This window comes from Eleutherodactylus coqui, chromosome 3 (assembly GCF_035609145.1).
Source record: "Eleutherodactylus coqui strain aEleCoq1 chromosome 3, aEleCoq1.hap1, whole genome shotgun sequence".
NCBI lineage: Eukaryota > Metazoa > Chordata > Amphibia > Anura > Eleutherodactylidae > Eleutherodactylus > Eleutherodactylus coqui.
This window is the reverse complement of record NC_089839.1, coordinates 101,181,376-101,253,464: the sequence shown is the minus strand read 5'-3', so window position 1 is coordinate 101,253,464 and position 72,089 is coordinate 101,181,376. Positions and strand designations below refer to the sequence as shown.

The 72,089-nt window shown below is 45.5% G+C and overlaps 1 long non-coding RNA gene across 1 annotated transcript; it reads left to right on the top strand.

Annotated features, from left to right (window-relative positions):
* The first annotated feature begins 36,563 nt into the window (after positions 1-36,563).
* Positions 36,564-63,277, top strand: LOC136619791 (uncharacterized). Its single transcript, XR_010791032.1, has 4 exons — positions 36,564-36,610; positions 61,815-61,904; positions 61,979-62,044; positions 62,787-63,277. It is a non-coding gene; the product is annotated as an uncharacterized lncRNA (long non-coding RNA).
* Positions 63,278-72,089: the final 8,812 nt, after the last annotated feature.

The window sequence follows — 72,089 nt, the reverse complement described above, 5'->3', positions numbered from 1 at the left end:
AAACATGAAATGACTTGGAAGTTCTGACAAACACATATATCCCACATACAAAACACGAGGCACAGGGATTACAGAATTAGGGCGCCCACCCACTGGCGATTTTTTTTTCTTTGCGTTTTGCGTTTTTTCTCAAGAGCAATTAGAATTGAATGTACTCCCACCCACTGGCGTTTTGTTTTGCGTTGCGTTGCGTTTTTTAACATAGGAACTGTCAGTTGCATATGTGTCCTTATTTTTCTCCTAATGCACCCATGAAAGTCAATGGAAATTAATGGAAAAGCCGCGAAAACGCCGCGAAAATGCGCGGAAAATGCGGGGAAAACGCGGCGTTCTTCACGCACGAAAATCGCAAACGCCAGTGGGTGGGCGCCCTAAGGCCGCGCTCACACCTGCGTGACGGTCAGTTCACGGTTTCCGTTTTTAGAGGGGAGAAAGTGTAATAACACGAGAAAAAATGATTTATTACCCAAGTGATTTCAATGGGGTTTGAAAAATAACAGAAAGGCTTCTGTTTGCCTTCAGAGCTTGTTGACCACTAGACGCCTCTAAGACACACAGAAGGTTTTTCTTTGGATGTAAGAAGCTGAATGGTCATATTAAGAAATTGCTGACACCTGGACCGTTCTGACCAGACTGTTAGGAGGTGTTGGGACCAGTGGATGTGTGAGGGCACACAAGGTGGCCGGGCTCAGGACCCCCCCCCCCCGTCAGACCACCAGTAGACGGCATCATATGAGCGTTCGATGAGTATGAGCAGTTCAAAGTGTTTCGTTGTCCGCCATCCAGAAACAGGTGACACCATCGTTAGACCCCTGCATCTGTTGTATCCATTTCCAGGTGATTGGCTGAAGGACCTTTGGTCTCATGGCGCCCATGATGTGTACTGCCTTTGACACCCACCATCACCATTTGCAGTGGTGTTATGCACGATTAAATTGGATGCTACAAAGTGGATTCCAGTTGTCTTCAGCGATTAATCCAGGTTTAGTTTGGGCATTGATGGCGGCTGTGTTCGTGTTTGGAAACCTGGGGGTGAGCACCGCAATCCTGCCTTTGCTGTGGAGCGGTACACCGCCCCCACTGCGGGTGTCATGATCTGGGGGCCACTGCATAACAGTCGGCTACCGCTAGTAGTGGTACGAGGGACAATGACAGCTCAGCGATATGTTCAGGACATCCTGCAGGCACATGTGTTGTCTCTCATGGCGGCCTCCAACAGGATAATAGTTGGCCGCACACAACTAGGGTTTCTAGGAATGTCTCCACAACACTGTCACACTTCCATGGCTGCCCAGTTGCCTGATTTATCGCCAATAGAACATGTACTGGACCATCTGGGATGCCAAATTCGACAGCCTACGAGTTTGCATGTTCTAGAGGCTCAATTACAGCAAATGTAGACCTCCTTCCTTGGTCTCTCACAACTCACAGCCTCTCCCACTCACAGAGATGGCAATACTCTTGATCTAGTCTTCCTCCATCTCTGCTCTGCTTGCCACTTCCCTAACTCCCCTCTCCCGCTCTCGGACCATAACCTCCTCTCTTTCTCTGTCAAGCTGCCTAGAATCTCGCCAGACCCACCAACCTACCATACGTACAGGACCTTCAGACCATTCACACCCAAAACTCTGGCATCTCCCCCTCCTAATTCAAATAGGCTATCATATCCCAACTGCTAAAGAAATCGACTCTTGACTCGACCGATGCTGCCAACTACCGAATCATCTCAAATCTCCCCTTCATCTCCAAATTATTAGAACGCCTAATTTACTCCCGCCTTAAAAGCTATCTATCAGAAAAATCTCTGCTTGACCCCCTGCAGTCTGGCTGCCATCCTCTACACTCGACAGAAACCGCTCTGACTAAAGTGTCAAACAACCTCCTAACGGCTAAAATCGAGGGGCAACTATTCCCTACTGATCCTCCTCCCTTGCTGTTGGGGTCCCCCAGGGCTCAGTCCTCGGCCCCCTCTTTTTTTCCATTAACACAGCCACTACCATCAGGACAGACCATCAGGAGATTTGGCTGTCAGTACCATCTCTACACTAACGACACCCAGTTATACACCTCCTCTCATGACATTACAGCACCGTTTCTTCAGTATGCAACCGAATGTGCGCTGTCTCTAACCCTATGTCCACTCTCTACCTTAAACTGAAACTCTCAAATACTGACCTCCTGTTTCCGCCCCCTACTAACCGACCTCATCCTGACATCTCCATCCCAGTGTGTGGCACCACCATAACTTCCAGACAGCACGCCCACTGCCTTGGGGTTATCTTCGACTCCAATCCCTCCTTTACCCCTACATCCAATTTCTGAACAGGTCACCTGCACCTCAAGAATATCGCTGCGCTCCAGATAGCAGCTCTCTCCAAGACATAGACAGCTCCTTTGCTGAAACCTAGCCATGCTTCTGTTTCTGAGTAAGCCTCTTATATAAACCAGGCCATGTTTCCTCCTCCCTTGCGTGTATATTCTGCCTCACTAGCCATTGATCAAGCTCCACTTCTGCCTGCTTCTCTGCTATTCAACTGAGACCTTCTGATACCGACACTAGCTTCCCTTCTGAGAAAGCGATCCGCCTCCTCCATTTGTACTGTGACACTGAGACCTTCTGATACTGACCCCTGGCTTCCCTCTTGACAACACGACCCACCTCCTCCATTTGTTCTGCCCTATAAGATCTCCTGTTGCTGACTCCTGGCTCGTCCCCAACTACTCTCTCCACATCTGCGGCTACTACACCTAAGGCTCCAACCCAGTACCTGAACCAGCTATAGAGATAATGTATGAAAAGTCTCAATGAGAGGAATTATATACAACTGTAGATGTTTAATGAGGATTTCTACCGGGGGTTTCAGGAGAAGGTGAACGAGCAGATTTCGCCAACCTGCCTGCTGCATCATGGCATTTCTCAGCAATCCAATCAGATAAGTCAAAGCATTCAGTGCACAATCACCCCACTCAATATTCAATATCGCCTCCAATGTTGCACAGGCAACCGCACGACGCAAAGTATTCGCAGTAGCCAAAAATTGCTACCAGAAAAGTGTGTGTGAAGCAAGCCATGTTTGTCTTTCCTCCTTCATTACTAGATTTAGTGCTTTTAGAAAATAATAATAATCTACAATCTAGGCATGGATATAACATTGTGTTATAATTCATCTTTGCTACACTGACAGGGTCAGCTCATCCGAATATACTGCGATAGACTCAACTCCTCTTTTCTAATACATTCAGTAATCTTTTACCTGATAACAGTCTGTTTGTACTGCACATGAAGTACAAGACTTGTGGATCGCCCATGCATAATGCTATATAATGTCATTTCAGTCCATTTCAGCAAGTCTTTCATTAAACATTAGGGCTGGGCGGAAATGTTAGTCTTGCACTATATTGTGGCCCAAGAAAACCATCAGTCTGCAGCTAGATTTACATCTGAGGCACACTTTTTCCCACCAACATCAATCTCTATGCTTGGGACGATTTGTCAATACCTCCTCCTATAAATTTCCAAGCTTAGACCAAAATCTCAATCTTCAGTTGCACTTTTCAAGGCTTGTGAGCTGTAAAGCCCTTCATGTCATTAATTTATAGACAAAGAGAAAATCAGTGACAAACATAAAAGCCAAGATAGACATACATAATATTTATCTACAGTACTGGGTCTATTAGAGCAGTGGTCCTCAACCTTTTTTGCACCAGGGACCAGTTTAAAGCAAGACCATTTTTCCATAACCCCGCATGGCAGGGTGGGCAGGGGCGGGGCTTTGGTTATATGGGGGTGGGGTCATGCAGTGCTACTTAGCAGCGCTATACACCAAACAGCGCTGTAGACCGGAGGTGCTGGCAGGACCTCGGTGTACAGCACTGTAGCCCAGGTCCCCGCCAAGAGCTATGCCTGGAGCCACGACACTGTGGCCAGATTGCCTCCCCACCGTGCCCCACATAATGTGCTGTGTCGGGAGCCGTGTCACAGAGGTCTCCCCGCCTCCCCGCATAATGTTCTCTGCTAGGATCCGCGTCTACTGATGCCAGCCCACACAGTGTGCTCTGAGCCACCGCAGGGCAGAGCACATGGTCAGTGTTTAGTGCTGATCTGTGGCGCCGCCTCGGACCAGCAAAAAAAACCCAACAGCCCGGTCCTAGTCCACGGACCAGTGGTTGGGGACCCCTGTATTAGAGTACATAAAAGGGTGAATAAATAATGATTCTCTATAAGGGGTTGTACCAAGATTAACTTATATGACCTATACACAGAAATAAATCTGATCGGAGGAGGTCTCACTGCTAAGACCATCACTAATCCCGGTCGGGGTCCCATGTCCCCCAGCTGCACCCCGCAGTCAGGAAGAGACTAAAGTGAGTGGTGTTTGTGCATGCGCAGTGGTACTTCATTCATATGCAATGTGACTGCCAGACACGGCAGAGTACAAGCACTTGTACTTTGCTACTTCAGACCCAATGAGATGAACAGAGCGGTGGCCACCCATGCTCGGCATCCGCTTTATTCAATCTGATGTGACTGCTAGTGGCTGCAGCATTTGGGGGGATGGCTGGGGGTCTTAGCCGTGAGACTTCCACCAATCAGACTTTTATCACCTACAAAACATAAAGGTCATTGCAAATCATGTGAAAGAGCAGGAAGTATTTGAGTAAGCAGCTTCTTAGGGCGTGAGAGTGAGTGAAAACGCAGAATTATGAAACCTATGATTTTCAATAGTTTCATTCCCATGTGGAGTGGAAAAAAACGCAGCATGTCCGATCTGTCTGCATTTTGCAAATTTTTTATTTCCCATGTTTTCTTACGGAGTCTCCTTTTTGCACAAACTTTCAACTCTCGTACGATGCAATGCGTTTTTAACATTAGGAACTCCTATTCATTTTCACGCGAGAAGATCGTCTTCGGCGGCGATGCGAGTCCCTTAGAAGGTGAAGGTCTGAGTGTGAGAATAGCACATTTCATGACTCTTGTCTATGAACTAGCCCAGCTTCCCATTTCCCATGTAGAGCTGGTCAGACATGTATGCTTTTCCTCCATGGAAATCTATGGGCTATAAGGAAACAAGTGATAGGATTTCATAAATCCCGCTGATTTCTCTGGAGAGCTGACCGCACATATGCATTCACATCTTCACAGCAAAAAAGGAAAATACCTATTCTGGAGATTAGTGGTAAGCCCTATAAAATGGGGAGTTCGCAGCCACAGCCCTGCTGACTCCATTGTTGTCTATTGTCCCTCATTTTCCCTATAAAGGCTCTTCTTAGCTTCATTTCCCAGAGTTGTGAATGTGTCAAGTGGGCGGTCTGCACTGCCTGCTGTCAGTGGGTTATGTCGGAGTTGATTGACGTTGAACAGCAGGGACCGCCCACTTGACAAATTCACGCTGAAACTAAGAAGTCCGTATGGGGGAACAGGAGAGAGAAGAGCGAATAGTGAGACGTCATCAGAGTCAGCAGGGCCACAATTGCAAAGGTATGCAGTCAGCCCTACTGACGAGGAAGGTTGTCTTTAACCCCTCCCCACCCAAGGGTGTAAATAAACTTTTCTGAAAGTATTTAAGGGGTCTGGTCCGGGGTCTAAGTTAAGTTAGGTGTCTGCGATGTGTTATAAATATAGGAGAGGTTGGAATATATTTAAGGGGTCTTTTCTGGAGTCTGATATTAATATAAATATATATGTAGGGAGTCTGAATATATTTAGGGGATCTGGAGTCTGAAATGAAATCAGTGGTCTGATCTGGGGTTTGATATTAATAGAGAGGGTCCAAATATATTTAGCCCCGTTCCTTTATATAAGACACCCCCCCCCCCCTTGGGAAGGACACTCCCAGTTTGCCGTGATCATCTTCTCAAGTATCACCCTGTGAAGGGCTCTCTGCGGCTAACATCTCTGTTAAAGAACAAGGCAATGCTCATGTTGCATATTGTTGGCCAACTTGAAGGGTGCCTTTACACTTGCGATCGCGATATCGCTGTGTTTTTCTCTAACGTGAATGTCAATAGAACATTCTAATGTTAAAAATGCATCGCACAAAAATCGCAAAGCACAAACTTGCGATTTTTCTGTGATGCGTTTTTAACATTAAAATCCTATTTACATTTGCGTTTAAAAAAAACGCAGCAATATTGCGATCGCCAGTGTGCAGGCACCCTAAGCCAAAGACGTGATGCATTTGCATTTATGATTGCTATATGACATTTACAAAAACTTTTGATCCCCGTGTAACTGCAGCCACTGCTGAAGCCTCGTTATGTAAAGAGCTGGCATATTCCACAGTGCGAATATTCACATAATGTGCGCCCCGACCATCAGAGTCATACGCCTGCCAGGGTCAATATCCTTCAATCACAAGCTGATGAATAAAAAAGCGCCGGCAAGCTCTGATTGGCTGAGACAGTCAATGGAGGGCTGTGATTGGGCATCAAGCAAGCACCGACAACCAATCACAGCACTCTATTGCCGGAGGCAGGGTTCTCAAACCTGGCCTCCGGCAATAGACTTGGGAGTGCCGAGGAAGCCCGGATCAGCGACAGAGACCAGCGGCCGTGACCCAGACTGCAGCGGCTAGGTGAGTATTGCTTTTTTTTTTCTTTTCAGCATTCTTGGCTGCGTTTTCAGACGAGCTGAAAACGCAGCCAAAACGCTGGCATAAAGTATGCCAGCGCTGCTGAAACGGGGCAGAATCTGCAGTAACGCAGCGTTTTTCAACGCTGCGTTTCTGCAAACGCCCTGTGTGAGGGGGGCCTAAGTGATGTGGACAATACTACAGTTGAGCTGGTTATTCCAGATCAGGACCATGGACAGTGCCACTGCTTATGTGATAGCGGTGTTGATCCTCCTTTACCCGGCCTTCCATTTAGCAGGAGGCGGTCTGACTAGTGGGTAGTATACAGCGCTGGATACATTCCAGCGTGATGGGGTGGGCATTAGATTCATCGCGTTGCTTCCATATTCAGCTGATTTGCAGTTTCTTGTCCTCTGAAGCCGTGCCTCGATTCAGACTGACTAGGTACTTGAGAGATAGATGTGAAGACATACCAATCTAATAATCAGTCCCTCTGTCACTTACACAGCGAATCAGGAAGACTGAATGGTTTCTGGTTTGAATGAGCCAACGACGGATCTGCTGTATAAACAGACGAGCGAGCGCTGACATTGTTCGCTTGTTGGAACGATAATCTTTAAGTGTAAACGGACCCCAAGTGGTTTTACAGAAAGATCAAAAAGTCAGATATATTCTACCTGAAAATGGTACCAATAACCAATAACCGTTGTCCCACAAAATACAAGGCCTCATGCAGCTCTGTCAATGGAAACATAAAAATGCTATTTGTAGAGGTTTTTGTCAAAAAAGTTGTTCTCTACTGTAAAAGGTACTAAAACACAATAAAACCTGTAGAGATTTGTGTTATAATCGTAGCGACCCGTAGAATAAAGTGATCCGACTATTTGTACCACAAGGTGAATGATGGAAAAACATTGGGGAACTTGCTTTTTCTTCCCCATTAAAAATTACTAAAAAAGTTATTCCAAACATTATATTTATCCGGTATTAAGCCGGGTTTAGACACGATTATCGCTCAAAAAATCTTCTCAGTGATTTTTGAGCGATAATCGTGTGCTTTTTTTACAGCGTAAGGTGATTGTTTAAACATTGAGCGATCACTTTGCGCTCCGAGCGGAAGATGCAGAAGACAAGCGGGGCCACTTGTCTTCTGAATCCAGCTGTTCCCCGCATGGAGCGCCCAGCTGTTTTATAGCCGAGCGCTCCGAGCAAAGGATGCAGAACACAGCTGGACAGTTGTGTTTTTCATACCCCACCGGTCTTCAGGGAGCAGGATACAGCTGAAACAATAGTATCAGCTGTATCCCGCTGTGAATTCCTGATAAGGCTCATCATTGTCTTTCAGCACGCTGAAAGATCAGCGATGGCTTAACGAAAACTGCACAATGTCAGTGGAGTTAGACACAACGATTATCGCTCAAAAGACAGGTTTGAGCAATTTTTGAGTAAAAATCATCGTGTCTAAAAGGGCCTTTAGTTCCTATAAAAACTAGTTCCACAATATACAAGCCGTCATACGGCCACATTGATGAAGAGTAAAAACAATTATGACCGCTGGAACAGAAAAGGGGAAACGATTTACTGGTTCTTATGTCTAAAATTAGTGAAGTCATTAAAAATGTAGGTAATTCGGCCGAGTTATGCGCCAAATATATTTACATGAGACATAAATTCAAAATCTACAATAAAGAAGTTACATTTTCAGTAGGACTTTTCCAGTTTTAGACTCATTCACACTAGAATATGTTCATCGCGGCCAAAAATGGAATCCAATGCTTCACGCAGTTGTGATTTTCAGCTGTTTTATAGCGGCTATATAGATGCATACCGAGCTTGAACGTGGTGAGGAGCTGAATTTAGGCCTCTTTCACACAGGCTACAAAACACATGTGTGTGAAGCCCTTGGATTCCAATTGGTTTTTTCACATGAGGGATGTTGCAAATTTGGTAACAAAGCCATTTTGTAGCGATGCTTTTGTAGCGTGAAAGATACCTTACAGATGTCTTATGGACACATTAGCGTCATGGAGTCTCATTTTTTCCTTATGTCAGAGTAATGAGTCAGAAGCATACAGAGGGGTGATTCTTATGCCCCCTCCACACCGGCTCCCCCCAGGGGACCTTAATATCCTGCACTTTACCCTGGCCTTTCGATCCGGACTACCTCCCTGACGGATTGAAATTAATCAACATACCCTGCTGCAGTGGCTGGCTCGAACCAAAAGTCCTTCTTGCCCCTGAACCGGCGTATACAGCCCTGAGCCTGCACTTGGCGATTGACATGTCCTGCCCGAGCACTCCCGCTGGAGCATTGCTGCACACCGCTCCCTACCTCTATCACTGTCCGGTGAGTGATCCTCTTCTCACCCGGTCTCAGGTGCCGTCTGGGCGGGGCTGGTGGAGTTCACCGCACTGACTACCCGGCTGTGCTGAATCCCCTGGTGGGCAGGCCTTGCTGTCAATGGAACCCAGCAGTGCGCTTCCGCGGAGACGCCAGCCGAGCGGTGTGAATCTGATCCGGATCCTGGTCCCGGCGAGAGGCGGCAAAGAGTAAGTCCCTGGCGGAGGACGTGGAAGGACACTTTGGAGCCTACAGGGGCATTTGCATTGAAACTGTGAATGCTGTAATGTAGGCCCCGCAGCAGTAGGCCCTCTATACATACCTGGCAAACCCCCCTCCGGCCACCAGGTGCCATTTTGTGACTGTGATAATTGCTGCTGTCTCTCTAAATGGTGGCAATATACCCAGCAGTATTCTAACCAGCTGGATGCTATAACTTGAGGATCCCCTCTGTACTGAAAGTCTCTGCTGGGCCCCGCAAAATTGTTCTTCCACAGTGGATTTTGCCCTCTGCGGACCCTAATCTGTGGACACAGTGGATTGTTGAGTCACCCCTTACTCCCATGCAGTTGGACAGGACCGACGCAGAATCTGCTCTGATGATGATTTGAGACCTCATCCTGTACCCTAGGCTGGTAACCATAACTTGTGAAAAAGACGGACTCTTGGTACTTAACCTACCTTAAATCCCAAAGAAAGTTTTATGCGGTAACACAGAAACGCTAGTGCACATTCTGTTATCAGTCTCTACCTTGCGAGCGCTTATCATGAGCACTCGAGCTAGAGGTTGTACCGCTGCGGAGAAAATAAAGGAATTCTCTAGTGTGGAGATGTCCGATCATACGCCGCACTCATCGTGGACTGTCCAGGCAAGAGATAATGAAGCTGACTCCGGGCAGAGTTCGGAACCAACTATGCGTCGACTATTAGAAGCAATAAATACCTGTAAATCCTCCCTCACCGGGAAAATAGATGAAGTTAAATCGGATGTTACTTTATTAAGACAAGATATGCAGAACATACGGGGTAGGATACTTGAGATGGAAGACCGCGTCTCTAACATAGAAAACTCCCTGCATCCACTCCCGGCGGCGGTGCTGAAAGCCATAAGGCAAGCAGAATTTTGTCAATCCAAGACAGATGACCCGGAGAACCGTCTTCGTCGCAATAACTTACACATAATTGGTCTCCCGGAGAGAGCAGAGGGCTCCCAACCAGAATCGTTTGTAGAAAACTGGCTTAAATCTACACTGGGTGAATGCATCTTCTCTGCCTCCTTCACGGTGAAGAGAGCCCTGCAGGTCCCGTCCGGCGCCGGGTGCCCCACCGCATCCATTTTTGGCAAGAATTCTGAACTGCAGAGATCGAGATGCCGCTTTGCACCAGGCCAAACTGGAAGGCCCTCTTAACCCCTTAACGTCCGCCCCATCGGGAAACTACGTCCTCAGAAAGTGGGCCTTAATCCTAGAGGACGTAGTTTTATGCATCCTCTTTGGATTGATGCCCACTGGCCTGAGGACGTGACAGCTCCATGCTGTTGGTGCCCGCAGGTAGCCGACAGCATGGAGCTGTCATCCCAGGATGCGGGCAGTCCCCCCCGGTATTGCGATCGGCGCTATAAAATGAATAACGCCGATCGCAAAAAAGTAAATAAAACAGTGTAAAAAAGTAGTAATTCAGCTGCTATGATGGATCGGATCCATCACGGCAGCTGAAAATACTCACACGGCTTGTCGGCGGTGTTCCCCGGAGATCTGGTCCTCCCGGACCCGCCGGCGGCCTTCTGCGCATGCGCGCCAGACGATGACGTCACGCGCACGCGCAGAAGCCCGGGTGTCCCCGGCAAATTTAAAATCTCCTGGCTCCCGGCTCCTGAAGGTAGCCGGGAACCAGGAGGTGTTACCGGGGACCACTGTGAGCGGTCCCCGGGCCCGCGATCACCGCTATCCATTGCGATAGCGGTGATCGCGAAAAAGTTGAAAAAGTAAAACAAAAGTAAAGTTTCACCTCCCCTCATGGATCGGATCCATGAGGGGATGTGAAGATACTCACCCCCAGTCCTCTGCGATGTCCCGATGTCCCGGGACCCGAAATCCCCGTCTGCGCATGCGCGCCCGATGATTGACATCGGGCGCGTGCACAGAGGGGCTCGAGCCCCGGGAAATTCAAAATTGCTCTGCTCCTGGCTGCCATGTGTAGCCAAGAGCAGAGGGATGTCACCAGGGACATGATCACTGTCATCCAATGGATGACAGTGATCATGTAAAGTAAAAAAAAGTGCAAAAAGTAAAAAAAATAAAAAAAAGGGGTAAAAGGTAAAAAAAAAAAAAAGTGCAAAAAGTTAAAAAAAGTTTTAAAAACTTAAAAAAAACCTTGCGTTTCATCTCCCCCCACTGATCATATCCGTGAGGGAGGATGAAATGACGTACCTAAGGCCTGCAGATTTATCCGCGGACCTCACCCCAGCTTCTGCGCACGCGCCCTTCGCCAATGTGGCAGGCGCATGCGCAAAAGCCGTGCTTTTTTAAAATCTCCCTGCTCCTGGCTACAAAACTTAGCCGAGAGCCTGGAGATTTCACGGAGAGCCGCGGTGAGCGGTTCCTGATCACGTGTTCGCCGTTATCCAAAGAATAATGGCGATCACGTAAAAGTTAAAAAAAGGGGAAGGTTCATCTCCCCTCACCGATGCGATCGGTGAGAGGAGATAAAACTTTTTACCGGAGGCCTCCATATTTGCACCCCGACGCAATCTTCTTCCGTGAACTTTCCCGTATTCTGCGCATGCGACCACCGGCAAAACACCGCACAGGAGTCGGGGAGCCCAGGAAACTTAATATCTCCTTGCTCTCGGCGACCAACGGTCGCCGAGAGCCTGGAGCAGTGACGGGTGGCCTCGTTGAGCGGTCCCCGGTCACGTGATAAAAAGGTAGCGATCTACCTTTGGCCGGTCTCACATGACCGGATAGGAATTACGGATTCCGCATGCGTTTGATTAGCGGTAATACGCAGATCAATCGCATTGGATTACACAATTTCGCTCACATTAGCGGGTTGGAATTGTGTAATCCACTCGCAGAAAAGAGAACGCAGCAGGTTCTATTTTACCGCGGATATCAGCAACATAGAGCCCATTGTGCTCCATGGTCGCGGATATACCCGCAGCCCATACGCAACTACGTTGTATACGGGCTGCGGGTACCCGCGTCATCGCTAAGTGACGGTGCGGGAAATACAAACAACAACAACAAAAAAAAAGTACTGCGCATGACCGCCCGTGTAAGTACGCAGTTATGCGCAGTACATTACGCGGCCGTACGCAGGGTCACAGCCGGGCTCACAGCCGGGATCCACCTACGGCTGCGTAAGCCCGGCGTTATTCAGACCGCTACCTGTAATACGCAATTTACAAGAAGCCCCGGGAACACTCGCCTTCCTGCAGTTCCAGGAGCACCTTGTTGAGCACCTTCTGTGTGAGACCGCCGCACCTCGTCAAGCTTACGGAGACTCACGGAACGCCACTTTTTACACCCCATCCCCGCCACTGAGGTCAAAAAATGACCCCCAAAAAGCATGAGAGGAGGGGGGATACCAGATTTTATTGCCCTATGTGCCCATCCCAACCAGCCTCCATAATTACCCGTCTTTGGAAATACCACACAGTTCACATTATTACTTTTATCTAAGATTTGGGGAACGCCGAAAAGGGCATGGAGGTGGGGGGGGGGGGGGGGGATTTTTAGGGAGTCAATTTTTATTCCGTACAAATGAGCAATGGGGCCTGGAATGTATTCAGTTGTGCCCTGCAATCCAACGGGTGTTCCCTCCATTACAGGCCTTGCCATGTTTCCTGTAAGTAGATTAGGGCCACAATGGGTATGTTTTTGAACACGGGACAAACGGGGGTATCCATTTTGGTGTGAAGGTCTTCATTCCTATGTACACTGTACAAAAAAAACCTGTTTTTAAATTGACAAAATTGCCAAAAAAATGAAAATCGTAATTTTTTCCTTCTGCTTTGCTGAAATTTATTCAAATACTGTGGGGTCAAAATACGCAATACACTCCTAGATGAATTAGTTAAGGGGTCTAGTTTTTAAAATGGGGTCATTTGTGGGGGTTCTTTATCGTTTTGGACGCTCAATGGCTCTATAAGTGGGCAATGGGGCCTGGAATTTATTCCGTTGTACCCTAAAATCCAACGGGTGCTCCTTCCATTATAGGCCTAGCCATGCGTCCTTTAAGTAGATTAGGGCCACAAGGGGTATGGTTCTGAACACGGGACAAACAGGGGTATCAATTTTGGGGTGAAAGTCTTCATTCCTATGTGTGCTGTACAAAAAAACAGTTTTTAAATTGATACAACTGCCAAAAAAATGAAAATTGTAATTTTTTTCCTACTGCTTTGCTTAGATTTATTCAAAAATTGTAGGGTAAAAATACACAGTACACCCCTAGATAAATTCGTTAGGGGGTCTAGTTTTCAAAATGGGATAATTTGTGGGGGTTCTCTGTGTTTTGGCCGCTCAAGGGCTCTACAAGTGGGCAATGGGGCCTAAATCACCTTCATGCTAAATTTCTGTTCTGAAAGCCACCGACTACTCCTTTCATTTTGGGCCCTGTTGTGCATCCAGACAAAAGATTAGGGCCACAATGGGTATGTCTCTGAACACGGGAGAAACAGGGGTATCCATTTTGGGGTGAAAGGCTTCATTCATGCGTGTGCTGTAGAAAAAAAGCTGTTTTTAAAATGACAGAATTGACAAAAAAACAAAAATCACAATTTTTTCCTTTTGCTTTGCTTCAATTCATTCAAAAACTGTGGGAACAAAATGGTCAGTACACCCCTAGATAAATTCGTTAAGGGGTGTAGTTTTCAAAATGGGGTCACTTGTGGGGGTTCTCTTTGGTTTTGGCCACTCAAGAGCTCTACAAAGGTGCTATGGGGCCTAAAACGCCTTCAAGCAAAATTTATGTTCTGAAAGACACCGACTACTCCTTTCATTTTGGCTCCTGTTATGCATCCAGACATGAGATTAGGGCCACAATGGGTATGTCTCTGAACACGGGAGAAACGGGGGTATCTATTTTGGTGTGTAAATCCTCATTTTCATGGGCTCTATAGGAAAAAAATATGTCTTTAAAATGACATATTTGCAAAAATATGAAATTTTATTTTTTCTCCCCTAAATTGAACTAATTCCTGAAAAAAACTGGTGGGGTCAAAATACTCATGACCCCCCTCAGTGAATACACTAAGGAGTGTAGTTTTTAAAATGGGGTCATTTGTGGGTGTATCTATTATTCTGACACTTATGAGCCTTTGCAAACTTGCCTTGGTGCAGGAAAACAAAGTGCTCCTCAAAATGCTGAAAAGTAATGTTAAATGTGTACGTCCTCTAAATGGTTAAAAAAAAAACACAAAAGTTTTTCAAGTGTGCATTCAGAATAAAGTAAACAGATGGAAATACATATCTTATCAAAAATTTGTACAGTATGTTTGGACATATTTGAGATATTACGGTTGAAAATGTGAAAAAGACAATTTTTTCAAAATTTTTCCAATATTGGTACTTTTAATAAATATACACAAATTATATCGGTCTATTTTTACAATCTAAATGAAGTACAACATGTGGCGAAAAAACAATGTCAGAATCACTGGGATATGTAAAGCCTTTACGGAGTTATGCCACGTTGAACGACGCATGTCAGATTTCCAAAATTTGGCTCCACCACTAAGGCGCAAACAGGCTTCGTCACTAAGGGGTTAAATATAACAACTCAGTGAGATCTATTTTCCCTGATTTTTCGGCGGATCTGCAGAAACAAAGAGCCACCTTCGTGGAAATAAAAAAGAGATTCAAGGATAGAGGCATTCCATACTCTATGGCATACCCGTCCCGTTTACGGATTGCAGCAAATGATAAAGTGATCTTTCTACATTCCCCTACTGAAGCCATGGAGTGGCTCCGTATGCACCTTGCGTCATCCGACGTTGCATAGTCCCGAGTTCTGATCTATGCAATGTAAATTCTGCAAAGAACATTTGGGCCCATGATCCATTGGCCTATGGTTGATACTGTATATGGCTGGGATGAAGAGATATGTCACCTAGCCTTTACGCTGTCCCGGATTGTGGGCTCGTCCCCGGGTAGCCACCGCTGCGGCAATAGCCTGAAGCCATGCTTAAAGGGAAAAAATTTTTTTATCACATAAACCAATCCCCGATAGGCCATTGGAATGTCCCCCACTCACAACAACTGCTACTTTCAAAATAGATTGTAGCTTACTCTTTTTTTTTAGACACCTGCGACACATTATTGTTAAGCGGGATGTCAATTCTTAGTTGTTTAAGCTGTTACAGTTTCTTTTAAGTTACAAGTAGGTCTGTGCTTATATCCTTCTTTCTAATATGGGTAATATGCTCCCCTACTTGGAAAACCCGACTGTGCTATATGTCATTATGTCTCCCAATGTCGCTGTCATGTCTTAGTTGGAACATGTGAGGCCTGGGCACCGCTAATAAGCGTAAAGCAGTTTTCTCTTATACTAAGCAATTTAATCCCCAGATTGTGGGTTTGCAAGAGACTCACCTCACTATAGATAAAGCAGATACCCTTAAAAAAACGTGGGTACAGTGGACATGTCACTTCTTTCATACTTCTTTCTCCAGATGAGTCTCACTCCTTATTCACAAATCATTAAGATGGAACCCCATAAATGTCAGAAGGGACCCTGAGGGCAGATTCGTATTTGTATACGCAGAAATTGATTCTAAACCCTATGTCATTTTATGGTCCCGGCGGCAGCATTGCACCACATGCTAGGGGCACGCGATGCGAGGTCTCCCATTAAAATCAATGTCAGAAACTCCTGTCCGTCACGGCGGAGGTTTCCGGCATCCCTGAAGTGATACGAGGCTGTTCTCACGTGACAACGCCTCACATCCTCAGGGATTTGACATAGCGGAGAGTGTGATATAGGGGTGGGATTCATGGCCCCATATTGCGCTCGCCCTTTTTGTGAAGTTAGCCTAAGTGAGTAAAATGCTTCTCAGGTTGCTGCCCACCCAACAGGTGGCAATTGTTTTTTTTTTTCACCAGAGGGCAGCAACCTCCTCCTTCTGGGGTCCTACAAACTGCTGCCTCACGGTAGGGGCCCCGCTGCTAGTGCGTGCAAGAATGTTTAACGTAAAGAGAGTATTAAAGGCCCACTCCAGTGAATTCATTTCTCATTCATTATGTAACTAGCCCCCCGCCACCCCACCCCCAGTATATATTGTTTAAAGTGCACATTAATCACACCAGATCTGTACCTTCTCATATGTATGAGTGTATATATGTATTCCTCTTCACATCTATTTCATTAAGCCTGAAGAAGAACCCTGAGTAGGTTTGAAAGCTCGCTAGAACATCATGTCTTTTTGTTAGCCATTAAAAGGTATCATATCTCCAAGATTACATGGTTTTCTTGCTGGGAACAATCACATTTTGCTCTGCTGGCTAACACCGTACCAAACCTTTTTTTGTTCCTCCTATTACAGTGACTGATGATGATCACACGGCTCCTGTCAAAAAAAGCAGGCGGACTATAGGTAGTATTAACGCACGAGAATCCCGCTAGTAAAAACAAAACCTGAAAAAACACGTCCATCCGAAGATGTCCTCGCTGCGTATCTCATGCATCAATAGAGGACATGCTGCGTCTTTTATCATGTGTGCCTGAATGGCGCAGTGTAAATGGGCTTTTAGTACCGTGTATTACACATGTAAAAAACAAGTGTAAATCACTTAAATTTTATTAAATATTAAAATAATAAAAAGGTAATAAAAGTTTTAAAAAAAAACCTTTTGCCAGATGTATAATAAAAAAATCTACATAAAAAGACAAAAATCTATTTGGTATTGCTAAAAAATAAATGAGGCCCCACAGAACTATGTCGACGGAAAAATTAAAAAAAGGTATGGCTGTCAGAAGATTGCGGAAGAAAATAATTTTAAAAAATAAAATATCTTTGGAAAAAAAAGTGGTAAAGCAAAAAATAAAAAAATAAAAATAATTTTTTTATGTTAGTAATCGTACTGACCCATAGAATATAGTTCTCACGTCATTTTTGCTGCACTGTGTACGCCGCAGAAACAAGATGCACCAAAAGATGGCAGAATTTACACTCAATATCTGACCACCTTTGCAAAATGGCGATCGAGCCACAAAACAGAAAAAGGTTGAATATGTGGCATGCGCCAAAATGTGTCACCTTTTTACACCAGAAACCCGGCAAACATCAGTTAATACATTTCCCCTACAACATCCTGATAAAGTAGTGTAGAAGGAGGCCAGACTAACGAGAGAAGTTCTAATTACTGTAACAACTATAAGGGCGCAGTCAGACAAGCAAATTTTTCACGCATGTAAAAGAAAAAAAAAGTACATGGCATGTAGAAAATAATCACGTGACCGGGTGCATTTTCACTCACACGTCCTATGTTTGGTAGGTGCGCATTTTAAAGAATTCTAAAAAACGGACATGTGACCGCTTTCATTAGAAAGCATTGGTTCTAATAGATTCGTTTCGGAAACGCGCCTATACATGCAGGAAAACTTTGCTGGTGTGACTGAGCCCTAAAGCATGTGGAATGTCCTCTTACACAATGTAACTACATGACCATCTACCTTGGCCAAATGGGAATTCATCCACTTGGTAAATGTTCTCTTGAACGGCTTCTTGCTCATCTGAAAAAGAAAGATTAGAATTACGATAGGATATTGGGCATTGTGGCATTATGGGGCCAATGCTACGGCTTAGGCCCAATGCCCACGGACGGAAATTCTGCAGCGGGATTGGCACGCTATCATAGGATTGCGTTAGTTTATGCACTCTAAGGGCGCCTACCCACTGGCGTTGCTGATTTTCGTGCGTGAAAAACGCAGCGTTTTTCGCGCCTTTTTTGCGGCGTTTTTCGTTAATTTCCATTGACAATCATGGGTGCATTAAAGGGGTTGTCTCACGCCGAAACGGGTTTTTTTTTTTATTCAATAGGCCCCCCGTTCGGCGCGAGACAAACCCAAGGGATGGGTTAAAAAAAAAAAAAAGTTTATTACTTACCCGAATCCCCGCGCTCGCGGCGACTTCTTTCTTCCTTTACCAAGATGGCCGCCGGGATCTTCACCCACGATGCACCGCGGGTCTTCTCCCATGGTGCACCGTGGGCTCTGTGCGGTCCATTGCTGATTCCAGCTTTCTAATTGGCTGGAATCGGCACACGTGACGGGGCGGAGCTACGAGGACCAGCTCTCCGGCACGAGCGGCCCCATTCACCAGTGAGAAGACCGGACTGCGCAAGCGCGTCTAAAAACGCCAGAAGACAGCGAATTTAGACGGATCCATGACAACGGGGACGCTAGCAACGGAGCAGGTAAGTGAATAACTTCTGTATGGCTCATAATTAATGCACGATGTATATTACAAAGTGCATTAATATGGCCATACAGAAGTGCTGAACCCCACTTGATTTCACGAGACAACCCCTTTAAGAGAAAAATAAGGAGACATATGCAACTGACAGTTCCTATGTGAAAAATTGCAACGCAACGAAAAAAAAACAACAAATGGACAAGAACACATTCTATGCTAATTGCTCTTCAGAAAAAACGCAAAACGCAATTTAGCATCGCAGGAAAAAAAAAAATTAAAAAAAAAATTTGCCAGTGGGTAGGCGCCCTAATGCTGGCTTATGATAAATCGCAGCATGTCCTAATTCTGTGCGGCCCCACGCTGGATGGGTAAGTATGAGACTCTATATGAATACACATATATTATATATATTCTAAACACACACATTTTATATAAATATACAAGGGCAACATCACACGGGCTTATGCACAACTACGATCACCAGTATGGAGCATAGTGGTGCATTAATGGAGGGTTTTTCCCCCTTCTCGGCCCGTTCAAACTCCATGCCATTGTGCAGAAGGCTGAAAATAATTGGGGGAAGATAGGTGCGACGTAGTATTCACTCCCGAGAAAAGAGCTGAAATCAATTGTCTCGTGATTATCACGGCCGCTTAAAGGAACAAAATCATGCGCATGTGTTCAAACCCCTAGTAATACAGTATGCTAGGCTGAAGAATGACACCAGGGGTGCGGATTTTGACTGTTTTTGGTTGCAAAAATGCTGCATAATTAGCAGCAGAAATTTCTACCGTGGACAGTCTGCAGCACTTCTGCCACCTGTAAGCATACAGTAAGTCAGCTTGAGGTATGCTGCCACATACAGAGTGGCGTCAGTAGTAATAGTATCCCCCAGAGTGGCTTCACTAGTAATGGGGACCCCACCCCCACAGAGGCCTTGGTAGTAATAGTGTCCCCCCATATACTTACCCTTCTCCTGGTCTACAGAGCTCTCTCTTCTCGGCGCTGCTGCAGGCAGAAGTGTGTGCACCCAAAGCAAAGCATCTCCTCCCTTCTCCTCTCCTCCTGTGGAACAAATGAGGATCGGTCAGGGGAGAAGGATCCTGGATGCACACACTGCCGTCCACAGCGCCACTGACTGATTACAAGCCAGGGAGCTTGGACCCTAGGAAAGGCAGGACACAGGGTCCCAAAGTGGGACTGTCCTGCCTAAATTGGGACGTCTGGTCACCTTATATAAGGGCTTAAACAGATGAGTGCGATATGTAGAGAATAGAACCCATTGATTGCAAACGGGCTCATTGCGGCTGTATTTGCCCTATCTTGTGCGTGTTTGTGCACCATAGAGTCCCACGTGAGGTGGGCAAGCGCGCACATCTGCCTACGCGGGTATGCACTAAGTGCAGTGCAGATCTGCAATCATCCACGTTAGGCAAATTAGCCTTTTAAATCAGGGTGCGGTGATTCCACTGCTTGTGTGAACGAATGGAGCCTGCGGACATACACTCCATATTTGCACAGGCGTGAATGTTAAATACACTCGTTCACTGCGCAAAAAATGTGCAGGAGTGAGCGTGTTACGTTACACGCTCGTCTGTCGTTGCCCTAAACCTGACTATATCTTGCACACAACCTCTTATTCTCCCAGACTTTAGATTGCACTCACAAGCTTGTCTAATAAAATAGTCTTTATTGTCTCAGTGTAAATAAAAAGTCCTATAATACCGTATTACTGCGCCAATTTGCAACCCCCAACAATAACTCACACAGCAACCGTAGATTTATAACATCCTCCTAACATTTCTGTATGACCCCTTTCTATCATTTGACACCTCAGCATTAATCCCCATTGTGGATAAATCCGTCTATGACCTCCATAGAAGCATCTCCGCCCGCTACCACCCAGATCTGCACTGGCGAGGGCGCTGCCCGCTGTAACATATGGAGATACACATCATGTATCTGGATGATGGACACTTATTAAATGACCTCTCACAAGACTTTATTATTCCTCTCATTAGCACAATTTATGTTTTTTCCTCCGCCGGGTTCATTTAAATTTCCAATCAACCGTAAGTTTTATAAAACTCCAAAAGTTTCTGATGAACTATGGGCACCACTGCCAACCCAGACATCAAGTGCCATCCCTGCCCATCTACTAATAATGTGGCACTGGAAGAACCAGCTATGATTTTCTCCATTTCCCTGGGCACTAGACCATCACTCATGGTGGCCACTTCACAGTGTATATGGCAGAGCAGGGTACCGGCAGGCAAAGTACTGGCAAGCCTGGTACTGGCGGCTTCACTGACCTTTGAACTCCAATCGGCCAACTGCCATTTCCTTTCAACTGACGACGGCAGCGGTTGGATCGAAGATTACAGGACTGAGAAAAATGGAGTCCAATGGACAAAAAGGAGACGTCGAAAAGCGCAAAAGAGAAGACGAGAGCGTGAGCGGACTCACAGCTATAAAGAGGAGGAGGAGTGGAGAGGATGAGGAGCCAAGACCAGGCACCAGCCAGGACCTTCTACCATCAGACCGCGGATTTGACATCAAGCGCTTCACCGCCCTTCAGATATTGGGCAGAGGAAGCTTCAGCGAGGTAAGTTATATGACTGTTATTTTCTGGGAATGGCGCAGTGACGGCTCCTCCACATATCAGTATTTTGCTCCCTTCTTTTTACGTTTTTTGCTGCGCAAAATTAATAGTTTGCTCAAATTATAGCACAGCTCATTACAGACACAATGATACCACATGTGGGGGGTTTCTTAATTTTTTTTTCATACAAATAGGGGAAAATGAGCAAAAAAAGGCTTTTTAAAATGTACTTATTTAATTTTGCTTTTTGACACTGTTTATGTCCCTGAAGGGGACCTGATCCATAGCAGCTATGATTACTATTACAACCTTATCGATTGTAAAAACAATCATAGGCAACAGTAAAGCAAGACGCCTCTATCTAGCATCCTGCCACCCATCGCAACCCATCGGCCCTCCGCGATTACATCGCAAGGGTCCAATGACATCACAAGGAAAGCGCCCTTCCTCTGTGAATCCTTTAATTTGCCGTGATCTACATAGATCGTGGTATGTAAGGAGTTAACAGCAGGGGTCACTGTCCTTCTGCACCCCGGCTGTCACAGCAGGAGGCCGGCTATCAGAAACAGTCAATGGGAAACCTCGCATCACACGCCATACAATCTGTTTTCCTGTCCCATTGAAAACAATAGACAATGGATTTTGAGGAACATGCAAAGAAAACATGCTGCAATTTTTTTTCCTTGCACCAAGATGCGGTGCGGGACAAAAAGAGAAAAACGCTCATGTATATGACTCCATTCAAAAGAACGGGGTTCTAATTTGCACAATCTTCTTGGCCATGTGAAAGCGCCTAGTGATAAATCCACCATGTGATAAATATATATGATTTTCCCTTCTGGCCGCTGTCAGTGATAATTTCTTATCTGCTTTCTTAAGGTGGTCCTGGCATCTTTTCCTGGAAGGAACACCTTCATGGCCATCAAGGTTGTTGACAGAGGAAAGAGCAAGGCAGACGTCATAAGGAGAGAGCGGCGGATACTCCTGAAGGCCCAAGACTGCCCCTTCATCTACCATCTGTATGCCGCACAGCAGTCTGCAGACCGGGCCTACTTCATCACGGAGTATCTGTCCGGAGGAAGCCTGGCGGCGATGATCAGGATGTGCGGCAGCTTGGACATCAACCATGTCAGGTGAGTAAATGACTAATCAGGAGACGGGGGAAACTGAGGGCGACATGACAGATATAGAAGAGTGGAGGGCGTACAGGTGACACTATGATGGTGACATGACGTCGGGGACTTATTTCATGTCATTGATACTACACTCTTTTCTCAGATTCTACACAGCGGAGATTGCATGCGGCCTCCAGTTCCTGCACCGACGCTACATCATCCATCGGTAAGCACAACTTTCCCACATCTCCCTGTTTCCCTGGTGAAGATAATGTACCCAGCTTTCCCAGAGTCCTGAATTAGGACTGGTTAAGCTGTGGTACATTATTTCTCTACTACATTATTACTGCATCACTCAACAGATTAACCTTTTTACTTTTCTTCATTGTAGTGACATAAAGCCGGCGAACATCATGCTGGACGGAGATGGACACATCCGCCTGATTGACCTGGGGCTGGCCCAAGACGGCGTCGTCCCGTCTAAGAAGATCAGCGGAGTGACAGGCACTTATAGATTCATGGCCCCAGAGGTGCTTCGTGAGAAGGACTACGACGCAGCAGTCGACTGGTGGGGCCGGGGGATTGTCGTATCCTGGATGGCGACAGGACAGTCCCCCTTCTACCACGGCTCCTCCAGGAGAAAGATCATCAAGTCCATCACCAGAAAGAAGCCAAAATTCCCATCTTGGCTAGATGCTGACGTAAAGCATCTTCTGAAGAGACTGCTGCGGAAGAAGCCAAAGAAGAGGCTGGGTGTCCACAAGAATATCAGAGGTCACCGATTCTTCAACACTGTGAATTGGGAGGAGCTGGAGATGAAAAGAGCAGAGCCGCCATTCAAACCCTTCAGCAGAGTTCCCAGGAATCGAGACCTGCCGTGGCCGGAGGGTGGTACACCCCTTCACCCTGTGGACGGATTTTCGTACACTTCACCAAGCTGGACCCGGTAAGATCTTCCTCCTCTAGGGTTGATGTTCTTCAGGCAGACCTCTGTGTTGATTATCATTGTTCCTCTGGTGTCAGACAGCTCAGGAGGTCATATAATAACATTATTATTGCTCCTGTAAATACCATGTCTCTACTTCTTCTTAGGATGACGAGAAGAATCCGATTGTGAAGGAAGCCGCGACCATCTGGTAAGTATCCTCTATACACACTCACACATACATATCTGTACACCTATACACACAGGACACCTACAATCATATCCATACACTGTAGCAAAACTTCACATACCGTAGAAAGCTTAATACATAAACCATTTCCTCTAACATAGCAAAGGACTTTGGGGAAAATATATTAAGACCAGCAATATGGCCTCTATTATGGCTTCCACAATCACAAAACTCCCAATACCTCATAGTAAAGACACAGTTGCAGAAAATAACTTTTTTATATCAGATCCCAATCAGATCCTGATACAAGTCGTCATGTTACAGTAGTTCACTGGTTTATATCCACAACTGGTAACACTGACAATTCCTTCTTATGTCTTGTAGGCTCGGCCCACGACAACTGTCTGCTGAACACACGACTCTGCTGCTGTAGAAGACCCCGGCTTACCAACAACATCCTCTCTCCACCAACTGCATCCTGCGTATTACCATCATGCTACCCCGACCTTGGCATCCTTCGGCTGGCATCGAACATCATCCTCTCCTGAAGACCCTCTACGCCCCCAGGAGCGGCCTGTGCTTGATTGGTAACTGGCGAGTTCAGGAACAATAGCCCGAGTGACTATTATCCCTGAACTCCTGGTTACTAGTAAGACCTCGGCACAGGCCAGGTAAGCAGCACGCACCACATACATGAAGGTTAGACACTAGTGTAGACACTAACACATACATAGACACAAATATACACACAGATAGGTGTAGATGTCGGCTTTGATCTTGGGACTTGCTCTGATCGCCATATTTGGGGTCAGGAAGGAATTTTTCCAACTTGAGGACAATTGGCTCATACCTCAAGGAGGTTTTTGCCTTCCTCTGGATCAACTCACAGCCTTAAATAGGGTTAGGTCTTATTTATAAGGAATCAGCCACATAAATAACATAATATAAACATAAAGAAACACAATCTTTAGCTGACATCACATACACCAGGGAGGTGAGCGGCTGGCGTTTGATCCTGAGATTTATTCTGGTCGCCATATTTGGGGTCAGGAAGGAATTTTTCCCCCTTAAAACAGGATAATTGGCTCTTTCCTCAAGGGGGTTTTCGCCTTCCTCTAGACCAACACAGTCTATAAACAGGTTTAGTTCAATACACTTTAGATTCCCCACAAACAATAAATGGTAAGAGATTTATTTAGATTTCTGACAACAAGAATACATTCTAATAAGTCAGGTCAGATGTCGGCTTTGATCCTGGGACTTGTTCTGATCGCCATATTTGGGGTCAGGAAGGAATTTTTCCCCTTTATACAAGGATAATTGGCTTCTTCCTATCAAAGGGTTTTCGCCTTCCTCTCGATCAATAGCCTCAAAATACCTCATAATAAAATCTACCATTTCCTACAGCTAGAAATAAAATGTTCTTTCTCCCTCCATAAACCTTTGTGTCGGTGTCTTTATTTCTATTGGATGTCTTAGGCCTCATGCCCACAGCCGTGGCGGACTCCGCTAGTGGAATATTGCAACGGAGTCCACCACGGCGCCCCCGAAAACCCTAACACTCAGCTTCCGGTTCCGCCATGCTGTTACCGTCCTTCGAGCCGGTGCGCATACGCAGTACAGTGCATGATGCGCCGGCAGTGCCAGATGATGCAGGTAGGCACGCGTTTTTACGCGATACTTCCGAAGGATAGCATGACGGCTATGTCAATGGAAGCCGGCCACGCATATTCCCATGGCAAATAGAGCATGCCACCGTTTGTTGCACGCTGCGGAATTCTGCAGCGTGAACATTTAGCTGTTAGGTTCAATAGAACCGAATAGCTCCGGGGTAACGCCACGGATTTCCGCCGCGTAAAACGTGGCAGAAATTCGGCAATGGGCATTAGCCCTTATTTAATGTTCTCTCAGACAAAAATGAGCGATAATCGCTACATGTAAACGCAGACATTGTGTACTTTTAATTTGATCGATGGATTTTAGCTAAACTTAAAATTCATCATGCAGCCGCTGAAAGACTGAGCAAAAATACTCAGTTTGAACGTATTTTACTCATCCTTCAATAGACTGCAGGATGTTCTCCCTGTGGTATGTTTACACTAGCCAGGAGGAGAATAATGGAATGTGCAGGCAGCTGTTTGCACAGCTTGGAGTGTATTTAAACACACACTGGTCTCTGCAAACAACTTCTAGAGGTTCTTTTACATGCAAATGAAGCTGATAAAGTGTTAATGTCCATTAACACTTTATACAAATAGATTGCTAAATCTTTCAATGTTTCAGTCCTTTGAAAGATTACCTTTGCACATAAAAGGGCCTGTAGTTATGCCCCTTCAACCTTCAGGGCTCAGACAGACAGACATTTTTTACATGCGTATATTCGCGCATAAAAAAAAAACATGTGACCACATCCATTGACACCCATATGTTCTTTTGTACGTGTCAATTTTATGCACATGTAAATATCGGACATGTGACCGCTACCATTGAAAAGCATTGGTTCTATATAGATGCGGATCGCAAACGCCAAAAACATTCTCAGCAAAAAACACCCGTCTGCCTGAGCCCTCAGATCACATCTGTCTTTTTGAGTTCTAAGGAGAATTGATGGATCATCAAGAGTGCATGTACCACAGGGACACCACTTAGGCTGGGTTCACACAGGGCGGATTTACAGCGAAATTTCCCTGCAGAATTTCGCTGTGGCCGCTAATACCAAAATTAGCCAGGCATGTGGACGAGACTTGTCAAAAATCTCATCCACACGGGGCGGACAATCTGTTGCGGCAAAACCAGCATTAGCTGGCGCTACGGCGCCGTTTCCTTGGATGCAGCATATCAATTCTTTTTTTCGCTGCGGCCTTGATCCTCTCTATGGGAGAGCTGGACGCAATGGAAAAGCATGTGGCTAAGCCGCTCCAAAACCCGAGGCTAAGTCCTGTAGGTTTTGAAGCTGCACTTATCCCGCAAAAATCTGGCAGTTTTTTGCTGCGGCAAAACCGTGAAGCCGTCCTGAGGAAACCCAGCATTATGGTGTGAGAAGAAGACAACACAATATGATTAAAAAGAGCATCGCTATTAAGGTATTGTGCTTTACTGCCAAGGACTTTTAGTTCGGGTCATTATATCGGTGGTCAGGAGTCCTATGCGTCACCAAGATTTCTGGTTCCATCTATTTTAGGCCGGCTGCACACGACCGGGTCTGATTGCAGATGTGGATCCTGCACCATGACCTGCCCTGTGCCCGGCCGGTGACACCGTGTACCTGTCTCTTCATCTTCTATTTTGTACTGCGGATAGTTCGTGCGTGTCGACATCAGACACGTGCACTACAGTTTTTTATACCTCTGCTTTCCCCGCATCACCGCCTAGCAAGGACACGGGAGCGGACAATGTGAGCGGACATGCGAATGTTCTATTGGCTTGAATTGGTGCAGAATGCTGTGGATTGTACGTGCAGGAGACGACTGCAGATTCCGTAATTCAAACCCCATTATGTGCACAGCAGAGCCCGGTTATGGACCTATTTGGCAATATGGCTATAAATTCCTTAGTACAAAGGTTTATAGCCCCTGTACACTATTGTGCACGTCTGTCGGGAACGGTATACATGGAAACATTCTCCAAGAAGCTGTAATCTTGTCATGTGAATGAGCCCCAAGAGAACCAGGGAGTTTAAAGGGCTTTTTCTCTGCTTTGGAATTTTTAGGAAGAACTGTTAAAAAGGCCTTGGTGACTGGAGTTAGGGTCCTTTTACACAGTGATGATCATTTCTGCGCTTTTAGGGTAAATGCACACAGGCGGAAATTCTTCAGCGGGATTTCCCACAGAATTTCCGCTCGTGCACGCTGCCATAGGATTGCATTAGATAATGCAATTCTATGCAGGCTGCCGCGATTTGACCGAGTGAAAACCCGCGCGGTAAACAAATCGTGTCACCTCTGGCGCGCCGCCTCTGCTCTGCACATGTGCCGGCTGGGCGGAAGACGGCACACAGCAGAGCGGAGTAGACGCTGGAGGAGGTAAGACGCGGGGGTCACTGCAGGAGCACGGCTCGCATCCCACTGTGAGAATTCTCGCAGCGGAATCCGACCCAGCGGTCTGCATGAGGCCTGATCATCGCTCAGTGAATGGAGGTGTAGGCAGCTGGGGATCTTTCCAGCCCATCTGCTTCTATTCACAGTAAATATGCAGTAATTCATAAATGTCGGTGCATGCACGTACACTGAACGATAAGTGCCAAAATACTCACCAATCTACTACAACACCCAGACAGATGGAAATATCTAACAAGTTAGTACACACAAGGGATTGTATTTTGGCCAGAATATGTAAGCCCACAAGCCCACATCCTCTAGATGGCGACAGGCAGTAACACACACTGAAATGGACAATTCTCACCTAATGTGTAAACACCTACATACAGACCTTGAACATGTCACTGTTCACACCAACGAAGAGACAAGGGAATCCTACCCAGAACCTCATGTGTGCAATAACACCAAAGCAGAACATGCATGATGCCAAGCTCCACAGTTCTGAGAGGGAATGATATAAATGACAAATGACTAGAACCCTCTAGTAAGAGGGGCTGGTATATATGTGCAACAGACCGGTGGAGGTTGGCTAGCTGGAGCAATACACAACCAGCCAGCTCAATCATCCCACACCTGTGGAAATGTGCTGCTGGAAACCCATAGCACTACAGGTCCCAGTAGCACAACATGACAGACACATATCGGTGTCAATGTATGTAATTCCTGCACTTCTGTATAGTAGTGCATTAGAAAGCCTATGAGGTTAGTAGAGGCTGAGCCTCCTCGGCCACAGACCCGGAGGCTACATCCAAGCTTCAGGGTTCCATAGCAACCCATTGAGACCTCGTAATCACATTACGGGGGTCCAATAGGTGACAGAGGGAGCCCCCTTCCTTTATCTGCCTCTTATATTCCGCCGTTACACTGCAACGTGCAAAGAGTTAAATAGCGTGTAACAAAAGGTATCTTCAGTCCCCACTGTTAGAACAAGTGCTCAGCCATTATCTGACAGCTGAGCACCTGCTCCCTCTGGCAGAAGAGACCTGCGACAGACTTCTAATGCAGCGCCATATTTCTACGGCGCTGAAGAAAAAAAAGAGCTTTAAACGACCGCATCTGGAAGCAGAAATGCTGCATAATTTGCCACATTCCACAGCATTTCCGCCAAGTATAAACATAACCTAAGTCAGCTTAAGGTATCCTGCAGAGTGGCATCAATAGTAATAGTGCTTGCCCTATATCAGCCCCAGTAGTGATAGTGTCCCCCACAATGGCCTCAGTAGTAATATTGTCCCCCATAATGGCCTCAGTAGTAATCTTGTCCCCCACAGTGGCCTCAGTAGTAATAGTGTCCCCCACAGTGGCCTCAGTAGTAATAGTGTCCCCTATATCAGTTCCAGTAGTAATAGTGTCCCCTATATCAGCCCCAGGAGTAATAGTGACCTCCACAGTGGCTTCAGTAGCAATAATGTCACCTTTATTGGCCCCAGCAGTAACAGTAGCCTCCACAGTGGCCTCATTAGTAATACTGTCCTCTGTATTGACATCAGTAGTAATAGTGACCCCCACAGAGGCCTGAGTAGTAATACTGTCCCCTGTGTTGGCCTCAGTGGTAATAGTGACCCTCATAGTGGCATCAGCAGTAAAAGTGTCCACTACATCAGCCTCAGTAGTAATAGTGTCCCTTATATCAGCCCCAGTAATAATAGTGACACCCACAGTGGCTTCAGTAGCAATAATGTTTTATATATATATATATATATATATATATATATATATATATATATATATATATATATATATTGGCCGCAGCAGTAATACTGTCCTCTATATTGACATCAGTAGTAATAGTGACCCCCACAGAGGCCTGAGTAGTAATACTGTCCCCTCTACTGTCGCGCTTAGTAATAACAGTGACCCTCAGTAGTAATACTGTCCCCTGTATTGGTCTCAGTGATAATAGTGACTCCCCACAGTGGCCTCAGTAATAACAGTGACCCGCACAAAGGCCTCAATAGTAATACTATTACTGCTGAGGCTGATACAGGGGACACAATGATTAATGAGAATGTTTAGAATTGTAAGAATCATAAGATTTTTTGGTGACCTTTAAAAAAGAAAAGAATTGGTCACTAATTGTATTTAAAAAAAAAAATCCCTAAAATCCTATATTTTCATACTGATCATCAACCCAACTTTTCCTGTTCTGTACGGAAAACTTTTCAGCAGTCACTATTATCACAGGCAGGATTGCAATGAAAGGTAACACCTACAATACATGTAGATAAAACAGGGTGTACCATTTAAAATAGGTAATGGTCACAGCTCACCTCTTCCCCCTCCCTGCGAAATTACCATTGAACATGTCAAAGCACATGTCTAGAACAGTCTCCCATAGAAGCAATGAGTCCCTTCCTGTCCGTTGTGTAAATGATCCATGAGGCTGCTGTAAAGCGTATCTCTAAATGCTGTTGAATGCAGAATGGGCGGCCCCATAGTCATGCACTGATAATAGAATTGAAGAAAAATCTACAAATCGGAAAATAAAAACAGATTACAAAAATAAAATGTGCTATTATCGGGTTTTAATTAGTAAAACCCTTTAAGGAACAGGCTGTTATGCACCTTAGGGACTGGACACTTTTTAAAGAATTTACCCATGTGCTGCTTTTACTGCCCTATTGTTTTTCCTTCAGCTACCAACATAATTTTTCCCCTGACATATGGGGCTATTTTTATATCTTTTTTCAATGACTTTTTTTTTCTATTTTTTTTCAAAAGATTTTTTTAAATTTATACCTGTTTTTTTCTTAGTTTATTTACGCTAAAATGAAGTACAGGAATGGGTTCCTCATTTTGCTTTGGATGTTTAGATATATATTTTTTGTATAGCTTCGGATTACAGGATGCATACGATGACGGTTTGGGTTGGTGTCGGCTTTGGGTCATTTTCTTTTTTACGTGTATAATTTTATTGTATTGTTTTGTTCTTTTACCAATTTTTAAAATAATTTTTGTTTACTATCTATGATAGCCATGACGTCGTTTTCACGACCGGCGGATATATGCTACCATCTGAGCTGTCTTCCACTTTCCCTCCCCCTCCCCGACTCACTGCCTCTCCTCTCCTCCGGCTGTTTGCAATGGCTGTGGAGAACAGGTGGGGAGGGGGCAGCAGCTTAGCTCCACCTCCGTCTCACCCCTCCCATTGCAAACAGTCAGAAGGGAGTAGAGATGTAGAGAGCTGTTGAGAGGGAGGAAAAGAAGAAGAAAGCTCAAATGGTAGTGTATATCGCCGGCCGTGAAAACGGCGGCCGATATACGCTCCTGTTAATTTTTTTTGCTCGTACCAATGGTAAAGATTAAAAATATTGCAGCAGGTTCTATTTTGAGTGATTTTGTTCAAGAATGCCCACTATTTTCTGTGGGTGCATGAAAAAAAGGCCTCTGGCTTCCATGACACCTGGACGGCTCCAGCTACGATTGTCAGAGCAGAGGCGTATTCTAAAGTGATAATGCGCTAAAGGTCAGTTTATTTGACGGTCACTTACCTTGCAACCTTTGCATCACATTTGCGATGTCCCTGGTGCTTCTGTTCGCGAGCCGTGAGGTGGCCATGTTGACTCTTCAGGGTATCCTTAGCTATAGGAATGTTGACTCCAAGTTTAGCTCTTAAGATGTCACACAATATCTTGCACGGCTCTCCTGAAGCATGCTCTACCTCCTATTCCCACTAGGCGGCTGATGCTTGAGTCACTGGCACCAAAACAACAGCAGACCACTCACGACTGCACTGCCGCTTTCAATCTCTTCTCATGGGTCCTGTCCTTAAGCTGCCTGAAAAGACACAGAGGTAGGATTTAGAAGAGACTTGCATGCTTTCTTGCAATGCTAAAACCTGTAATCTCATTAGCAATTCCGACAAAGATTGGCAGGCCAGGATATGCAGTATTATTTATGCCAAGCAGACAGTTACTGTTGAAAGCGCATTTCCTGCAACCGCGCTGTATAGAGTGAAATATCCGTAAATATAGTCATCCGTGTGAGCGATGCGCCAGTACTTTATATATTGAAGACGTAACTGCTACCTAGTACTATCCAAGATGCTTCTAATATACTCTAACCCCGGACTTGTACGAAAGGCAACAAAACCATCAGCAAGAACACTATAAACGTTCTAAACAGGTAAGTGCTGTATAATGAGTTTAATCATTTCAAGCCTAATGCCCTCTAAGATGATTAAATACTGCAAATATATATACACCGAGGGTGTGAGAGCAGTGATCCCCGTAGAGGGACTGTCCATATAGCTGCTGTATGATCCGCGCCGGGAAAAGTCATTCTACACGCCAATATCCCGGTCTTCTGCTGTGTTAGGGCATGTAAGGGGTGTAAAAGACATTAAAGACCTCTGTGCAGGAAGATATGGGTAACTTCTAAGATATGATTAAAGGGAATGTCCTAGGGATAAAGAATAAGCATCTGATTGGCAAGGGTCTGACTGCATGGATCCCAACGATCAAGAAATTAGGAACTTTCACATGTCCATGAATGTTCGGACCGGTGGTCATGCGTGTGCACTACCTCTCCATTCATGACAGCCAAAGATACTAGAGCGATTGGCTTGTCGATGTGACTACCACAGCCATGTGACCACTACAACCAATCACTGGCCTCGGCAGTCATGCTAGCATGTATGGCACATGTCTACTGAGGCCTCGGATTGGCTGAGGTTGTTAACCAGAAGTATAGTGCATCACTGCACCAGGAGAATAAAGAATGGCTGGGACCCCAGGAGCATCGGCACCAGAGCGCTGGGTGATTTAACGGAAGTGTAATGATTGCTATTTTTATAACATTTTACTGTTAGCTTTATTTCTTAAACTCTTGGACAATCCCTTTAAGAGACTGCAAAAGTGAAATTGACCAAACATAAACCCCTGACTATAATCCCTGTGGATGCCATAGAAGGTGGCTCCCGGCTCCGGATCCTTCTGTATGTGTGTCGCTCTATAAGACCAATTTCTGCATTGGCAGCACAACCCATAAATACATGACATTACCGGGCATCAGAGCAGCCGGATCAGGGCTGATCACTATTGATTTCTATTTAAAAAAAAAGGGATGGTCTACCGAAGACAGATGTTTTAAAATTGAACACCTTCACCATAAAGGGCGTATATATACGCCCTCCTGGGGAAGGTTTGTGTGGAGCGGGACTGGGAGCCAATTTTACTCCAGAGATGGTGAATACCAACTATTTTTGACAGCTGATAATTCACCACAACTGCCATGATCAGCGTGAGCGCTAACACCGATGGTTAACCCTATAAATATCCAATCGGAGATTGAGAGTCCCGAACGGCGCCCTCGTGATGAGATTGCGAGGTGCTGTTCGCTTGTCATGGCAGCCCAAGGCCTTTTGAAGCCCTCAGGGCTCCCTGTGGCCCGTCATAATAGAATGCTGATAAAAATACCATATACAGCAATAAGTATTCCATCAAATGTTAAAGTCGATTAAACAACCTCAAGTTCAAGTACCCTAAGGGGACAAAAAAAAATTTATTGTAAAAAACATACTAAAAGTTAAAAAAAAAACAACTTTTCTTGGATTTATAATTAAAAAATACAAGCAAAAAAAAAAACCCAAATATATTTGGTACCGCCACTGATGTAAAAGTCTGATCTAAAAAATAATGCATTATCTATCCTGCAGGGTGGACGCGGTCAGAAAAAAGAAATTACACAATGCCACAATTGCGCCTTTTTGGTCACTCTATGTCCAAGAAAAAATCACTCTGCATTTCATCTAACATTTTATTTTCTTGTGTGAATGCACTGGGGAATAAACCTTTTAACAGATTTGCTTTCTCCCCATCACCCTCTACCATTCTTACAGGGCCTACACATTCCATTTTAATCTGTTTATATACTGTTTATAGGAGAAGGGGCTAATAGATCCATTTTGGTGCACAGATAAATTATTGATTTACTTGTACTTGTAACACATAATCGTGTTATTACTAGTTGGGAATATTACCAGACTTGGCAGTCCTGGAGGTCACTGTTTGGCCTCAACTCATTAGTCCAGCCGTGAATCAACTCATCCACTCGCTGACGATTTGTGTCAGTGGTCGCAGCTGATGGTCTCCCACTGTGTGGTTTGTCTTCAGTGCTGGTTTCACCTTCTGTAAACCTCTTCATCCACCTGTGAACATTCCTCTTGTCAATGGTGTCATTCTGCAGCCTTTTGTGGATGTCGGACAGCCTTCATCCCTCCTTCATCAAGAACTCTATGACAGCACGTTGTTTCTGTTTGGAATCCATTACTGACCTGCAAGGAAGAACAAGATTCTGAAGCCCCCGTATAGAGGAAGAGTCCCTCCAACTACATGTGCAAGTTGAACAATCTACATCAATTAATAAAGAATTTATGACCACTTCTGCACTTTCGGTACAGCCCGCAGATATATATACGTTTTTTTTTCTTTACTAATTTTAATAATAAAATGTCTTCTTTAATAATATAGTATTTTCTGTTGCCGTCTTCTCACCGCCATAACCTTTTTATCTCTTAAAAAGCCGAGTCACAAGTATAGATCCGTGACGGGAGGTGAAACTTTTTAAAAATCTTTTACGTGATCGCCGTTATCCATTGGATAGCAGCGACCATGTGACCAAGGACCACGGCCCCCTGTGGCATCTCCAGACTCTCGGCAACGTTTTGTAGCCAAGAGCGGGGGGATTTTATATTATCCCGGCTTTTGTGCATGCGCCCGCTATTTTGGCGACAGGCACGTCCGCAACAGCCAGGGTAAGGTCCACATATAAATCCGAGGGCCGATCGTAATCTCATCTCCCCTCACGGACATAATCCATGACGGGAGAGGTTTTCTTTTACACCTTTTTTAAACTTTTACATGGTCGCTGTTATCCATTGGATAACAGCAATGAAGTGACCGGGAACCACATACAGCAGCTTCCGGTGACAGCTCTGTGCTTTTGACTACTCATACTATGATCATGGGTTATTCGGGCGATACTGGCGATCGTGTAACTGTGGGAAGGGGGCTTCCTGCGGCCCCCCATGACAGCTCCAGGTTGTCGGTTACCTCCGGGAGCTGGCAGCCAGGAACTGCGATGTCCAGAGCCTGCAGGGCTTTAATCCCCAGAGGAAGCATGTTTTTACGTCCCCGGGAATTACAGCTCACTTAGGCAGGACGTAAAAACACTATGGAGTGGTCAGATTAGCATTAATTGTGAAAACATGTCTCTAAAAATTACCAAAGAAGTATTTTAGTCAACTTAACTTCCTGGCAGAGGATAGGATAGGAATTCTTCACTTTCACCCCAAAACATTCATAGCCACAGTGTTGTAAAAGTGCTTGGGCTTCGCTATCGCGTTTCAAGTCATACAGGTGTCACATGGGTGTATTATTATTGTGCATGCGCACTTCTCCTATATGCAGCTCGTGATGTCGTTAGCCCATTGACTTGTATTGGATCGCTCACATCTGCGGGTTTTCACACGTGTATTACTGGTGCAGAGAATAAATCCACAGCATGTTCTATCTGGACGTGTATTACGTGTGCGTGGGGATTGGCGGGCGCAGCGAGTATGAATGTCACTGTGTGAGCCCGGCCATATACTCAGCATACATAAAGGGGTCGTATGACATTAAAACACGGACAGCGCAACGGCTTTCTTAGGCTGGGTTCGCACAGGGCGGATTTCTCAGAAATGTTGTCCACACGGGACAGTGAATCCGTCGCGGCAAAGCCGGCAAAAGCCGGTGCTGCGGCGCGGATTCGCCGGCCAGGCCGCTTCAAAACCTGCGGCACAGTGCCACGGGTTTTGAAGCAGCGCTTTTCCCGGAGGAAATCTCACGTTTTTTCGCTGCAGCCAAACCGCGAGTTTTTCGCCGGGAATCCGGCATGTGAGAACCCAGCCTTACATTACAGAACCCTGAGGGGCGGAATACGGCAGGATTACTTCATGTCCCTAAACTGTTGATCTAATTCCATGCTAGTCATCATACCCGCTCAGCTCCATGCCAGCCCTCACACCCCCCTCACCTCCATGCCAGCCCTCATATCGCCCTCACGTCCATGCCAGCCCTCATAGCCCCCTCACCTCCATGCCAGCCTTCATACCCCCTCTCATCTCCATGCCAGTCCTCACACACACCTGAACTCCATGCCAGCCCTCCTACCCCCTCACCTCCATGCCAGCCCTCCTACCCCCTCACCTCCATGCCAGCCCTCATACTCCTCTCACCTCCATGCGAGCCCTCATACCCCCCTCACCTCCATGCCAGCCCTCATACACCCTCACCCCCATGCCAGCCCTCATACCCCCCTCATTTCCATGCCAGCCCTCCTACCCCCTCACCTCCATGCCATCCCTCACACCCCCCTCACCTCCATGCCAGCCCTCATATCCCCCTCACCTCCACGGCAGCCCTCATACCCCCCTCACCTCCATGCCAGCCCTCATATCCCCCTCACGTCCATGCCAGCCCTCATAGCCCCCTCACCTCCATGCCAACCTTCATACCCCTCTCATCTCCATGCCAGTCCTCACACACACCTGAACTCCATGCCAGCCCTCCTACCCCCTCACCTCCATGCCAGCCCTCATACTCCTCTCACCTCCATGCGAGCCCTCATACCCCCCTCACCTCCATGCCAGCCCTCATACACCCTCACCTCCATGCCATCCCTCACACCCCCCTCACCTCCATGCCATCCCTCACACCCCCCTCACCTCCATGCCAGCCCTCATACCCCTCTCACCTCCATTCCAGCCCTCATACTCCCCTCACCTCAATGCCAGCCCTCATATTCCCCTCCCCTCTCTGACAGCCCTCACACCCCCTCGTGCAGGGCTTCCCTCCGCAGCCTCCTCTCCTCAGGCAGCCTTGTGTTGTGGCTGACAGTCCTGCTCCTTGGTAACCAAGTACAACAACTAGTCCGGGCTGCATGCTGACTAGACAAACTTGTTACCCCCGTGCCGTACAGCTGACATGTCCTCCCGACCCCCATGCACACATACAGTATATACACACAGCAGTCTGTCTGTCTGTCGGGATATACACGATATCACTGGCGTACATATAGGGGGTGCTGGGGGTGCGGTTGCGACCCGGCCCCTGAGCCCCAGGGGGCCCACGGGGCTTACTTTGCAGTCAGTCAGGCGACACTGACTGACTGCACTTACTTTCACTATGGTCTCTGCGCAGGCAGGAAGCCTCTCCGGGCACATCGGCGCTCCTCCCAGGACCTCCGCTCAGACCCCTCCCCCATCTGGTTCTCCAGCACAGAGATCATCAGAGGGGAGGAGTCTGAGCGGAGTTCCTGGGAGGAAACGCCGATGTGCAAGAGGGGCTGCCTGCGCAGAGACCATAGTGAAAGTAAGTGCAGTCAGTGAGAGGGAACGTCCTCGGTATGATTAAGAGGGGGGAGGGGGGTGAGTGAGGGGTGTTCTGTGTGTGATGGTGAGTGGGGGAAACGAGGGGTGTTCTGTGTGATGGGGAGTGGGGGTGAGTGAGGGGGGTTCTGTGTGATGGGGAGTGGGGGTGAGTGAGGGGTGTTCTGTGTGATGGGGAGTGGGGGTGAGTGAGGGGGGTTCTGTGTGATGGGGAGTGGGGGTGAGTGAGGGGTGTTCTGTGTGATGGGGAGTGGGGGTGAGTGAGGGGGGTTCTGTGTGATGGGGAGTGGGGGTGAGAGGGGTTCTGTGTGATGGGGAGTGGGGGTGAGTGAGGGGGGTTCTGTGTGATGGGGAGTGGGGGTGAGTGAGGGGGGTTCTGTGTGTGATGGTGAGTGGGGGAAACGAGGGGGGTTCTGTGTGATAGGGAGTGGGGGGGCGAGGGGGGTTCTGTGTGATGGGGAGTGGGGGTGAGTGAGGGGGGTTCTGTGTGATGGGGAGTGGGGGTGAGTGAGGGTTGTTCTGTGTGATGGGGAGTGGGGGTAAGTGAGAGGGGTTCTGTGTGATGGGGAGTGGGGGTAAGTGAGGGGGGTTCTGTGTGATGGGGAGTGGGGGTGAGTGAGGGGGGTTCTGTGTGATGGGGAGTGGGGGTAAGTGAGGGGGGTTCTGTGTGATGGGGAGTGGGGGTGAGTGAGGGGGGTTCTGTGTGATGGGGAGTGGGGGTGAGTGAGGGGGGTTCTGTGTGATGGGGAGTGGGGGTGAGTGAGGGGGGTTCTGTGTGATGGGGAGTGGGGGTGAGTGAGGGGGGTTCTGTGTGATGGGGAGTGGGGGTGAGTGAGGGGGGTTCTGTGTGATGGGGAGTGGGGGTGAGTGAGGGGGGTTCTGTGTGATGGGGAGTGGGGGTGAGTGAGGGGGGTTCTGTGTGATGGGGAGTGGGGGTGAGTGAGGGGTGTTCTGTGTGATGGGGAGTGGGGGTGAGTGAGGGGTGTTCTGTGTGATGGGGAGTGGGGGTGAGTGAGGGGGGTTCTGTGTGATGGGGAGTGGGGGTGAGTGAGGGGGGTTCTGCGAGCCGGCACCTGACTTCACTATTAGAGGTATGCTAGAACCGAGCCGCTGTATTGGTGACTGAGGGCTCAATGCCACAGCTGTAAGCCTACAACACTGTGGGAGACCACCGGCATCTCACACATTTCCCAACCATGCACGCTGCCGGCAGGGACCACATATGGCCTTGTGTAGCACTGCACATGCACAGGGGGATTCTTTTTTTAATTCCCCACTCTGTTTAGAGTGACAATGCGTATGAAAACAATGTAATGTGTATGGGCAGTGTATCATACAAGTGTACAGGGCTCACGTTACGTGGTACGCAGAGAAAGAGAGCATGCTGGGATTACCACGTGTGCATAATACGTGGTGAAAACCTGGTCGTGGACATGAGCCCTAACATGTGATAAAAGTTAGCTCATGCTGTCTCCAATGTATGTGTGCCTGTATTATGTATGTGTATATAGAATTATTTTTTTCTTTCCTGAGGAAGCAAAGCGTGCCTTGAGGCTTGTGTTCTGGATGTTTTAAAAATCTAAAACCCCTGATTACTAATGATCCATTGATGGGTCATTAAAAAAAACAGTAATGTAGCTAAAAGTGATATACAAGGAGTAGCTGTGAAAAGGAGTGGTGGGTGGACGGGTCTGGAAGGGGGCCCCAAGCTAAACTTTTGCACCCGGGCCCATGAGCCTCTAGCTACGCCCCTGCACGATATATCACAGCTCATCCTCCCGTCTCCCCCGACTCACCGTGTTCCCCGCCAGTGATGACTGCCGCATCCTCCTGTCAGCAGCCCGGCTCCCATCACCGGAGTAATGTCCTCCGTCCGAGACTGTAGCACTGAGGCGGAGAGTGAGGCAGCCGAGGAGGAGGGCTCTGCTCTGTCACCAGCCTGGAGGATGTCACGACAGGGGCCGTCTACAGAATACATGTCCCGACAGACGGCTGCAGTCCCCTTCCCACGGCCGTTCACACACTGCGGCAGCGGCCCCCATTCTGTAGGGAAGCAGCTGGTGGCCCTATTGGGGCAGATGAAGAAGCCATGGCTGGTGGCTGAGGGTTCTGCGATGGCTGTTACCTCACAGCCTGTCTCAGGGCTAGTCACACATCCGTATGTTTACAGCGTATTACATGGGATCTGTACGCCGTGCGATACGCGGTAACTCAACATCACTTACATTGCTGTACGCTTATCAGAAGGAACTGCGTAATACACAAGCACCATTAATACGTGAGTTAGAGCCCATTATTCTCTATTGCCAAGCATATATACGCGTATGTATATACAATTACATGCATACGGGCGGGGGGTATACGCATCATCACTAAGGGGAGTATAAAAAGACACAGGTGTGCTGCGCATGGCGGGGTGCGTGAGTACACAGTCATGTGCAGTAGGATTTTGCCGCCATATGCAGGGTCACAGCCGGCTCCACGCTGCGCTTTACACTTTTGGCCGTGTGAGCCCGGCCTTAGAGCTTCTTCACACGACCATATGCAGAAAAACACTCGCCGCAGCGCATTATAGTGAATTAAGTATATTTGCGCTCGTGTTTGCGTGTAGTTCTGTACTTTGTGCGAACGCAGGGCCAGGTCACACGACACACCCCTCCGTGGATTAAAAAAACATTTAGCTTTAAAAGCTCCAGATGTGTTGTATTCCCCGTGTTTTGCGCAGTGTTTCACGCTCCCTCTTGCGTATTTGCGCTCCTCCCATAGACTTCTCTGGGGGACTTTGCTGCACAAACCACAGGAAAATACGACAGTTCCTACTTTTGTCCAAGTACGCAAAATCCTCGTGCAAAACGCACTCATCGGAGTAAATACATTGACGTTCTATTACACCTTTGCTTTAGGTACGCAAAAGCATGCGCAAATATGGTCATTATGTTGGCCATCGCTCCCGGGCCTGGCGTCAGCTGAAGGTCTTCCTCTCTTCCCTCAGGCGGCTGCAGCCTATCGGCCATGCTGGGGCCAAATGTATGAGCCCCCCCGCAGGCAGGGCATCCCTCTCCAGGTAGTCGGAATAATGACAGCCCAGTTCCCTAAGGGCTCATGTCCACGGGCAAAAGAAGAATTAAAATCCGCAGCGGATTTTAACTCTTCTCCTGCCCGCGGATCCGCGTCCCATAGGGATGCATTGACCACCCGCGGGTAGATAAATACCCGCGGATCGTCAATAAAAGGGATTTTTAAAAAAATGAAGCATGAAAAAATCTGGACCATGCTCCATTTTCGTGCGGGTCTCCCGCGGGGACCGCTCCCGCGGGCTTCTATTGAAGCCTATGGAAGCCGTCCGGATCCGCGGGAGACCTAAAATAGGAATTTAAAAGAATTTACCCATCCGGAGCGGACCGGGAAGGTCTTCTATTCCTCACGGCCGGATCTTTCTTGCTTCGGCTCGGCGGATGTGCCCGGCGCATGCGCGCGGCACGCCGGCGACGTGCCGAGTTCATCCGCCGGCCGAAAAAGAAGATCCGGCCGTGAGGAAGAGAAGACTTTCCCGAACCGCTCCGGATGGGTAAATTCTTTTAAATTCCTATTTTCAGCGCTCATGTCCGCGGGGCAGGAGGGACCCGCTGCAGATTCTCCATGGAGAATCCGTAGCGGGCCTAATTTTCCCCGTGGACATGAGGCCTAAGGGCTCATGTCCACGGGCAAAAGAATTAAAATCCGCAGCAGATTTGAACTCTTCTCCTGCACGCGGATCCGCACCCCATAGGGATGCATTGACCACCCGCGGGGTAGATAAATACCCGCGGATGGTCAATAAAAGTGATTTAAAAAAAAAATGGAGCATGAAAAAATCTGGACCATGCTCCATTTTCATGCGGGTCTCCCGCGGGGACGGCTCCCGCGGGCTTCTATTGAAGCCTATGGAAGCCGTCCGGATCCGCGGGAGACAAAAATCAGATTTTACTCACCCGCTCCGTTTCTTCTCTTCGCCGCCGCGTCATCTTCTCTCAGTCGCGGCCGGATCATTTTGCTTCGGGACGGCGCTTGCGCGGGGCACGTCACCGACGTCATCCTGCGCATCCGCCGGGCCGAAGAAAGAAGATCCGGCCGCGACGCAGAGAAGATGACGCCGCGGCGAAGGAAGTATCCGGAGCGTGCGGGAGGTGAGTTAATTCTGATTTATTCTGATTTTCAGCGCTCATGTCCGCGGGGCAGGAGGGACCCGCTGCAGATTCTCCATGGAGAATTCGTAGCGGGCCTGATTTTCCCCGTGGACATGAGGCCTAAAGGTGCCTACAGGCGGAGCGATTATCGTTCAAACAAGCGAAAGTGAATAAAAATCGTTCAGTCTAAACGCGAGCCAACGACTGGACGACAAACGATATTCATTCGCGTTTCATTCATTTTCTGCAGGCATATACGCCACCATCGGCTCCTTCACTTATTGTTCCGTTTATACAGACTGAATGATTCAACAATGGATCTGCCTGTCTAAACAGAGAGCACAAGTGAACGAGGCCGCGGTGACGCCATTCGCCCGGTCGAACAATAATATAATCGGCTCGTCTAAAAGGACCTGAAGACAACTTTATATTGAACAACCCGATAGCTAGGTTCAGTCTCCGGGGGATGGAGGTTGCAATTAGTTACAAACCCGCAACTAAAGAATAAGGCCAGTTTCACACGGCTGATAAGATCGGGTGAGATTTCTGCGTTGCGAGACGCACAAACATGAATCCCATTCATTTTAATAGGTTCATACACATGAGAGATATTATCCCACATGGCAGCACGGTGCTATGTGAGAAACAGATCGCAGCATGTTCTATCTGGCTGCGATATCGCCCATTGCTTATTGAAAGCAATGGGAGAACGCGGTCATCCTCCATTACAGCAGCGGCAGGAGATTCCTTCATCCTCTCGGGGAATCCCTTAAGATGTGGTGGGGAAATCCCTTCAGCCCTGACTGGGGTGAAGCGATTCCCTGCGGGGATGAAGGAATCCCCTGCTGCTGCTGTCACAGAGAATCTCCCAGAGTTCTCCCACTGCTTTCAATGGGGCTGGCGCTGCTGCCACATGAAAATGCCTCACATCCACAGGTCTTTCACATGACCTTCTGTAACTAGTGCTGCTTAGAGTATATACAAGATTACTACTTGTACCCATTAGGCCGTGTTCACATGGTTGGACCTCCTGTAACTAGTGCTGCATAGAGTATATACAAGATTACTACTTGTACCCATTAGGCCGTGTTCACATGGTTGGACCTCCTGTAACTAGTGCTGCATAGAGTATATACAAGATTACTACTTGTACCCATTAGGCCGTGTTCACATGGTTGGACCTCCTGTAACTAGTGCTGCATAGAGTATATACAAGACTAGCTGATATACCCGGCTTTGCCCGAGTTAATTTGGTACTGGTGTTTATCTGGTGTTCACACGGAAAATCTTACGAAGTCGTGGTTACTTTAGAGATACTGAAGAAAAACATATGTTCACCATTTTGCATAGTTCTCTGCGTTACCCAGGAAACACCACGTGGAGGAAACCATGCGACGTTTCCTTTATATAAAATGTCATCAGGAAGTGAGAGAATTAGATTACGTACATAAAATTTGGACACTAATTCTTTTGCGCTTAGAATTGACTAATCGAGTTGGGACCCATTAACTTTTCATATTTATGACACAATCAATGCTTGTGTCAAATTTCATGTTTTTATGACATTGGGAAGTGAGAGATTTTCATTATCTACGTAACATTTGGACGCTAATTCTTTTGCACATAGAATTGAATAATGGTGTTGGGACCCATTAGCTTTTCCTGTTTATGACATAATCAATGCTCGTGCCAAATTTCCCATTTCTATGACACCGGAAAGTGAAAAAATTACATTCCGCACAAAAAATTTTGAAGCCAATTCTTTTGCGCTAGAATTGAATAATCGAGTTGGGACCCATTAGCTTTTCCTATTTTGGAGATAATCGATGCTCGTGCCAAAATTCATGTTTCTACGATATCGGGAAGTTGGAGAACTTTTGGCGAGTCAGTCAATCAGTCAGTGAGTCAGTCAGTCAGTGAGGGCTTTCAGCTTTATATATACAAGATTACTACTTGTACCCATTAGGCCGTGTTCACATGGTTGGACCTCCTGTAACTAGTGCTGCATGGAGTATGTACAGCATTACTACTTGTACCCATTAGGCCGTGTTCACATGGTTGGACCTCCTGTAACTAGTGCTGCATAGAGTATATACAAGATTACTACTTGTACCCATTAGGCCGTGTTCACATGGTTGGACCTCCTGTAACTAGTGCTGCATAGAGTATATACAAGATTACTACTTGTACCCATTAGGCCGTGTTCACATGGTTGGACCTCCTGTAACTAGTGCTGCATAGAGTATATACAAGATTACTACTTGTACCCATTAGGCCGTGTTCACATGGTTGGACCTCCTGTAACTAGTGCTGCATAGAGTATATACAAGATTACTACTTGTACCCATTAGTCCGTGTTCACATGGTTGGACCTCCTGTAACTAGTGCTGCATAGAGTATATACAAGATTACTACTTGTATCCATTAGGCCGTGTTCACATGGTGGAATCTGCATTAGTCTGTGTGCACACCTACCGTGTGTACAAGTTGCGCCCGAGTGATTGGGGTTTAACTTGCATCGGACAACACGCAGACACTTGTACATGTGCTGTCGGACTCACTTGGATATAGCACATAGCCATGCATCAGCGTGATACGGACAGGAATAGAGCATGCGATGAGTTAGCGGTCCTCGTTAATCTGCATAGACCCATAGGCTATAATGGGGTCATGTGCTGCCCGGGATTTACCACAGACAGCACATGGCCCAAAGGCTTCATGGAAAGAAGAGAAGTGACATGTCCCTTGTTGATGTGGATTCTGCAGCGGTGTATCCACATACAGACTGAATGCAAGTAGTTGGTGTGCGTACGTACGGCAGCTCTAATCCAGATCCATGTCAGAGATCTACCGTTAACATGCAGATTTATGCCATGGATTTCCATTGAAGTCCGTGTTGGATGTTTCTGACGCTAAATATGGCCTGACTACTGGAAGACGGGGAACAAGGGGTCTGGTGGGACAACCGTCATCGGTGGGGGGCATCAGGAGACGTCAGCAGCAGGCACAAACTCTTCAGCTACTTGGTTTATGCAGGTTGAAAACAGACAAATATCCATCAAGTCCAACCTTACTAAGCGATTAAAATCACGCCCGCAAAACGTGACCAATGGTTTCACAAGCCGACATCCACAGAAGATCTGTACTTAGCTCTCCAAGATGTCTGGAACAACCTCCCTGCCAAGCTCTTTCACAAACTGTGTGCAAGCGTTCCTAGAAGAGCTGATGCTGTTGTGAAGGTAAAGGGCGGTCACACCAAATACTGATTTAGATTCCTCTCTTCACTCACTTTGCATTTTGGTTTTTGATGAAACTGAGAACACTTCTTCTCTTTCTGAAAGCATTCTCACTTTGCAGCATTTTTCACACCTGCCTACGGTCTCCCTCATAGAGACATTTTTTACCACGACTAGAGCGGCGTTTTCAGCATCGCGGTATAGCGCTCCCATTGTTTTCGATTAGACCGCTCAGACAGCCGCTCGATTGCAGTGACTTTTAGCGCTGTGATTTTCCAGCAGGGTTTGTTCTATTTTTGAGCGTTTCGCGTTCCTCATCAAAACTAAAGTAAAATGCTGCAAAGCCCCGCAATATAAATCGTAGCGCTTACCACAACGCCTGTGTGAGGGAAGCCTGAAACTACTGTTGTTGTATGTGTTACATTAAGATTAGAGATGAGCGAGCGTACTCGGCCAGGCCCTTTTTTCGCCCGAGCGCCGCGATTTTCGAGTACTTCCATACTCGGGCGAAAAGATTCGGCAGGCGCCGTGTGTGAGTGGGGGGTTGCAGCCGGGAGTGGGGGGGAGAGGGAGAGAGAGAGGGCTCCCCCTGTTCCCTGCTGCTATCCCCCGCTCCGCCACGCCTCCCCCCGGCGCCCCCCGAATCTTTTCACCCAAGTACGGAAGTACTTGAAAATTGCGGTGCTCGATCGAGTAATTACTCAAAACGAGTAGGTTCACTCATCTCTAATTAAGATCAAAATGTTTGAGATTCTAAAACATGAAATGACTTGGAAGTTCTGACAAACACATATATCCCACATACAAAACACGAGGCACAGGGATTACAGAATAAGGCCGCGCTCACACCTGCGTGACGGTCAGTTCACGGTTTCCATTTTTAGAGGAGAGAAAAAATGATTTATTACCCAAGTGATTTCAATGGGGTTTGAAAAATAACAGAAAGGCTTCTGTTTGCCTTCATTCTGTCAGGCCTACGTTTTTTAAACAGAAAAATCACGCTGCAGACTGCGCTATTTTATCATCCAAAGAAACGAAAATCTAATGAAATGGAAGCATACGGAAGCCTTTCTGCTTTATTGAAACCCCATTGGAATCAATGGGAAAAAAATGGATTAGTTGTTTTCTGTTTTATTTCAGTTTCTCTTCTCCAAAAATGGAGCAGAGAGACGGAAACCCTGAAGCGACCCCAACGCAGGCGTGACAGCAGCCTTATACTGCTAGAGAAGACATTTGTCACATCTTAGAGAAGCGATTCGAGGGGCATCTGAGACCTTCCGGAATCAGCAGTAGTAATACTATAATAATGCTGACTAGTAATACAAAGTATAAGGGCAGGATCAGAATCTCCATGATTTTGCTGTGATTTGGTGATAAATCCAGTCTCATGTAACACTATCTTGCTGCAGGTTTGTATTATATAGCATCTTGTAAGATCCCCGATGAATATCCTTGGTAAGGGCCTCAACACACGGGCCGTTATGTGGCCGCATGATGGGACGATACGAAACCACTGATCACTGGTTTAGTTTCCACTACCGGGACGCTCGCATGTTGTGTGCAAGAAGAGTTACGGCAGGACCCGTCTTTTCACGCTCACACACACTGGCGCGAAGTTCGAAGAGTCAGAATATGTTGGGGTTTTTCTTGTTTTTTTTTTAAAACCCCGCTTCATACGCTAGAACAACAGGAGCTAAAATAATTCATGCAGATTAAAAATCAGCTTCATCCCTTTTAGCAGTGATTACTTGTGTGCAGTGACCTCTTCTTCTGCTTGTGTAGAGCTTGTTGACCACTAGACGCCTCTAAGACACACAGAAGGTTTTTCTTGGGATGTAAGAAGCTGGATGGTCATATTAAGGAATTGCCGACACCTGGACCGTTCTGACCAGACTGTTAGGAGGTGTTGGGACCAGTGGATGTGTAAGGGCACACAAGGGGACTGGGCTCAGGACCCCCTCGACAGACCACCAGTAGACAACATCATATGATCGTTCGACAAGTATGAGCAGTTCAGAAACAGGTGACACCATCGTTAGACCCCTGCATCTGTTGTATCCATTTCCTGGTGTTTGGCTAAAGGACCTTTGGTCTCATGGCACACATGATGTGTACTGCCTTTGACACCCACCATCACCATTTGTAGTGGTGTTATGCACGATTAAACTGGATGCTACAAAGTGGATTCCAGTTGTCTTCAGCGATTAATCCAGGTTTAGTTTGGGCATTGATGGCGGCTGTGTTCGTGTTTGGAGACCTGAGGGTGAACACTGCAATCCTGCCTTTGCTGTGGAGCGGTACACTGCTCACACTGCTGGTGTGATGATCTGGGGGCCATTGCATGACAGTCGGCTACCGCTAGTGGTGGTACGAGGGACAATGGCAGCTCAGTGATATGTTCAGCACATCCTGCAGGCACATGTGTTGTCTCTCATGGTGGCCTCCAACAGGATAATAGTTGGCCGCCCACAACAAGGGTTTCTAGGAATGTCTCTACAACACTGTCACACTTCCATGGCTGCCCAGTTGCCAGATTTATCGCCAATAGAACATGTATTGGACCATCTGGGATGCCAACTTCGACAGTCTACGAGTTTGCATGTTCTAGAGGCTCAATTACAGCAAATGTAGACCTCCTTCCTTGGTCTCTCACAACTCACAGCCTCTCCCACTCACAGAGATGGCAATACTCTTGATCTAGTCTTTCTCCGTCTCTGCTCTGCTTGCCACTTCACTAACTCCCCTATCCCGCTCTCGGACCATAACCTCCTCTCTTTGCCTGTCAAGCTGCCTAGAATCTCATCAGACCCACCAGCCTACCATATGTACAGGACCTTCAGACCGTTCACACCCAAAACTCTGGCATCTCCCCCTCCTAATTCAAATAGGCTATCATATCCCAACTGCTAAAGAAATCGACTCTTGACTCGACCGATGCTGCCAACTACCGACTCTTCTCAAATCTCCCCTTCATCTCCAAATTATTAGAAAGCCTAATTTACTCCCGCCTTAAAAGCTATCTATCAGAAAACTCTCCTCTTGACCTCCTACAGTCCAGCTTCTATCCTCTACACTCGACAGAAACTGCTCTGACTAAAGTGTCAAACAACCTCCTAACGGCTAAATCGAGGGGCAACTATTCCCTACTGATCCTCCTCCCTTGCTGTTGGGGTCCCCCAGGGCTCAGTCCTCTGCCCCCTCCTTTTTTCCATTAACACAGCCACTACCATCAGGACAGACCATCAGGAGATTTGGCTGTCAGTACCATCTCTACACCGACGACACCCAGTTATACACCTCCTCTCATGACATTACAGCACCGTTTCTTCAGTATGCAACCGGATGTACGTGGTCTCTAACCCTATGTCCACTCTCTACCTTAAACTGAACCTCCCAAAAACTGACCTTCTCCTGTTTCCGCCCCCTACTAACCGACCTCATCCTGACATCTCCATCTCAGTGTGAGGCACCACAGGCCCATTCGACTCCAATCCCTCCTTTACCCCTACATCCAATCTCTGGCCTGAACAGTTCGCTTGCACCTCAAGAATATTGCTGTGCTCCAGTCGGCAGCTCTGTCCAGGTCTTGGACAGCTCCTCTGCTGAAACCTAGCCATGCTTCTCTGTTTCCCTGTCTTCTCCCCACCATGTTCCTGATTAGGCCTCCTATATAAAAATGGCCATGCTTCTGTTTCTGATTAAGCCTCTTATATAAACCAGGCCATGTTCCCGCCTCCTTTGCGTGAATATTGTGCCTCAGCAGCCATTGATCAAGCTCTACTACTGCCTGCTTCTCTGCTATTCAACGAAGACCTTCTGATAAGACCCCTGGCTTCCCTTCCGACAACGTGACCCACTTTCTCCATTTCTAACTCAACACTGAGACCTTCTGATACCGACCCCTGGCTTCCCTCTTGACAACACGACCCATCTACTCCATTTGTTCTGCCCATAAGACCTCCTATTGCGGACTCCTGGCTCGTCCCCAACTACTCTTTCCACATCTGCGGCTGCTACACCTAATGCTCCAACCCAGTACCTAAAACAGCTATAGAGATAATGTATGAATGTTCCTTATGAGAGGAATTATATACAACTGTAGAAGTGTCATGAGGATTTTTTACGGGGGTTCCAGGAGTAGGTGAATGAGCAGATTCCGCCAACCTGGAGTCTTAATGCCACACTGTATGTGAATGATAGATAATAAATGCAAGGCATTGGTTGGATGTTGGACAAGATACATGAGCCCACTAGCCACTTCACGGTTCCTTGCGTTGTAGTGGGTCCCTACACTAATATAAATGCATCACAGAAGGGGAAATCAAGAATTAAAAACAATCACAGAAAATGGCCGTTACTTACTGAGTAAGGAGTGCATATAGATGCATCCTCTCACCATGCAGGTAGCTGACCACCAAATGGAGGAGCCAATAACACCTGTGCAGGAGACCGATAAAACAACCACTCACACTGCCTCTTGATAGTGAGGGGGGTCCTGCACAGGTGTTATTGGCTCCTCCATTTGGTAGTCAGCTACCTGCATGGTGAGAGGATGCATCTATATGCACTCCTCAGTCAGTAATTAACGGCCATTTTCTGTGATTGCAATGGGGCCGCCAACAGCAGCCGTGGCCCCATTGAGGGCAATGGACACAGACCTGCATTCATGCATGTTTGTGCATGTACATGGGTGCGCGGTTTTGTGTGCACCTATGTATGTACAAGCTCATGTGAATGCACTCTCATGCTGAAAAAAGACACATCCATCCAGGTGAGCCTATTACTCCCAAATGTTGATCCAAAGGAAGGCAAATAAACAAACAAACAGTGAGGTAGAAGCCAATTTTCCTCAATGAGGCTGGATGTCCATGGGCGAGGTGTCATTGCGAGATTCGTGGCAATAAATCGCACACGGAACTCGCATGCCAGGATTACTATGGAAAGCGTAGCCTACTGCACACAAGCAGAAAATGAAAGCGATTTTCCGCTCGTGTGATTAAAATTGCTGCATGCAGCGACTCTTCGTGGTGAGCCTATCATTAATATAGGCTGATCGCGAAGACCTTTTATTGCTTCCCCCTCCTCCCCTATGGCAGAGGGGGGAGCACTAAGGCTGCCTGTTCATGGGTGTTGCGGTTTTACGCCCGCGGGCAAGCAGATTTCTATCGTGGAAGGACACTAAAGTCACCGCAATTATCCTATCATTATGATAGGTTCATCGAGGAAAATATCGTGACATGCCGCAAATTTTATACTTGAGCGGAAAATTGTGGCGGATTTCCATTTGTGTACATCGGGCTGCGCTTTCCATAGTTGTCCTATGGCAAGCGTTCATTGTGTTACCCGCATGTGGATTATCGCCGCGGATAACGCAATGCAGAATTGCCCGTGGACAGGAGGCCTTAGGGCTTTTACCCACTAGCGTTTTTTTCATGCTGCAATATCGCTGCGTTCCCATTGAAAAAAGCGCAGCGATATCACAGGGGGAAAAAAATCCTCCATGACTCCAATCTGGCGATTAGAATAATCCCCGGATCACCAAACCTTCTGTAGTAATCAGTGATATAACATGTAAGATTGTATCGCTCAAGAAAGGCGTCCAGGCCCCTCTTATATTCTTTTACCAACTTTGCCATCACCACGTCCTCAGGCTGAGAGTTCCATAGTCTCACTGCTCTTAGAGTAAAGAACCCCCTTCTATATCGGTGTAGAAACCTTCTTTACTCTAGATGTAGAGGGTGCCCCTTGTTACAGTCACAGTCCTGGGTATAAACAGACGATGGGAGAGATCGCTGTATTGTCCCCTGATATATTTATACATAGTTATTCGGTCGCCCCTCAGCTGTCTTTTTTCTAAACTAAATAATCCCAATTTTGATAACCTCCCTGGGTATTGTAGTCCGCCCATTACGTTTATTACTTCAGTTGCCCGCCTTTGTACCCGCTCAGGCTCTGATACGTCCTTCCTGAGTGCCCCTAGACCTCTTTTAATGCATCTGATGATCCTATTTGCCTTGGCAGCAGCTGCCTGACACTGGTTACTTCAGTTAAGTTTACAGTTAACTAAAACCTCCAAGTCCTTTTCCATGTCAGTGTTACCCAGTGGTTTCCCATTTAGTGTGTAATGGTGACATGTATTTCCCTGCCCATGTGCAGAACCTTATATTTATCATTGTCCCTGCCATTTCTATGTTTTGCCTCTAGGTGGCAGAACTTACCTTACTATGATTTTGTACTTGCTATAGGGCACAGAGCTTTCCCTGTACAGTTCCACAGAGTTTATGGTTAAAAAAACCAGACAAATCCCATTACTATAAAAGTAGTTATTTTATATGAAACATAACTATGTTTTAACCAGCCAGCTCCTTTGTGAAGACCCGATGTCCAGGTGCGGATTTTAATTATAAAATCCGTGCGTGTCTCCTGCACAGGAGATCTGCGCGTCTTGCCACCCATAGGGATGTATTACCATCCGCATGGCAAGTAAAAGCATGCGGATATGATTTTTTTTCCAGTGTGCGAGATGCACGCATAGGAAGGAATCGCAGCATGCTTCAATTTCCAGCGGGTCCAACAGCGACGGGTTCTATTGAAATCAATGGAATCCACCCTCACCACAGCACACCTGCAGCTGTCACTGTGGAGGTGCTACAAATCCACAGGAAAGCAGGAGATTTGAAGGAAAAAAAAAAAGCCCAGACACATCCGCAGTGCTGAAGAAAGAAGATCCAGCCTGTACGGAGGGGAGCCGCGCTGGATTCGGTGAGGTAAGATAATGTTCTTCTCCTCTCCATGTCCCCGTGCACACAGGGATTCAGCAGTGTAATCCGTGCATGCAAGTGGACATAAGGCTTTAGGATTAGTTTTGACCACTCACAGATACAACTGAATATACAATTTATTCCACCATTATGGTTATAGTGTACAATCCACATGAATTAGGAGAAACAGAAAGAAACATAATTGCGGTTTCATGTCATGGTCAAAATTCTTGCAAATGGTGCAAATTTTCAGCAGTTTTTTTCCTACATAGATAAGTGATAATGATGCATTATAGTAGCAGCATTCTGCTGTTTTATTACAGCTAGGCTACTAACATGACCAGCCTTTGCAATGTCTTAACCCTTTCCAATCCACTGTCTGATGTCTGAAGACATTATGATTTAAGGCTGTACAGCTCCGATGTTAGAAGACGTCCATCGGGGTTCTCTTACTGTATATTGCCAGCCTCTCTGCTGTCGGAGCCTATCCAACGTGTCACCTCATGCAGTACTTGCTTTAGCCAACAGATAGCGCCATTGTATAACAGCAGAAAAAGAGTAAGTCCCCTAGGAAAACCAGGATACAAATTGGATTGGAAAGGGTTAATAGTTGTAATAATGGTATAATGATAAGGTCTTATGATTAAAAAAAGATCAATTGATTAAATGTGTTATAATTGAGAAAGCGACCTGGCTATGTGCTAGGAAAGTAAAGGGTTTTAAAGAATACCAATACCCCTTCCCTTTTATCCATATGGCCCAGACTGCGATCATGACTTCTCCCAGTCACAACCTGTGTCTGCAGAATTTGACACATAGACATCTGTGACTCCTCAATTTTCTAGCCACCTGCCTTTGTTTTGCATACTTCTACATAATCTTCCTATCCAGAGTGGCCCAGATAGTAATAAAGCATAAGAGTATTCCCTTTTTGTGCTCTCTGTAGGCACCACAGAGTAAGTACCACTTTTAGTGCCCCATACAAAGTAAAAGTGCCTTCTTTTATACTCTCACTAAGTAATAAAATCCTATACAGGCTCCTTTAAGTAACAATGCCCCTACTGTCCCCGTTCAGTAATAATAATGCCCCTCATGGCCACCTTCTAGTAATAAAAATAATGCCTCACTTGTCCTTCTTTTGGTAATAAGAATACTCCTCCTGATCATAATAATAATATCCCCTTTGCCCCCTATTGTATGCATTAAAATTAAAAGCCACATACACTCACCTGGGTTTCATGGTCATGTAATCGCTACGTCTAGTGCCAGTCCCTAGCATTGGTGAGGCTGGAGACTGATTGTAGCAACCACGTGACCGTGTAATGTGAAAATCAGTGCAAAACCAATGCTGAGTGAACTTCAGAGCCCATGAGCCGAGAAGACAGACCCAGGTGAGTAAATGTGTTTTTTTTATTTTATGTCACTTCTGCAGTCAAATTAAAAAATAAAAATTGTCACCCCCAGCACCGGCCCCAGGACCCAATCGACCCACTGGGAATTTTCCTGGTGAGTTCACTGGCCAGTCCACCCATGCCTATCATCAATAGAAGACCTGAGAACAAAGATCCCCATTTCAATTTTCTGGTTTCGCCTGTCGCTAGCTGGTAATTTGACTCATTTTGACCACTACATTCCTCACTGTTTATTAGCAAGAGCTAACCTACTGGCAGAAAGCTACACGATAAGATGTGCCGCTAAAGTAGAGGATGTATATATACATTGTAGCTGCATGGTGCATCAACAAATACAAATGCTGAAGGGGTTAATATTTGCAGTTTCAGTGCACTGGTGTTGATTGACAGTTCCTGATCAATTCTGAATTAAAAGGGATTTTAATATCATATAGCTACAAGAAAAAGTAAGTGAACCCTTTGTAATTAACTCTTTTTCTACATTAATTAGTAAAAAATGTGGACTGGTTGTTATATACAGGACAATTATAGACAAACAACTGTAGTTGCCTGAGGTTGGGGCCCCCACAGCTCTTGTTTGGCTATCTCATGTGGAATGTGTATGTGTGTATGTCTGTGTCATTGTTGTCCCAACCAACTTGTATGTTCTTGCACCCCTGTCACCCTAACCTGCTCTGTGTGTTGTGAGCGGTTTCTGTCTGGGTTAGGATTGATTGGGGGGCAGAGTTTAATGTAGGGAGAGAGACAGAGAAGAGAAGATGTGGTAGGAGAGATCGGACACAAGAGGGAAAGCTGAGTCTCAGACCAGCCAGTCTGAGCCAATCACAAGCCAGGGAGATAGTGATACAAAGATGGTGGACCCAGCCGTCAGAGAGACTTTTTCCTCCCTGCAGCAGCGAAAGTACGAGTCAGAGCAGACCCCACGGAATCTGGAAGGAACACAGGCCTAGGCATTGTGAGTGCAAATTATCAGTCCAATAATATTTGTGTATATTTATTAAAAGCGCCAAAATTGGGCAATTTTTTTTTAAATTCTCATTTTTTCACATTTTCAATTGTAATATAATAAATATGTACAAACATACTGTACACATTTTTGCTAGGATATATATTTCCATCCGTTTACCTTATTTTGGATGCAGATTTGAAAAGCTTTCGTTTTTTTAACCATTTAGAAGCCGTACAAATTTAACATTGATTACACTGCCCAATGATGATTTTGTTTCGGGCTCAAAATTAGCGTATTCTTATGTATTTTCATCTGCTGAATTCAAAAATCAACATAAAAATGACCGATTAGCTCTTACTTTGGAGATACAGTGACATATCATTTCTTAGAGTTTACATTCTTATTTTGTTGGAGGTTTTTTTGGGGTGGGGGTAGTTCTCACACCTCTCATCTGACATAACACAACGTTCTCCATATGTTTGTAGGTTATAAACATAATAAGTGTTGCTATGACTGAGTTTCATATTGTTTTTGCTTTACCTTTTCTCAGAATTTCTGGTTTTGGAGTGCCTTTGAAGTGTAACATTTTCTATATCAAAATGCCACAAAAATGTGTAAATTTAGTGAAGAATTTTTGTTACATTTGTGGTGAAATAACATTTTCGTCTCAGAAACGCAATCTTATAAAGACTGCCTATCAGCATTATTTTGGTATGAATGTAGGGGACCAGGATAAGTCATGGGCTCCACATATATGTTTCAACTCTTGCTCAGTTAAACTACGAGATTGGCTGAAAAATAAAAAATTATCTATGGCTTTTGCCGTGCCTATGGTTTGGCAGTAGCCTACAAACCATACAGATGACTGCTATTTCTGCTTGACTCAGCCTATAAAGGAAGGATTGTCAATGAAGAAAACAGGAACAGTTCAATACCCAAATCTTCCATCTGCTATTCCACATTCAGATAGTTGACCAGTTCCTATTCCACCCCAACATTATGAGTTTAAAGTAGAAACTGAAGAAAGTGTGGAAAAAGAAGAACTCAACAAGCCTTCCACATCCCATGACCCTGACTTTGAGGTAAAAGATGATACATGGCACAGACTGAGTCACGCGGAATTGAGTGATCTCATTCGAAAGCTTGACTTGTCAAAGGAGAAGGCGTAACTTCTAGGGTCAAGACTACAGCAATGGAGTCTTCTCCAACGTCAGGGGGATCTGCTTCTTTTTTTCGGAATAAAACCAATCTGGTTGCTTGCTGCGACGTTAATGGCTGGATAAAATGTTTGAATCTGAACCATGATCCAACTAAATGGAGGCTATTCATAGACTCCTCCAAGCTTAGTTTGAAAGCTGTATTACTTCACAACAGCAACCGTCTTCCTTCTTTTCCTGTTGGTCATGCAGTTCACGTGAAGGAGACTTTTATGCAAACATGACAGCCCTCCTCGACTCAATCAAATATGCTGAACACAAGAGGAAAATCTAAAAGTCATGGTTGTACTCTTAGGAATGCAACTGGGGTACACTAAATACTGTTGCTTTTTATGTATGTGGGACAGTAGGGATAGGAAAATATTTGAAAAGAGGTCTGCAGCACTTGGAGTAGGGATAGGAAATCAAATTACATTCAAGCGGACTGGCCTGCAATAAATCTTGACTCTGCCGAGAAAAATGTCGTTGCTGAGCCTCTTGTGGACCCAAAAGATGTTCTTCTTCTACCCCTTCATAAAAAGCTTAGTTTAATGAAAAAACAAAATGGTAAGAATTTTGCCATGGATTTTGGTGCAGTTTGCCTTAGGTCTTAAAGGTTGAATTCTGCTCTCAAAACCCACATACAGATTTAGAATCCGCCATGTACACTCATTGTCAAAAAACAATCTCTCCCATAAGAGAAGTTGTTGGAATGGAATGAAACTTTCTCTCTGATATTTTATACAAGTAAGTGATTACAATATCAGTGCAAAAGGATAATTTATTGTGAAAAACTGACCCCTTGAAAGGAGGCTCTAGTAGTCAGTGTAAAAGGTTGCCGTCTTACCTGTGGCCACTCTACTCGCCTCAGTGATGGCCTTTTTAGTTCCGCTTCTTGTACTGCGACATGCGGAGCATTCTGCTTTTAGGACATCTTGTTGTGTGACCACTACATATCCAGTGTGGAGTCGTCAATCACCCTGGTACCATCTATAAAAAACAACTCAAAATATGCATTGTTAACAAGGGCTTTCAGTAACTTTTTAAAACTTAAATTTTCTTGTTGCATCAATGCTAGACAATCAGGCTGATATTCTATTTCAAAAAGATCAGAATCTTGTTGCAAAAAATTTAAAAATGGCTGATTTGCAATACCTAGATCACCTATGCCTTCTCCCCCCCCCCCCTTTGAACCAGGATACTCAATTGTAAGAAGAGTAGCCGAGTTCAAGGTAGTATCACATTGTAAAAAGATTTGATGGATGCAGATAAGGCCTGTAAGATGTTAGCACCAATAACAGAGACATGAGTTACATCGGGGCAGAATAATCTACAAACATCTATTAATATTGGAAATGTGATATCCTTTAAGCAAATTCATTATTAATCTGATCCTGCCTGCAATGTCTTATCAAATTTGAGAGAGAGAAAAAAAAACAAAAAAACTTTTACTAGCTGCTCAAGATCCTCACCCCCTCCCTTGTGGACAAGAGGGATGAAACATTACGTCCTTTACATCATCTAGCTCCACCCCTTCGATATTGGTCGCTTGCGTCTTTTTTTTTCACACCTTCATTTCAGCTTAACCGTCCAAGCATCCACATCACAACCAAGTAAAGTCCCATGCATGGGGGGGACCTCCATCCCTAGTCAATATCTGCATCACACATCCCACATTCATCACAGCCTGAGCACTGGGCATTAACTTTCATCCATCCATGCGCTCAAGTCTGCTCCGTCACCCCCTATTGAAGGTGTCCCAGTACACACAGACGCACAGACAAAAAAAAGTTTGACAAACAAACATACATCAGTTGAAAAACATTGAGGTGAGTGCTATAATGTTATAAAGTACATGATTCTATTGAGATGAGATTGTGAATGAGCGCTATCTTTGACAAATTATGTGAAAAAAGTTTGCTGAGTGACTGAGACATTCTCTCTTTCTTATTTACTGAAGCTATTATATGCTATATTAAACGCTAAAGTATTTTAGTTTCTGTGACCCTGAGTTTGGAGTGAAATCTGAAAGCCCCCACCTTTGTAAAACCAACTGTTATCTCTCCGAATATGCATTCACTGACTGAGTTGTTTTGCATTTTCAACCCCTGTATAAGTAAGAATATACCTTAGAAATTGCTATATTTCCTGCCTTGTAAGACAGTATAATTAATTAAATTCATTATAAGCTTTCATTCCATTTAAGCAAGCAAAGATATTTTCCAGGGTCATTATTTCATTCTCTCTACTTTATCGCTTGACCTTGAAAACTAAACACAAGCTCTGCAGCTTCATGTAAACAATCTTTCTCATCTAAAAGCAAGTTCAGTTAACCATTTGCACATACAGTATATACACATATATATATCCATCTAGTATGGATTATACATATTATACACCTTTTCCTCTCTCTTTGCCAACAAATCACATGCATTGTAACCTTCTTCTCGACTTTGCTTGTTCCCCATATTTCTCTCCCTACCTAACTGCCAATGTAACCTTCAATAGACACTCTCCCGACACCCTCTTGATCACTTACTGTACTTTCCAACATTTCACTTACGGATACTTTACTAAACAAATAATGTGTACATACTTAACTTTCTCTGACTGTCTCTCTCTCCTCCTCACTCCAGCACTTTCTAGCAAACCTTGGTCTTTCAAGGCACGCTTCTTGGTCCTAAAGACCTCCTCCCAGACACCATGCTGTAATCTACCGTGCGGGTCCTTGTTACACATTTTCATAAGTTTTCTTACATTTTACACATTGGAACTCCTGTCTCTCCTCCACCAATTGATCCGCACGGCGGCGGCCCATAAAGGGCTCTGTCTTCTTTAATAAGATCTTACGCATATTAGAACAACAACAATAATAATAACACGCTCCATAGAGTGCATCCCTCTTAATTCCAAATTGTCAGCCCCTTATATACCGGCAAAACAACCGAGGGTCCTTTCTCCTATGGAACCAGCCTCACAGAATGCATCTCTCTGAAATCAAATCGTTAGCCCCATATATAAGGCAAAACAACCGAGAGTCCCTTTTTCTATGAGACCTATCTCATAGAGTGCATCTCCTCCTCAGCTAAACCATTAACTAACTAAACTAAAATCGAGGGTCCCTTCTTCTATGAGACCTATCTCATAGAGTGCATCTCCTCCTCTGCTAAACCATTAACTAACTAAACTAAAACCGAGGGTCCCTTCTACTATGAGACAAAATGAAAAGTAAGAGGAAAAAAAATTCTGCAGATACAACAATCTCCACTATTGTTAAAACACTATGGACTTCAAAGTACAAATAGACTACAGACTAGTTTCTGGGTGAGCGATTGGTGCGCATATCACGGTCAGTGGTCCATGACGGCAAACCCGAAGCCCACACGAGTTACCGTGTAGAACTCTTAACCCAACCCGTCCGGTCACAAAACACAGATAGTCCCTCCTGCTGCAAGACTCGCAGTGTAAAACACAACATAAATATATGCTGGTCTTACCTGGAGTTCTGTGAGTTGATCAGGCTCGGTTGCAGCAGGACGGCTTCCCCGTGGCGTGGATCCGGGTGGACAGGGCTGCACGGCTCCGGTTTTGTCGTCCCGGGTTTCGGCACCATTTGTCAGAGAAATTCTAAGTACAGCACCAATCAGGCCCACCCCACTTGCCCCGCTGCCGGCGGTAAGGAAGAAAACACCACACACGGAAGTCTGGTATAGTTCCTCACACGGGGACATGACTGCGCCGCGCGCTTTATTACAGATTACATGGGATCTTATACCCTTTGGTCTCATAACTAGAAATGGGTGATGAGCTCATTGGCTCAACTCCACCGTATAACCATATATGGAAAGTCCGGATTTCCGGCCTGAGATAGTGAAAGTTCAGATGCATAGTTGAACAGTCGTTATCTTGATATGGCGCCTCTGGCTTATGTACAGAAAATCACATATTCAATTAACTCCAGTGCAAAGAATCACCCACTCAATTCTAAAAAAGCAGCTAAGCATGCATTCTCCATATCTCTTCTCTCCTTCACTTTAACCTTCATCCAGTTTCTTTGGACATTCTTTCTCTGTTTGCCTTGCAAAGCATCTTGGCATATCTGATGTAAGGCGAAGTATTAAGTTTTTCATAGAGTTAGTACATATGAGAATAAAGTTAGTATACATATAAAAAGAAAGGCACATAACTATATCTATATAAATGTATATATTCCATTGTTTTCTCTTATCTACCTACAAGGATATATATATTTCCTTCTCATGGAGGCTCTAGTAGTCTGCTGTACCACCTCTAGCTTACATACAAGATGTGATAAGGGCAGCATGGAGGCTCTAATACCCTGTTGTACTGCCTCTAGCTTGCATACAAGATGTGATAACGGTGGGCATAGAGGCTCTAGTATCCTGTTGTACGGCCTCTAGCTTGGATGCAAGATGTGGTACAGCATGCATGAAGGCTCTAGTACCCTGTTGTACCACCTCTAGCTTGGATGCAAGATATGATATGGGTGGCTATGGAGGCACTAGTACCCCGTTGTACCATCTCCTGCTTAGATAAAAGATGTGATATGGGCAGGCATGGAGGCTCTAGTACCCTGTTGTACCGCCTCTAGCCTGGATGCAAGATGGGATATGGGGGCATTGAGGCTCTAGTACTCTGTTGGGCTGCCTCTAGCTTGGATGCAAATTGTGATACAGGGGGGCATGGAGGCTCTAGTAACCTATTGGGCTGCCTTTAGCTTGGATACAAGATGTGATACAGGCGGGTATTCTGTTGCATCATTTGCAGGGAACGGGGCTTATGGCTGGCATCAGTATTGTGGAGGGAGTGTGGGGACTCCCACTGCTTCCCTAAAAGAAGCTCTGCAACTTCCTCCTACACCAAGTCCCTCCGGCTCCTGATATGGTACTCCACTCTCCTGATGTACCACAGGATGGGGTGCCCCTGCACCAGATAGATCAAGTGCTCCTCGTCTATATAAACGTATGTCGTGTTTTTGAAAGTTGCCAACAACTCCTGCCTCCACGCTGCTCCAAACAGGCCTCCACACTGCTAAGAAGCTGATGAGCACGTCCGCTTAAATTTGCATATATTCCCATAGCAATACGCATGAAAATGCATCACAGAAACATTGCAAGACAACACAAGGCAATGCGAGAATACAGAGGGTCCTTAGGAACACATGGGCAAGAAGACATACCATTCTGAAACAAGACAGGACATGCTGCGGTTTTTAATTCTCGCAGGATCACATAAAGAGAAAAGTCGCACATGGGAATAAACACATTGAAAAAAATACATTTCATAGTTGTGTCATTTTCCGGGCTCTTGCATCGCAGAAAACTGGCGCAAGTTTCTCGCCTGTGTGATTCCGGCCTTAGAAGTAAAGAGACATTCATGTCTGAAAATTATTTTGATAGTGTATATTTTGATGTTCTGCAGCAGCTGTGGCACAGCACTAAAAAATACACCCTGCAGCTGGTAGGATAACGGTGTGAGAATGGCATTTTTTGCCACATTTTAGAGTCCTAAGGAAAATGATCATACTATATACATTTAGAAGAACTTTTATATATGGCTTTAAGCTAAGCACAAAACTTTATATTCCCAGTAAAGTAATGGAGCAGCTTAGAGTTAAGATAAGTAGGTATATTTTCATAGATGCTAAATAAACAAAAATTAACTTCAAAGTCAATTAGTTTGAATTATTATGTTTAGTTTACCTGTTTGTACAACAGCTTCTTGGATTTCGCATAAACATTCATCTTGAGCTCCCAAAGCTTTTCTGAAATTTAATTTGTTTTAAAGGGGTTGTCCGAGGCAAAACCGCAAAATTTTATATTATTAGCCCATTCCCCCTGTCACCCCCCGTCATAAAGCAGCCCTTTTGAGCGGTTATAAACCGCATCCTACTTACAGTTTAGCAGAAATAATAACTTTTAAACTTCTCCATGTAAGATGGCGCCTGCGTTGTCCCTGGGTGCGTTCCACGGTGCAATGCTCGCTCTTCCTGGAGGCCTTCATGCGCGCTCCCGAGACGCCGGTCACGTGAGCAGGTGACTGACGTCATCGGTGGAGGCGTGCACTTGCAAATGAATGAAACGCCGCTCCAGCCGCCACATTGGCTGGTCGGCAGAAAGCGTCACAGCGGGAGGTGGAGTCTACCGGAGAAAACAGCAAACAGCTGTTTCTCCCATCTCTTGACCACACAGAAGCGCAGGTAAGTGCACCTTTCCGCGGTACTCTTTCATGCTTTTATTAGCACAGGATCATTGCCTTATGCAGTGAGTCTGTGCATGAAAAATGTATTGTACTTGCCCTGTATAGTAATGTGTCTTACATTTTTACAGTGCCTGCCATGTGCTGCGTTTTTTTTTTCCTGCTGTGTGCTGCTATCGCGACTGCAGTGTTTATTGTGCATGCCGCCTGCTTCCATTCGCCTGCCATGTGCTTATTTTTTTTTTTTTGTGCCTACCGTGTGCTTTCATGTGCCTGCCGTGTATTTTTTTTTAAATTTTTTTTTGTGCCGGCTTTTTTTTTTTTTTCTTTATTTTTGTGCCTGCCGTGTGCTTTCATGTGCCTGCAGTGTATTTTATTTTATTTTTTTGTGCTTGCCGTGTGCTTTTATGTGCCTGCCGTGTGCCTGCCAGGGGTATTTTTTATTTTTTTTGGTGCCTGCCGTGTGCTTCTATGTGCCTGGCGTGTTCTCGTTTTTTTGTGCCTGCCGTGTGCTTCCATATACCTGCCGTGTGCCTTCCATGTGTTTTTTGTTTTATTTTGTTTTTTGCCTGCCGTGTGCTTCCCTTTTTTTTTTTTTTTGTGCCTGCTGTGTGCTTCCATGTGCCTGCCGGGTTCTAACATGTGCCTGCCGTGTGCTTCTGTGTGCCTGCCATGTGCTGCTTTTTTTTCTGTGCCTGCCGTGTGCTTCCGTGTGCCTGCCATGTCCTTTTTTTTTTTTTCTTTTTTCTGCCTGCCGTGTGCTTCCATGTGCCTGCCGTGTGCTTCCATGTTTTTTTTGTTTTTTTTTTGGTGCCTGCCGTGTGCTTCTTTTTTTTGGGGGGCCTGCCGTGTGCTTCCATTTGCCTGCCGTGTGCTGCAATGTGCATGTGACTGCAAACCGCTTTGAATCAGCATACATTCCGCACAATTCATTCATACAATTATCATGCAATCTTCGGAAAATTTGCATGGAATAGACATAGCATCTGCATGCAATCTACACACAAACACTGCCTTCAATCGACACTATTAACCTGCATTCTACATACAATATGCATGCTATCTGCCTACAGACTGCGGATAATGCTAGCTATCAACAATCTGTCCACAATCGCCCAGTAATCAATCTAAAATTTGCCTAAATTATGCCTGCCATGGACCTTTAAAGATTGTTATTAGAAAATGCTGCTGCTTCCATAACTGTTATTGAAGTGCCACTAACTTGGTGTTTTTTTGTTTTTTTTAAAGTTTTTTTTGTAGTCCAATTCAAGAACAAACATGTACCAGGAAGATCTTGAATTTGAGGAGCTTGATTATTCATCCGATTCTTTTGGAGAGGTAAGTTTTTGCTGAAAATAGAAAGGTTGCAGCAAACCAATGGTAATAAACAGAATACATTTTTTTTTTTTTAGCAGGACTTTTAATCTGATAGCGAGGAAAATGATGAGGATTTCCCCGAAACTCGGCATTATTCGGCAGTATGTGTTGAAATATGTATAAAATTTTTTTTGTTTATTGTTTGAAACCGCAACTATGCATCAGTCCTGTACAATTTATTATTTCAATACATTATTTCATGTGTGTATATACATACACACACGTGTGTGTGTGTGTGTATATACATACACACACGTGTGTGTGTGTATATACATACACACACGTGTGTATATACATACACACATGTGTGTGTGTGTGTATATACACACATGCGCGTGTGTATGTATATACACACGAACGTACGTGTGTATCTGTATATACATACACACGTAGGAACGAGTGTATGTGTATATACAGTCACACGTAGGAACGAGTGTATGTGTATATACAGTCACACGTAGGAACGAGTGTATGTGTATATACAGTCACACTTAATTACGTGTGTACACACACATTATATTTAATATATATATATATATATATACACACACAGACACACGCGTGTACGTGTTTAGGCATACACTGGTACGCACGCGTGTACGTGTTAATGCATACACACCCGTAAGTCAGTATATACATACAAACACGTACGTACATCTGTGTATATACATACAAACTCGTACGTACGTCTGTGTATGTATGCACATATACATACAGGAATCTGTGCCCTGCCTAATAAGGATGATCATGCCGCTTTCAGCAACACCATACAATTAAAAATGTACCCCTTCCTTTTTTCCTAAAACATTAAATACAGTATTCTTCATATTAATCCCTTCTTAGGTTCAACAACAACTGGCAGACTCGCTATATGCTCAGGCGGACATAAGCAGTCTCCAGTGTTTTCAAAACGATCCGCAGGGTGCACCAGAAGCGGGTGCTTCAGGATCCACTGAAGATCCCCATGGCAGGCTTGCCAACAAAGAGTGGTGTCACTGTGGGCAGTGCATTTGCATGCCCACAGTGGCAGAGTGTGTCTGTTGTCGAGAACACGAAGTAGTCCTACAGATGTTACCAGAAGCTTGCGTATGTGTTACACAACATCCGTTATTTGCTCAGTATGCGCTTGTGCGCGAAAACATAGAACACGCGATAAGACTATCTGCACTGGTCACCCGGAGACAGTACGACACCACAAACAATAGGTATTTATTACAATTTTATTGTACAACACACAAGACAATGCAAGTATAATTTTTAACAAAGGAAAAAGTTTATTTGAAAAGGAAAAAAGGTTAGTGAAAAAGGCAACATGGAAAAACATAAGATATCAATGCGTCTTTTTTTTTTTGTTTTCATGTAGACTATTAAAAATTTTTTAATAAGTTTAGAAATATTAATATATTTCCTTTCGTTTTTTCTTAGGGTTATGCGTGTGGGCGCATATCGCTCTTATACAGCGTGGATACATGGATTCTTGGGGAAAAACAATAGAATCCCCATACCAGCGTGTGTGATTAAATCAATACGGACAGCTTACCCTGATCCGCAAGGAAATTACACTGGTTTCCAGTTCTACATGGACCCGACTGAAAGCAATTTGGATTTCCAGTTGAACTTGTAGGATGTTTTAATTTGTGCAATTTTGTATTCAGGCTTTACAGATTTTAAAATGTTAATACATTTTTTTGTGAAATATAGTGTGTGGTTTTTTTATTTGGAACGTCTCGACTATAATCACTAATCGTTTTATCATTATGTATATACATGACTACATATGCGTATGTTAGTGTGTATAATATATACACACACAAACTGTGGGTTGTGTGTGTATGTATTTTGACACACATATATATCTGTATGCCTGTGTATCTGTCTGCCTCTCTCTATCTATCTGTCTGCCTCTCTCTATCTATCTGCCTCTCTCTATCTATCTGCCTCTCTCTATCTGTCTGCCTCTCTCTATCTATCTGTCTGCCTCTCTCTATCTATCTGTCTGCCTCTCTCTATCTATCTGTCTGCCTCTCTCTATCTATCTGCCTCTCTCTATCTGTCTGCCTCTCTCTATCTGTCTGCCTCTCTCTATCTGTCTGCCTCTCTCTATCTATCTGCCTCTCTCTATCTATCTGCCTCTCTCTATCTATCTGTCTGCCTCTATCTATCTGTCTGCCTCTCTCTATCTATCTGCCTCTCTCTATCTATCTGTCTGCCTCTCTCTATCTGTCTGCCTCTCTCTATCTATCTGCCTCTCTATATCTGTCTGCCTCTCTCTATCTGTCTGCCTCTCTCTATCTGTCTGCCTCTCTCTGTCTGTCTGCCTCTCTCTGTCTGTCTGCCTCTCTCTGTCTGTCTGCCTCTCTCTGTCTGTCTGCCTCTCTCTGTCTGTCTGCCTCTCTCTGTCTGTCTGTCTGCCTCTCTCTCTGTCTGTCTGCCTCTATCTGTTTTTCTGCCTGCCTGCCTGTGTATTCCTTTGCAGGTCTCTATAAGGGAGGAGGGAGCTGTCCAGTGCTGAACCTTTCCCCTGCACAGCGAGGCAAGGCTTCGTTATAGCAGGGAGCTGTCGAGTGCTGAAGTCTCAGCAGAAAGTACTGTAATAGCTGCAATGCACTCCCAACATCGATGGTGTGATGGAACAAATAGTTTTCTTCACCAAAATATGTGTGGGTATATATGCGTGTACACACATATATATATAGTATACGCGTGTATGTCTATGTATGCATGTATGTAACATACCCACAGGTGTGTGTGTATGTGTGTAATACATACATATATGCATACGTCTGCGTGGGTGTGTATGAGAGAGATTATATATATAAATATATATATCTCCCAGACAGACGTAACCATGTACACATGTACGCTTGTACACTTGGACAAGTGGACACTTGGACAAGGTGCGCGTGCGTATGTATTCGCAAACACATGCACCTACTTTGTAAGTCATGTTAGTACAATAACTTACATCAAAAAAAATTTGCAATGAGGTATTGATTAATAAAATGACCAAATTAAGAATTTTTGTGCAAAAAGATTTTATAAATATTATGGCTATACTTTTAAATACGAGTGTCATTAATTTGGTCATTTTACCGTAAGCCCGCAATCCACGACAAGGATCCTCATTCTCTTGCGAGACCAATCTAAAAAAATTAAAAATTCCCTAACTAAAAATTCTACCGTAAAGGACCGAATTTTTTACAAAATTTAAAAAATTAATAAAAAATTTAAAATTAGTTAGAAACACCCGTGGAAAAATGCATAGGATTTATGGGATAAGACCGGCAACATTTCACATTGTACCAGTTATACATTCTATACAAAAAAGACATTTTATGCAGATGATTGCAAAGAGTAAAAAGGGATGTTAATGCGATTAACAAAAGGGACTAGAGGGCATAGGAAATAAATAAGGATAAGTGACCAAAATGTTAAATAAATATCACTATACACACATGGAAATAAGATTGCAACGCACATGTAAACTATACAAAAGACAAAGTAAGTAATAAAGAGACACAGATAAAAGAGACAGACGAACCGTTGAAAATTGTAGTTCACTTATTTACAATAGACAGACATGAAACAATGGTTGCACATGATACAAAAATATTACTAAATTTTTCGTTAAAGTTTGTTGGTTTTTTGTTTTTTTTTTATACCCACCAAAATTTTTTCTTGATTACCTTGGAAATCGACTTTGAAATTTGTGAACCAATTCCTCTTCACTGGGTTTCACAACAGGTGCAATATTATGAGGGAATTCTGAGGATTTTGAATGCCAGGAGATGGACATCTCACCTTTGGCGAACATCACAATCTCACGAATTATGTCAAATACAAATGCAATGAACTTAGGCTCATAAAGAGCTTTCAAAATCCACTGCTTCCGTGCTTTTGAGTACTCCACTCGGTAACACTTCCGGTCCTCTATCCCGTCTTCTGATTGCGTTTTTCTGAGCTTTTGAATCCTACCTACGTTGTAATTGTGGTCTAGAACAGCAAGTTGCGTTCTAGCCACCATTCCGTCATAAAAAAAATGAATTCGTTTGGGCCTGTATTTCAATACACTTGCGTGAAAAATCTCCAAATCGCCAGTGTGACAAAAATTGGAAAGATGGCGGATGTCTTTCAGTAAACTTGTTTTCAGAACCACGGTTTTGAATTTGGTATGTGCTGTAGTGTTAGGGGCTAACCAAGCGGTGGTTGGTTGAAGAAGGGCGTGACTGCAGCGGTGATATTGGGCATTGTTCTCCCACTCGTGAACGTTGATAATGTGATTTGTTGCCGATTTCCATTTTTCTACCAGTAATTCGGGATTTTTTTGACTGGTATGCGAACACCACCACAGATGATTTTTGAGGCTCGATATCCACGGGGAAATGGTTGCGCAGTGTGTGCTTTTGGACGCCACAAGCAACTGCTTGCCGACAGCTTTGGCCACATGCCAGACATCAAATTCATGCATAATTTCTGGGAATTCCTGGCGCATTACCTTACGTATGGAGACATGCCGATCAGTTGTGACTATTTGAATGTTTAATTCATCGGCGATCAATTCAAGTAGTGTTTTCCGGAATGCAGTGGTTTCGAGCGAAACTGACGAAGCAGGTGGAACAAGTTGTTCCACCGTGAAGCCCACAATTTTTTTGCTCTTCAACTCCAAAAAAGTATAAACGGTGTACTTTGCTGAAAAACCCAGGCTATCGGATTGCCCATCGCCAGCTAAATACAAGGGTGTTGATTTCATTTCTGCTATTAGATTTGCCCTCTGCTGCATCCAATGATTATCTATCACTGAGAATAATAAGTGATGTTGGTGGCGGTAGAAAGTGGTTTTTGAGATTCCTTGAAGTTTCAGAATATGTAGCATATTACTAACTTTTGCAAAATTAGATCCGCTAAGAAGGACACTGGAAGCAAGTAAAATGTTCCCCGCCGGGCAATTGTGGATGAGTGGTTGGCTTCGCCACAAGTTGCAGGTGTAGCCTCTTTCACAGAAAGATTTCACAATTACCATTGATCCCTTTGGGAAAATCTTGACATGAGTTAGTTTAAGAAAGCATTGATTTCGGTAAGGGCAAGGGATCATTGAAAATAAACCCATCAAGGAGCTTTTGAAAACTATGTACTTTTCTTCAGCGGATGGGTTCATCTCTGTTGGAGCTAAGGTTACAAATTCTGGTAAGGGGTAGCTCAAGGGGTTATTGGAATCAGAAGGAATGGCAAAATCCTCACTACCGGAACTCTCCGATGCTTGCGATGCTTTGAATGTCAAGTCGTTTTGATCATCAGAAAAAACACTTGAAAGGCTTTCCTCAAAAGTAGAAGCAATATTGCAACTTGAGGGTTGCATATTGATTCTATCGGCCTCATTGGCTGTTTTGGATATTGGGCTCTCTTCTGGTATCTCTTGGAAGGCAGTATTACCCATATTGGTTTTTAATGGTGTAGAAGAGCACGGAGTGCCCTGTGGGATTTTAAATGAAATTGGATTCCGGTGTGGACTGGCTTCTACTTCATTGCATTGGATGCCAATGCTTCTTGACTGGAGTTGTGTCCTGTGTTGCGATTTATTTGCCGCTGCTTGACAGGCCTTGCATTTACCCCTCCCTGCATTGCTTGCTTCGTTGTCGGTTTCTCTTTGCTCAAACTGTCTTTTGAAATTGACAATTACCTTTGCATCTACTGTACAACCTTCACTGATTACTGTCATAGGAATTTCTAGCTGTGTTTCATCACCTTGTAGATACACGTCGACTGTCATTTCTTGAACCGCGCTAGGTGCAACCAGGGTAGATTCTTTGTGCGAAGTTTCTTCCCTCGAAGTTTCTGTGGCTGAACTTTCTGGCTGCTGCGTCTCCCCAATTCTTCTGCGTTTTCTTGAAGGTTCACCTTTCTTCGCTAACCGGGTCTCAATTTCCAACGCTGTTGGGAATATACTTGGCACAGCATTGGGCTTCAATTTTTTACGGTCGCCGACTGTTATGTAGCAATCCTCCAAGAAATGTTTGCTGCACAAACGATAACTGTAAGAATCTTTTTTTGGGGAAATCTTAGTAAGCCACTCTTCAACGTCAACAAAGATGTGAGGAGCCTGCTGTAGCCAAAGTCTTGTTTTTTCGATTTCGTTGGAAAGACATGAAGACAAGCACTTTCGCCTCCCTTCTTCCAGTATGTAGTGCAAGTTGGAACCACGCAGCTAGGCATTGTGATTTTGTGTTTTAAAGTGACTGATCTGCTGTGTGTGGGAAAGAAAATGTGGTGCAAATACTCACCCTCCTGCAGTAACTTCGGAAGAATATCACGAGTCCAAACCCTGGAATCTCCAATGGCCACCGATGCGCTCCGACGTGTACGCTCTGCATTTTAAAGACAAGAAGGTGTAGATCAACAGAGATGCTAAGCTACAACAACCAACCCACCCACCCACAGATACAGACCAACAGACACATCCATCCATCTGCACATACACATACACATACATGCATGCATCCATCCCTATACACACACACACAACCACACACACATCCGCCCATGCGGCCCCATCCATGCATCCACACAGACTTATGCACGCATCATCACGTACAAACACATCCGCCCTTGCGGCCTCATCCCAACGCCCATGCGGCCCCATCCATGCATCCACACAGACTTATGCACGCATCATCACGTACAAACACATCCGCCCATGCGGCCTACACACGTCCGCCCATGCGGCCCCATCCATGCATCCACACAGACTTATGCATGCATCATCACGTACAAACACATCCGCCCATGCGGCCTACACACATCCGCCCATGCGGCCCCATCCATGCATCCACACAGACTTATGCACGCATCATCACGTACAAACACATCCGCCCATGCGGCCTACACACATCCGCCCATGCGGCCCCATCCATGCATCCACACAGACTTATGCACGCATCATCACGTACAAACACATCCGCCCATGCGGCCTACACACATCCGCCCATGCGGCCCCATCCATGCATCCACACAGACTTATGCACCCATCATCACGTACAAACACATCCGCACTTGCGGCCTCATCCCAACGCTCATGCGGCCTGCACACATCCATGCATGCATTCATTCATTCATTCAGCCTCATCCATCCATGCATCCGCACGCACTTATGCACACATATCCAGCCATGCATTTATTCATGCACCCCAGACACCTCACCCCCCCCCCCCAGCGCCCACAGCACCCCAGACACCTCACCCCCCCCCCCCCCCCCAGCGCCCACAGCATCACAGACACCTCACTTACCCAGGCAGCTGCACGGCTTGGATTGTGTTCGTCCCAGCTGGCGGCTGCTGGTCCCGTGTGGCTCCCGGCTGCTGGTCCCGTGTGGCTCCTGGCTGCTGATCGATTGTCCCGGCTGGCTGCTCCTGGATAGTCCCGGCTGGCTGCTCCTGGATAGTCCCGGCTGGCTGCTCCTAGATGGTCCCGTCTGGCTGCTCCTGGATGGTCCCATCTGGCTGCTGCTGATTCGGGGTGAAAGGCTAGACTGCTCCTTCACCCGTGTTTAAAGGGACGCCGGGAACTGAATAGCCGCCCCTGCGCGCTCCCGTGCAGTGACAGCTCGTCTGCGCATGCGCAGATGAGCTGTATCACGTGGGCACGCTGGAGAGGCTCGTTCACAGAGGGAAGAGAAGAGACTGCGCAAGCACGTCTAAAACGGACTGGTGAAGAAGAAATTAGACGGCACCATGGCGACGGGGACACAGAGACAGCGCGAGGACGGAGACAAGTAAGTGAATAACTTCTGTATGGCTCATATTTAATGCACAATGTATATTACAAAGTGCATTAATATGGCCATACAGAAGTGCTTACCCCCACTTGCTTTCGCGGGACAACCCCTTTAAATGCTTTATGCAGGGCTCTTAAAAATGTACATCCTGCTTGTACCCAGCAAGATAATCATCATGTTATATGAGTAATGTATGGAGGGGGCAATATACATTAAAAGGAGCTTGGATAAACAAACAAAGGCTTCAGCCAAAAAAATAATAATGAACCCACAAAAGATAATTGGTTCACCAGCAGACGGTCTTTCAGAATGTTTGCACAAAACATAATCAATGTTAATACTTTTGATGGGTACATAATTTAGTTTTATGCTTTCTTTAGAATTTAGCATTTTGAAGGACTTGTGTACAAGGTAGAGCTGTAAGCACTGTGTGCTGCCTTATGGTGCCTCCATAAGCTGCCATATCAAGGATATTTTCTGCCGAGAAGCAATGGAGCATAATCACTCAGACTAGCATTTCATATGCTGATCTAAGTACTGCTGTTCACCGTGATCGATCAGATTTTTGCCAAATTGGATTGGGACTCTTGCAGCCTCTGGTACGGCAAGCTCCTGGGTACATTCATGACTACACAGGTGTCCACAGGAATTCTGAGCCTAAAGTTGGTCTTCTCAGTTTTTTTTGGATAGGACGTGATGCGGTTTCTATTCATACTTGTATCCCACATGATGTGGCTATGTTGGCTTAACAGTATCATTTGAGACATTACAGCAATTATATGATTGATCTACAAGAATTTATCACAGAGGCCATGCTGATAAGTCTTTGGCTTTACCCAGAAAGAAACAAGATAGGAAGATGAAACTTTACATTTATTCCACATACTCTCCACTGATATCAACACTCTTCTTACATCGGTATTCCAAGTTCTGTAAGCCTTGCGAAAAGAAGGATTTCAGTTGTGCCTCAAACCAGTCATCCGTACCAGCCATGGTATCAGAATTGGTGTGAATTTTGGTACTCTTGAGGTGTTTCTTCAGGTTTGAAAACAGATGAGAGTTGGAGGGAGTTAGATCTGGTTAATAAGGTGGGTGGTCAACCAGCTGGAAGCCTAGCTCCACCAGTTTTGCCGTGGTTGCTTGTGCAGTGTGAGCAGAGGCGTTGTCTTGCAGGAACAAGATTCCTTTGGACAGCTTGCCACGCCTTTTGGCCTTCAGAGCTGCCTTCAATTGGTCCAAAAGTTCAATGTAATACCTTGAATTGATGGTGGAACCATTTTGAAGGTAGTCCACTAGTAGCACGCCCTCCTTATCTCAGAACACAGAAGCCATCACCTTAGTGACTGATTTTTGCACCCTGAACTTCTTTGGGCGAGGAGAACCACTGTGCCTCTACTCTATTGACTGCTCCTTGGTTTCAGGGTCATACAAATAAATCCAGGTCTCATCCATAGTGACCAGTCGATCCAAGAAGTTCTTATCAGTCTGGAAACGCTGACAAATGGACTGGGAAGTTTTCACTCGCATGCTTTTCTGATCTTTTGTCAAACATTTGGGGACCCACTTTGCAGATAGCTTCTTCATGTTCAAATGTTCATGGATAATGACACAAACACGTTCACGAGAAATCCCCATGATGTCTGCTATTCCTTTAGCTGAAATTCTCTGATTCTCCAGTATGAGGTTGTGCACAGCATCGACGATCTCCAGGACAACAACCTCTCTCGGTCGTCCAGGACGTTCCTCATTATTGGTGCTGAAGTTGCCCGTTTTATATTTGGCAACCCAGTTCTTAACTGTAGAATATGAACGGCATTGATCCCCAAATGTCTGTGACATATCACCATGAATATCATTTACGGACTTTCCTTGCAGAAACAAGAATTTTATCACTCCTCTGCTCTCATTTGCTGTGAATATCGCCTTAGACTCCACCATTTTGTTTCCCCGACTGCCTAGATCACTGTTGCCATAAGCTACAAACAAAAAATTTTGAAAACATATATTAGACATATAAGGCTTTCATGTGATGTAACATTCGTTACCATAGAAACAAAAAAAGAACACAAAGCCAAAGACTTATCAGCACCCCCTCGTATCAGTTCTGTCTGGTAAACGGGGCTTTGAATACCCCGCCTCCAACAAAGCGAGCACTGTGATAGGATCGAACGCCGGCTATGACTGGCTGGCGCACGATCCAATCACAGCGCTCGCTTTGCTGGAGGAAGGGTATTTAAAGCCCCGTCACCAGAAAGAAATTATATAACATCAGAATGTGCCTCAAGCAATTATATGTATATAAATAAAAGTGGAAGGTGAATATGTAACTCACCTGGTGCTCGAAAGGTTAATTCATCTCACTGGGAGAACCCTCCGGC